The 67,159-nt window shown below is 48.7% G+C and overlaps 7 protein-coding genes and 1 long non-coding RNA gene across 10 annotated transcripts; 5 read left to right on the top strand and 3 right to left on the bottom strand.

Moving 5' to 3' along the window:
• The first annotated feature begins 4,420 nt into the window (after nucleotides 1–4,420).
• LOC137901826 (monocarboxylate transporter 1-like) lies at nucleotides 4,421–7,078 on the top strand. Its single transcript, XM_068745873.1, has 4 exons — nucleotides 4,421–4,637; nucleotides 5,468–5,611; nucleotides 5,703–6,521; nucleotides 6,789–7,078. Exons 1-4 carry the CDS (start codon nucleotides 4,421–4,423, stop codon nucleotides 7,076–7,078), a joined length of 1,470 nt encoding a protein of 489 aa, XP_068601974.1.
• Nucleotides 7,079–11,185: 4,107 nt separating this feature from the next.
• fam120c (family with sequence similarity 120 member C) lies at nucleotides 11,186–18,338 on the top strand. The gene is made up of 17 exons (XM_068746562.1): nucleotides 11,186–12,132; nucleotides 13,286–13,532; nucleotides 13,894–13,976; nucleotides 14,786–14,914; nucleotides 14,990–15,092; nucleotides 15,157–15,230; nucleotides 15,327–15,601; nucleotides 15,680–15,839; nucleotides 15,910–15,993; nucleotides 16,076–16,247; nucleotides 16,452–16,701; nucleotides 16,778–16,892; nucleotides 17,030–17,239; nucleotides 17,317–17,545; nucleotides 17,687–17,822; nucleotides 17,895–17,961; nucleotides 18,028–18,338. The coding sequence occupies exons 1-17, from the start codon at nucleotides 11,617–11,619 to the stop codon at nucleotides 18,283–18,285; spliced, it is 3,108 nt and encodes a 1,035-aa protein (XP_068602663.1). The 5' UTR covers nucleotides 11,186–11,616; the 3' UTR covers nucleotides 18,286–18,338.
• Nucleotides 18,339–25,381: 7,043 nt separating this feature from the next.
• On the top strand, nucleotides 25,382–26,943 carry hsd17b10 (hydroxysteroid (17-beta) dehydrogenase 10). 2 transcript variants are annotated; one of them, XM_068750326.1, is made up of 5 exons: nucleotides 25,382–25,435; nucleotides 25,596–25,760; nucleotides 26,055–26,219; nucleotides 26,296–26,533; nucleotides 26,618–26,943. In XM_068750326.1, exons 1-5 carry the CDS (start codon nucleotides 25,412–25,414, stop codon nucleotides 26,806–26,808), a joined length of 783 nt encoding a protein of 260 aa, XP_068606427.1. In that variant the 5' UTR covers nucleotides 25,382–25,411; the 3' UTR covers nucleotides 26,809–26,943. The 2 variants fall into 2 exon arrangements, with proteins under 2 accessions (XP_068606427.1, XP_068606435.1); XM_068750334.1 differs by having other exon boundaries at nucleotides 25,403–25,425.
• A 3,083-nt stretch (nucleotides 26,944–30,026) lies between these two features.
• On the bottom strand, nucleotides 30,027–32,989 carry LOC137903940 (tubulin alpha-1B chain-like). Its single transcript, XM_068748116.1, has 4 exons — nucleotides 32,859–32,989; nucleotides 31,547–31,769; nucleotides 31,320–31,468; nucleotides 30,027–31,217 (listed from the first exon to the last, which is right to left on the bottom strand). Exons 1-4 carry the CDS (start codon nucleotides 32,859–32,861, stop codon nucleotides 30,240–30,242), a joined length of 1,353 nt encoding a protein of 450 aa, XP_068604217.1. The 5' UTR covers nucleotides 32,862–32,989; the 3' UTR covers nucleotides 30,027–30,239.
• Nucleotides 32,990–33,951: 962 nt separating this feature from the next.
• On the bottom strand, nucleotides 33,952–36,289 carry rps21 (ribosomal protein S21). Its single transcript, XM_068748322.1, has 6 exons — nucleotides 36,256–36,289; nucleotides 35,803–35,889; nucleotides 35,663–35,726; nucleotides 35,242–35,313; nucleotides 34,099–34,154; nucleotides 33,952–34,014 (listed from the first exon to the last, which is right to left on the bottom strand). Exons 2-6 carry the CDS (start codon nucleotides 35,850–35,852, stop codon nucleotides 34,005–34,007), a joined length of 252 nt encoding a protein of 83 aa, XP_068604423.1. The 5' UTR covers nucleotides 35,853–35,889; nucleotides 36,256–36,289; the 3' UTR covers nucleotides 33,952–34,004.
• Nucleotides 36,290–38,355: 2,066 nt separating this feature from the next.
• Nucleotides 38,356–44,767, bottom strand: LOC137903481 (cryptochrome-1-like). 2 transcript variants are annotated; one of them, XM_068747633.1, is made up of 14 exons: nucleotides 44,610–44,767; nucleotides 43,546–43,654; nucleotides 42,314–42,456; nucleotides 42,027–42,211; nucleotides 41,361–41,449; nucleotides 41,126–41,266; nucleotides 40,641–40,952; nucleotides 40,302–40,453; nucleotides 39,996–40,198; nucleotides 39,816–39,920; nucleotides 39,602–39,733; nucleotides 39,264–39,369; nucleotides 38,964–39,089; nucleotides 38,356–38,686 (listed from the first exon to the last, which is right to left on the bottom strand). In XM_068747633.1, exons 1-14 carry the CDS (start codon nucleotides 44,765–44,767, stop codon nucleotides 38,413–38,415), a joined length of 2,235 nt encoding a protein of 744 aa, XP_068603734.1. In that variant the 3' UTR covers nucleotides 38,356–38,412. The 2 variants fall into 2 exon arrangements, with proteins under 2 accessions (XP_068603734.1, XP_068603741.1); XM_068747640.1 differs by having other exon boundaries at nucleotides 38,619–38,671; nucleotides 38,968–39,089; nucleotides 39,304–39,369.
• An 11,934-nt stretch (nucleotides 44,768–56,701) lies between these two features.
• LOC137899651 (uncharacterized) lies at nucleotides 56,702–58,178 on the top strand. The gene is made up of 3 exons (XR_011105649.1): nucleotides 56,702–56,779; nucleotides 57,777–57,861; nucleotides 58,112–58,178. It is a non-coding gene; the product is annotated as an uncharacterized lncRNA (long non-coding RNA).
• Nucleotides 58,179–59,485: 1,307 nt separating this feature from the next.
• LOC137904566 (uncharacterized) lies at nucleotides 59,486–66,410 on the top strand. Its single transcript, XM_068748766.1, has 16 exons — nucleotides 59,486–59,602; nucleotides 59,732–59,803; nucleotides 59,898–59,991; nucleotides 60,138–60,267; nucleotides 60,893–61,133; nucleotides 61,264–61,405; nucleotides 61,538–61,619; nucleotides 61,882–61,944; nucleotides 62,177–62,373; nucleotides 62,472–62,591; nucleotides 62,938–63,131; nucleotides 63,480–63,631; nucleotides 63,736–63,981; nucleotides 64,588–64,741; nucleotides 65,231–65,323; nucleotides 65,663–66,410. Exons 1-15 carry the CDS (start codon nucleotides 59,549–59,551, stop codon nucleotides 65,321–65,323), a joined length of 2,034 nt encoding a protein of 677 aa, XP_068604867.1. The 5' UTR covers nucleotides 59,486–59,548; the 3' UTR covers nucleotides 65,663–66,410.
• The last annotated feature ends 749 nt before the right edge of the window (nucleotides 66,411–67,159 follow it).

Genomic DNA, 67,159 nt, shown 5'->3' with positions numbered 1-67,159 from the left:
ACCGGCGCGGGACCGCAGCCTCTGTGCGTGATCTCCCCAGCGGGATGGGGCTGCCACGCTGCTTCTGATCACGTGCCAGCCACGCGCCAGTTTCAGTTTCAGCTCCAGTCTGATCTCGGCTCAGCCTGGATAATGATTATTGGTTATTGATCAGGAGGGATTTTACCGGTTCTCTCGCTCGCTTTGTTGCTTTTCTCACTATTTCTCACGATTAACAGCAGTTCGTGCGTTCCTCTAAACATTTAGTGCGAACTGCAAAACCTCGTGGATTCCTCAGAAGCAACTCTTCGTGTGAATGAAACTCAAAATGGCGCTGCCGTTTCTGAGCAAGAGGGTCAAACGGCCTCGTCGTGTTTTAATTACGACACTTTGTTCTCTCTGTGTTCTCCAATGCAAAAAAGAAAAAAGGTCAGAACTCGGTGCCACGACCTGAAAATGCTCCAGACGGCACTACTTGAAAACTACAGTAAAGTTTCACATCTTTACTGTGTATGATCTTTGCAATATATATATACCATCCAATCCAGCGAGGAAATAATCTCCGGGGGTGGCGAACCCGCCCTCTGCGCGGTTCTGCTGTGATGTCGTCACAACCTGCGGCGTTCGATCTGCGGTTTGCTCAGAGGGAGGCGAGATCGCTGCAGAGACGTGCACAAATGGCCAAATGTTGTGGAGGTTGAACTAAAAGTTCTGAGAATTTAACTTCTGATCTGAGAGAAGCACCAAAGAAGAAGAACTGAAACGTGAGCCTGAAGATTCTGGATCAGGAAAGCAAGGGAAGGAATGGGAGCGAAGCCAGAAGGAGAGCCAGGAGCGGGAGGAGCCGGAGGAGTCGTCGCTCCTAACCTCCGTTTTTTTCCCAGATGTTTTGGAAGCGGGGAACGTCACATCTGTTTTAGCGAGGATCTTCGGAGACGCTCTGCTCTGACGCCAGTTTAGAGGCGAGTGTCCATCAATAGGACTCGAATTGTGTTAGACAAATGTCCAACCCAGCAGAATCAGATTCTCCAAACGTTCCAGAATGTTATTGAGTCGTGATGACACAGTGATGCTCCTCCTCCTCCTCTTCCTCGCCTGTTTTCTTCTTTGTTTACGTGCCGTAAAGAGTTCAGCTTTCAGGAACGAAACGTAAAGACTCGTGAAGTCTGTGAAATAAGTTCCTTCATCTCCGCTTTGAAGAGTGACCTCGCCATCCTGTCTGTCGATGGTTCCGTCGGAACCGAACTCGGATCCGTCGGGTCCGTCGCACACCGTAAAAAGATTTTTGACATTCAGAGATTTTTTTTCTGGAGGCTCGGAGGGATCGTTCAGATGAAGCCGAAGAATGAATGGCCTCATTGATGGGTCCTGCAGGCACACGCACACACACACACACACACGCACACACACACGCACACACACACACACTCGCACACCAGAAGGAAACATAAACCCGTTCCCACTGGTGCGGCCTGCTTCCCATTAACGGCAAACTGCATTCCTCCCTCTTTTTTCCATTTGTCGTTGTTCTTGATTCTGAAATACGAAACTCTGTTTCCAACCCAGCCGGGCCCCACGGACCCGCTCAGACGAGAACCGCCGAGTTCTGGACCCGTCCGGTTCACAAAGACAGGTGGGCGGGACCCGTGGGTTCGGACCGGAATGGACTCGTGGATCCGGATAAATCTTTCGGGGGTTCGTATCTGCCGGTTTGTGGGATTTTGTGTGGATCCGGACGACGATCCCACGAATCGCCGCAGCGCACAAAAGCAAAATCCAACCTGAATTGAAAATAAGAGAAACACGTAAAAATTCATCCCGTGCTGCTTCTCAATGTGAGCCAGTGAGTGACCGGTGACCAGTGACCGGTGACCGGCTGCTGCCGCTAACGACGGGAGTCGCGTGCGTTTTTACGCAGCTAATCGACGGGCGTCCTCATGCGCGGCCGCCACAGGTGCTTGAGCGAACGAAGCGGCGTGGCCGATGTGGAGGGAAGACGCGCTGCTGATGTCGACGCTTTCTAATGATGACAAGCCGAACGGGCAGCGTCGTCGTCTCAGCACGCCAGAGTGAAAAGGAGACACGATTCTTTAACACCAGCACTACCAAGGCAGCCATTTTGGCTGCTTTCAAGATTTGCAACTTTGTAACTTGGTTTAAAAAAAAAAAAAAAATGTACCAATGGGATCCTGACTTTTCCTAAATGTGTGTATATATTATTATAACATTGTTTTATTACTACCTCGAATGACCATAGCAGTCAGATTGACTTCATGCTTTTTAGAGGGCGTGTCATGTGGGCGTGTCATGTAGGTTTTTATGGGTTTTTTTATACTATTGTGCACTTTGAGGTTTGCTTTCAAATATAAAGTGCCTTCAACATAAAATGTTTTGTTATGATGTTGCTGACATTGGATTCCGTCTTTGTGGGACCAGCTTGGGAAAACCCCTTAGTGTTCTAGTGGAACCGGGTCCCGGTAGAAAAACCTGCGTGGCCCGCATGGATCCCTGAACTCCCATCGGTCAGCTTGGAGATGAACCCAACCACTGGTTCCGGCGTGGAAGCTGTTCTGTTCCCGGCGTCCTGTTCTAGGTGTGTTAATATTTTCCCATGATCCCGTGCTCCTGCGGGAGGCGTCGGCCTGGAAACGCAGCAAACAATGACATCGTTAAAATTCACCGGTTTGAATAAGCCGTTAAATAAGAGTAAAGTTTCACTCGTATTGTTTTATACGTGAGCCGATAAAAGACGCCTTTAAAGACGCCCACGAGGTTTACAACACGCAAGTGTCCATAAATATGGAGCAGAGCCCCCCCCCCCCCCCCCCGTGTAGGGCGTGGCGGAGGGGGAGGGGCTTAAAGGTGTTACTGAGGCCGTGTTCCAGGCAGACGCCCGGTGAACTACGTTCGGCCGATCCGATTGGCCGATCCGGGCTTGTTTACGCTGCTGGATCCTGGTCTGTTAGCGGTTTACTGCCGGGCTGGACTCTCCCGTCGGCCGTTAGAGAATCGCACCATGAAGGTTGCGACATCGTTCTAGTATCCAAGATTAACCTCTCGTCACCTCGACAACAATAAAGTTGATTGATCAGTAGCTTTTATGGCTCGTTCGCCGACACTGGTCGGACCTGTAGTCCGACAGGAAGGAGCCGACTGGCGTAGTTCTAGAGGTCACTACGATCCGCTACAGACCAGGTCCCGCTCTGTTCGGCTCCGGGCCACCAGAGGAAGTGAACCCGCCTGGATGCTGACTGTGCAGTTTGTGACGTCACCTCGGTGGTTTCGTCTTCGGTGTTTTGATGCATTCGGGAGTCATGGGACGCACGGGCGCTCATAGCTGAAGGTCCACAATCACCAATAAACCGTATCCGACTAAAGATGGATCCTAGTCGTACTCGTCCGTACTCTGCGGCGTATCTTTATCGCTGAGGAATCCCAGTTCCACACACAGGAAGTGAAATAGTGAGCAGACAGAAGTGAAAGCTGTGAACGCACCCGCGTGTCCACAAGCTAAAAGCGTTTCAGCCAACAGGTCTGAGTCTGGAGTCCCGCAGGGTTCTGTTTTGGGCCCAGTCTTTTTGTTGTTTGTTATTGATGCTTCTTCCCACCGGTTCTCCGATGATATCCAGCTTTATTGTTCCTTTAATCCGGAAGCTTGGTTCCTTTCTCCATCGTTTGGTGGACGATGGCTAAGCGCTAACTGTCTTCAGCTCAATGCAGACCAAACGGAAACCCCGGTTGTTGCAGGGTTCCAGGGATTGGACAGTTCTTGGGCATCTTTGGCCTTCGGGTCTTTGCGCTTAGACTCTTGCAGCAGTTTGTTCTCGTGTCGAGGAGGACTTGTCTCGCATATCCCCGATTCTGAAGGAGCTTCATCGGCTGCCATGTTTTGCAGGATCAGTTTTAACATTTTGGATCGGTTTTAATCGTGTTTTATTGATACAGGTGCTGTAAAAATAACATTTACTTAGTTACTCGTTACCCTGAGAACCAGTTTTCACTTCTCTCTTTGAACGGTAGAACTCCTGATCAGACGTCCGCGGGTCATGGGGGGGGGGTTGGTTCTGCGTGTTCTCCGGCGTTCTCCTGGTGCCATCGCTGCCGTCTCGCGTACAGAGCTGACCTCTGGACCGGCGCCGGCCCACATGGACTCGCTCCGGTTTAAACCGAACACGGACCGTACCGTCTCCACCGCTCCGCTGCTGTCCTCCCTCATCCCTCCCTTTCTGCATTTATCTTCTAGCTGACGGCAAATTAGATAAAAGTGTAACGAGGTGATGAAGAGTGTTTGTCCCCCCCCCCCCCCCCTCCCTCCCCCCCCGCAGGTCCGAGTCCTGACCCTGGAGCTCCTGGTCTGGACTCTTCTTCTTCTTCTATGAACCCAGCTGTCCTCGGCTCGCCACCTCCTCCTTCGTCCTCGTCCTCGTCCTCGTGAGCAGACATGCCTCCGGCGCCGGGCGGGCCTGCGGGGTACACCCCTCCCGAGGGGGGGTGGGGCTGGGCGGTGGTGGTGGGGGCCTTCATCTCCATCGGCTTCTCCTACGCCTTCCCCAAATCCATCACGGTGTTCTTCAAAGAGATCGAGGTCATCTTCGATGCCACGCCCAGCCAGGTGTCCTGGATCTCGTCCATCATGCTGGCCGTGATGTACGCCGGAGGTGAGACGCTTTGGGGGCGGGGGCGGGGGGGGGGGGGCCGCGTTGCATAACAGGAGACAGATGCCGGCTTCTTTTTTCCTCTTTTATTCCTTCCTTGTTTTGTTCGGGTTAAATCACTGGAGATCGTGCCTCATGAGGTCAGAGGTCATCGTTACTAAACTACACGTCCGGGCCGGTCCGGGGAAACAAAGAGCGTTCCGTGTTTTTGTACAAACCGTAAAACAAACGACAACAAGATGAGCTCGATGACGTCGCCGTCAGACCCGGCACACACAGCGGGCTCTGATCTGGATCCGGGTCCGGGTCCGGGTCCTGCTCTGGTTCTGGTGATCCAGAACGTTCGGTGAGACGTGATGCCATCGGATCTCTGATAGGCTGAGCTTCATCACGGAGGAAGAGGAAGAGGGCTCATCAAACATGATGCTGTTAAATCAAATCAGCTGTTCTGGGAGCACTCAAATGTTAAATGTTCTGGTCCAGATGGTTATCGGCGCCTCCTGTCCTCTCCTCTCGGCACTAACTCAACAGCACCTCCTATTGGCGTCTTGATGTAATTACATCATTTGCGCTCGACTGAATTCTTTTTCTCTGACTTTCATGTCTTTGCTGCCGTTATTATTGATTAACCGATTAGCTGTCATAAATTAACTCCTTCGATGCCGTTGACGTCTGAAGATTTTAATGTTTCATTTGACGGGTTTTTTTCCGTTCGCATAGTCCGAGTACTTCATACTGGGCGGGTCTTGTTATTGACTGATTAGCTGATTATTAGTTTATTCGACGAGCTTGTTTCATTTATCGGTCGTCTCGTCCGTCCTGCGTGTCTCCAGGTCCGATCAGCAGCATCCTTGTGAACAAGTTCGGCAGCCGGCCAATCGTGATGATCGGCGGCTGCCTGGCGGGGGCGGGGCTGGTGGGGGCCTCTTTCTGCAACACCGTGGGGCAACTCTATTTCTCCATAGGAGTTGTGGGAGGTCAGTTTGTCACCCGGCGTTCTCTTGGTTGTCTCCGCGTTGCACAGGTGTCATTTTCCGTCCTCTGCCCCCCCCCCCCCCCCCCCTCCAGGTCTGGGTTTGGCGTTCAACCTGAACCCCGCCCTCACTATGATCGGTAAGTACTTCTACAAGCGCCGGCCGATCGCCAACGGCATCGCCATGGCGGGAAGCCCCGTGTTTCTGTCCACGCTCGCCCCGCTCAACTCCTGGCTGTACGATCAGTTCGGGTGGAGGGGCAGCTTCCTCATCCTGGGGGGTCTCCTGCTGAACTGCTGCGTGGCCGGCAGCCTCATGCGCCCCATCGGACCCAAACCGCAGCCGCCCGAAGCGGCCTCTGAGGCGGGCGAGGGCAAGGCCGCGGGCGCGGCGGCGGCGGCGCGGCCGAAGAAGACGCCGCTGCAGACCGTCAACGCCTTCATCGACCTGACGCTGTTCAAGCACCGCGGCTTCCTGCTCTACCTGGGCGGGAACGTCGTCATGTTCTTTGGCATCTTCGCGCCGCTCGTCTTCCTCTCCAACTACGCCAAGAGCAAAGGCATCAGCAAGGACAAGGCGGCGTTCCTGCTGTCCATCCTGGCGTTTGTCGACATGTTTGCCCGCCCCTCGATGGGCATGCTGGCCAACACCAAGTGGGTCCGGCCCAGGATCCAGTACTTCTTCGCCGCCGCCGTCCTCTACAACGGCGTGTGTCACGTTCTGGCGCCGCTGTCGTACAGCTACGCCGGGTTCGTGGTCTACGCCATCTTCTTCGGGTTCGCGTTTGGCTGGCTGAGCTCGGTGCTGTTTGAGACGCTGATGGACCTGGTGGGGGCCACGCGGTTCTCCTCGGCGGTGGGCTTGGTCACCATAGTGGAGTGTGGGCCGGTGCTGCTGGGCCCACCTGTGACAGGTAAGACCTCCAGCACCCACTGCAGGGGGCGGGGGGGGGGCATCTTTACCAGAGGTTAAAACATCAGAAACGAGAAGTTTAAAATGAAAATAGCGTTTCAGAACTTGTTAAATTCTGCTCCGGATCCAGATGAAGAGGCGGGGCCAGGACATATGACTCATAAATGATTTATATTTTCTCTCGCGGTGTTTAGAGAGTCGTAAAAAGTTCTGGGGCGTGATGAGTGTCAGCGTCTAACCGCCGCCTCCGCCTGTCTGTCGCCTCCAGGCCAGTTCTATAACTACTACCTCCACTACGACTACACCTACATCTCCTCCGGCGCCATCCTCATCCTCGCCGGGGTCATCCTGTTCGTGGGGATGAGCATCAACTACCGCCTGTTGGAGCGAGAGAGGAAAGCGGAGGAGAGGAAGGAGCGGGAGGAGCCCAAGGAGGAGCGCACCGCCATGCTGGCTCCTCCCTCTCCCTCCAAGTCAGCCGGAGAGCCCGAGGACAACGACTCGCCGTCCGCCGCCACGCTGGACGAGGTCGCCAGGATGGACGAGGACACGATGTAGAACGCGCCATTGGATCGAACCGGAGAGCTTCTGCTGCGGCGCTAGGCTAACGGTGGAGCCTCGCAGGCGGCGGTGGATTTTGATGTGCCGAGATTAAATTCAAGCCCCACCCCCCAGGCACTGATCCTGGGGGGTGGGGCTTGAATTTAATCTAGTCAGACGCACAACGGGCAAAAAATTCACAAACCTTAGGAGCACTGGACTCTTAGGCTCTCGAAGGGCCGAAACGGTTCAGAACCTCAAACGTGAAAACACTCGGCAAGTAGCGAGATGCTACCGCTAATGCTAACGCTACACGCTCAGACGTCGCTCCTTCAGGGCTGCACATGATTCTGTTCACGCTAGCTTAGCACGAGGAGTCGGCGACTCCAGAATAATGACGTAAACTTATTTTTAAAAGAAAGATGTTCCAAAGTCATATAAGAATATTTAGATAGAAGGTTGTGTGCTTGTAAATAAATCTGTGCTCTTTGTGTGTAGTTTAGACCAATCAGAGCAGCCCGTTAAGCAGGTAAAGATGAGACGTTTCAACAAATGTCCAGATCTGACCCAGACCACCAGGGGGCGGTAAAGGGCGATAAGTCCAGCTGATTCTGCACACAGTCCTAAATCTTTATTGTATATGAAGGACTTAAATGCGGGGGTGCCTTTGAGACACGCCCCTAAACACGTCGGACCTTCCTACAAACAAACTGATGCGTTTCTGCTTAAATCGGGGATCAAACAGACCGACAGGCTCGTTAAAGCCTGAACGGTCTTCATTATGCTAATGCTAACACTGCCGCTAAGGCGCCGTGACAAGGCGTTTCAATTCTGAATAAAAGAGCGGCGCCATTTTTATGCTTACATTTTTATATTTTAAAACTTGCTTTTGTAATTGTGAATAAGACGTAGTTTAGTTACATCGAGAAGCCTTTTTAAAGTCCAGAGATCTATTTTAGCTGTTTGTAAAATGACCGCTTCAAGCGCTTTAACGGGGTTTGATTGATTAGTGTCCAGCCTGCAGCCGGGATTTATCAGTTCATTCCACTTCCGGCCGCCGTCGCATCAACACGTCTGTAACTAATGTACCGTCAAATCAGACGCACGATTCTTTGTTTTGAATCGATTGTTCATTTCTGTATCGATCGATGGGTTTAAGGTGACCCAGTGATGTTTGTGGAGACATTTTTAATCCGGGTTATTTCATCTGGAAGGAAAACAAAATCAGGTTTTAACTACAAGTGATTATAAACTCTGTGATGTCAGTGTTGTGTTCTTCTGAATCTCATTTGTTACATTTTTGAAAATCATTTTGAAGGAAAGTGTAAAATAAATAATTTAAAAACTGTAGTAGTAGCAGCTATTCTGCTAGCTGCTACGACTGCTGCTTTTAACATCTCCAGCTTGAGGGTCCCACAGACGACACCTTTTCTCTGCACACACACTTTTGTATCCTTCCACCTTGTCTTCATCCGCCTTCAGAAAGTAGTTAATATTTTCATGGGATATTTTCACAATTAAAAAAAATATATAAAATGTTTATCTTTTATAAAATAAACGCCATTAATGTTTTTACCTTTTTCTTACTTCCTGACGGTGTTTAGAAGTTTTCCCTCTGCAGTATTTGGGAATGGAAATGAGTGTATTGTAATTTCCACAGTAAATATACTGAACTTGTGTATTTTTGTAGTTTTTGGTTTCAGAAGGAGGCTTGATTTGTTCTGTCTGTTCAGGCTCAGGTGTGAACAGGTGAGAAGCTGCACACAGCCGCTCTGAACAATGAGGACATTTTGTTTTCAACAGCAGTTGAATTTCCTCGGTATTTGAAAGACAGCAGTTAAACGTAATTTTCATTGCAGATGTTTTTGGACGTTTCTGCATCTTTTATTTTTTAATTCAGATCATTGACTTTTTTCTTTTAGTCATATTTTTTTGTATGTGAAGTATTTTTATAATGGTCAAATAAACGTTATTGATTGGTTCTTTTGTATGTGAAGTATTTTTATAATGGTTAAATAAACGTTATTGATTGGTTCTTTCCTAAATTACAAATTCTACGTGACCCAAATGTGCACTTAAAAATCGACAAAAATGAATGAATTACGTAATTATAGATCAATGTTTTACAAATGGAAACAGTTGTGGGAAAACTGATTCCTTTGACTTGAAGAAATATGGAACAAAATATAGTTTTTATTTTAACATGGTTTAAACAAAAAAATGAAATGAAACCACAAGCTAACTACTAGCTTAGCTAGCATAGTATAATGTCCAGCACATTGAAGCTAATAGTGACAAAAATAAAGTAATGATTCTGTTTTTATTTTGTCAGTCTTTATTCTGTGTAAACACAATTTCTTCTACAAGACAAACGGTGAAAGCTCTTAAGTTCAACGTAAATATTTATCTCTTTAATTTCTTTGTGCTTCAGTAATTTTATAATTTTTATCGGCTGTTTTTGAACAGGATCTATTTCTGGGTGGGTCTTAGATTGCTCCATTATTTTGACCTCTGTGTTCTCAAACCTGATCCTTCTCCCCCCCCGGTTTAGTTTATTATTTATTCCTGGGGTTATTAAAAATTAAAATTAGAAATGAAATATGTTTTAACCTGCTCAGCCGGTTTTCTGCACCTGGATTCAACCTTAAATTTCATTTCAGGTTAATTTGTACAGCGCCAAAGAGAAAGACCTGATTTTTTTTTAACTGAGGGATAAATAACATTCATGGTAGTTTTTATTTCGTCTGATGTTTATTTTGTCAATCAATTAATATTTTGAGTAAAATCACAAAATTACATTTCTCAATTCCAGTTGATGTCGTCATGACAACTCGAAAAAACGGCCCCGAGGCGACGTTTCAAATCCTACTACGATGAAGGCATGACCCAATTTGTCGGCGTCTGATTCGCTGTAGCAGTGTCTTTATGAAATGGGGCGGTAAGATTCAGCCATTAAGTTTGATGATTGGTTATAGTTTAAGCTTTTTTTCGGAAGTAAGCCAATCAGAGGCAGGATAGGGCGGGACAGGACGTGTCCATACTACGATTCATAAATCCGCGGCTCCATTGACACGTTATCCTCTTTGAGCACCGAATGAACCACAGGGGGGCGACAAACACGCAGAAAAAGATCCCACGAAGGGCCCGACGCAGTCATACCTGTTACAGAACTCAGCCATTTTCTACGGGAAACAACTAATTCACGTTTGAGGTTTTAAATCGACGCCATGCCTTATACTTCCCACAAAACCGATTGTTTTAATTCCAAGTACGAAGTGCTTCTAAGAGGCCGACTAATCAATATTAGCCAGCTAGCGTTATTTTGACTCTGTGTGTGGATAAAACAGCATTCATGCTAAACAATGCTAAAATAACGGTATTTCTACTTTAATCACTTGTTGGCCACTTGGGGAAAATCTACTCTTCAGCTTTTCATCGTCGTCATTGGCCGTCATCATCCTGACGTTGGTAGTTGTAGTTTTTCTTGTACTTTAATACCCCGGCGTCATTAGCTATTTCACTACATTTCCCAGGTTACCCGCGGCCGCGCCTCCTTCACTCTCTCCGCCTCCCCTCCCTCTCCACTGGGCCGCGAGGAAGTCGCAAGATGGCTGACGTAGCTTGGAAGTAATGTTCCCCTCTGCAACATGAAGCCGTGACCGTGGAAGAAAGCGAGGGAGGCACCATCGGGCTTTTCTTTTTTATTTTCTTTTAGTTACTTTTCTTTTATTTCGTCAAACGCCCATCTCATTCCGCGTCGTGTCCACCCCGGGACTCGTCTTCGGGAGTTGACGCGTCAAATCACGCCGGGGACCGCTGCCAGGAGCTAACAGCTAGCCACACAGTTAGCCAATGTTGCTAAAGCTAGCCGGTCTGCCATCCAGGCGCACAGAGTGATAGTTTCTTTTAATTGTAATTCCGACGCTCGCCGTCAGAAATGCTGCACACCTGATGATTTTAGTGCGGAATAGATGTGAAATGTTTTAGCTGTCAGACCGACGTGGAGGTTTTTCCGGCTGCTCGGTGTAACATCATGTCCGCTCACTGGCCATCCAGCCCGCGCTGCTAGCTAATGCGCAGTATTGCGTCTGCTTCATGTAATTGTTTTACAGGCGTTTCCGAACAGTATCCGCCGCGTCGCGTCTCTCTCCACTGCCGGAGCTTTCCGCGTCGAAGCCAAATTATGGGAGTAGATAAAATGCTAAACTTCTGCTCGTAGGCGGCTCCACCGGCCTCGCTGGCATCGAACCAGAACCCCGCAGGGATGGACGCCGAGCGGAGCATCCGCGGTCAAAACTGAGAAATAGCTAAAAAAAAAAAAAAAGTGACGCTAACCGACGCGCTTCTACCGGCGTGCGTGGCGACTCGCGTTACCGGATAAGTTTTATTTTTTTGCGGGGTTAACCGACCCAGTCCGTCACTACATCGGAGACCAGCTAGCTTGCCTGAAGCGCACAGCTAGCTACAGTCTCGCCGCACATCACGTCGCAAACACGGCGTACAGAACGTATTCAGAGCCCCCTCCCGGGCAGACGCACCGGCTCAACAACACCGTCATGGGCGTGCAGGGGTTCCAGGAGTATTTAGAGAAGCGCTGTCCCGGGGCCGCGGTCCCCGTGGACCTCCTGAAGCTAGCCCGCACCGCGGCCCGTCTGCCCCCCCACCACCACCACCACCACCACCACCCGCATCACCCCGGGCCCATGCCTCCCCCGCCCCCGCCTGTCAGGATCCTCATCGACGCCGACTCCGGCCTGCAGCGCCTCTACGGCGGCTACCAGACGGACTGGGTGTGCGGCGGCGAGTGGAACGCCATGCTGGGCTACCTGGCCGCCCTGTCGCAGGCGTGCCTGTACCAGGGGGGGCTGGAGCTGGTCGTGGTTTTCAACGGCACGCTGGGGAAGGAGCGCTGGCCCGAGTGGGCGCGGCGAGCTCAGGGCCAGCGGCAGACCGCGCAGCTGATCGTCAACCACGTCGGCAGCAAGGCCACCCCGCCCCCGCGGGCATGGTTCCTGCCCCCGGCCTGCCTGAGCCACTGCGTCCGCCTCGCCATGTTCCGCTTTCGAGTTCGGGTAAGAAGTTCGACACGTTTGTTCAGCTCTGAGCCGTTCTTGCTAAGTCAGTCCTGATCACTGTGTGTGTGTGTGTGTGTGTGTGTGTGTGTGTGTGTGTGCGCGGGGGGTGGGGGGGGGGGGTGTCTGTCTGTCTGGCCCTTCTCTAGTCTGCAGGGGGGGGTCGGTTTGCATCCTCCTTCATTGGGCCATGAACGCTCACTGATTACTCAGCATGAACTCGGTGAACCTGCTGAAGGCCTCCTCTCTCTCCTGGCCTCCTCTTGTCTCCTGGTCTCCTCCTGTCTCCGGGCCCCCTCCTGTCTCCGGGCCTCCTCTTGTCTCCGGGCCCCCTCCTATCTCCTGGCCCCCTCCTATCTCCTGGCCCCCTCCTGTCTCTGGGCCTCCTCCTGTCTCCTGGCCTCCTCTTGTCTCCTGGCCTCCTCTTGTCTCCTGGCCCCCTCCTGTCTCTGGGCCTCCTCCTGTCTCCGGGCCTCCTCCTGTCTCCGGGCCCCCTCCTATCTCCTGGCCTCCTCTATCTCCGGGCCTCTTCCTAACGACGGTATTTCCTGTCCCTGCCGTTCGGCTGATGGATGGACGCCGTTCTGCTCATCGGCTCTCTTCAGAAATAAAGAACGCTTCTGAAACTAAATGTGAATTTACGTTGTGTTTCAGGCCGGGACGCTTTCTGAAGCCCGAGCAGTTTAACTACTTTAAATGCGCGTTTTCATGTCAAATTGAATCCTAAACCAACAGAAGGGAGAAGAGTCGGGTCTCGGTTCAACGCTTATGGCTGATGAGATATTTATTTAGGCCTTTACTGTGTCTTTATGGTGGTAAAAGTTTAATTTAATGAAGTCACTGAAGCGGTTTTAACTTTTAACATAAAAGTTATCACGTTTTACCCCAAATGAAAAAGTCACGATATAAACACGTCTGGTATTTATTCCTGCCGCCGTAACTGATCACGTGAATGTTTAACGGGGTCGTACGTTCGTACTTTCCTTGATTGGAGACAGGAAATGACCACGTCGTTGTTTAGCGGTAGTTGCTCCGCCCTTCCGCTCAGATTGGTTGCCTGTGCTTCTGATGCGTGCTTCAATGTCGCCCCGTTTCGCTGTGCGTGTCTCTGTGGGATGAACCCGGACTCTGCTTTGTGGTTCTGCGTCTCCAGGTGGTCCAGACGCTGGACGACCACCACCAGGAAGTGCTCTCTCTCTACAGGGACTTTGCATTTGCCGGCCTGATTGCTCAGGATTCAGAGTTCGCCCTCTGCAACGTTCCCGCCTACTTCTCTTCGCACGCGCTCAAGCTGAGCTGGAACGGCAAGAACCTGACCACGCACCAGTACCTGCTGTCCGAGGCCGCCAGGCAGCTCGGCCTCAAGACGCAGCACCTGCCGTGCTTCGCCGCTCTGCTGGGTGAGCGACACGCGAACACGCCGCCGCCCACGGTGCGTTTCGGGTAGCGGCGAGGAGACGACTCGGAGCGCCGCCGAGGTCGCTGGAAAATGAGTTCCACCTGAAATGTATCAAATATCTAGAGTTCATCCCCACCGGTGCTTCGGTTTATCTCTGGTTGCCACGGTAACATGGATAACAACTGACTCGGGAACCGTCACAACGGTGACATTGAGTGGCTAGTGCGAGCTAGCATCATGCTAGGTAGCGCACTGAGAGTCAAACCGAGTCTGCAAAGAACCTGGGACATAAACTGAGTCCGGGCCCCCCCCCCGCCCCCCCATTGACCCTGCAAACGTCTGAAAGCGTTTCTCTCCTGCAGGGAACCACATCCTGCCTGACGAGGACCTGGCCGCCTTCCACTGGAGTCTGCTGGGACCAGAACACCCGCTGGCTTCTCTCAAGGTACCGCGGGGGTCCAGGGCGCCGCCTGCACGAACCCTGCGTAGCTGCAAGTAGTCCCCACACCTGCAGGGGGGGGGGGGGGGGGGGGCTCGCCTACTCAGAGTTAAATGTTAACACCTCGATCACCCAAAAAGCGTCTCCTCAGACCTCCAAACCGTCCTGAAGGAGCAGGGCAGAACCGACTCCTCCGTGGAGTCCCAGACTGAGGGGTTTCTGTTGATCTGGCTCTCTTTAGGTAGTGCCCGTTGCCATAGTGACACTGGTCGCTGCGACGACAGACGGCTGACATTGTTCTGGGTGCTTTTTTGATTTAGAAGCGATCGTAAAACAAAACCGTCTCTTTTTCTCCAGCTTGACTTTGTTCGATTGCGTTTAGTTGGTTCCAGCAGCGCCGGCGTGTTCTGAAGGTTCTGTTCTCACGCAGGAACGCGGGTCAGAGGGAGAACTGAACGTCCTGTTCTCCTCTGATCCCGCTGAACGCGCCGACACGTCACGTGAGCTGCTGCAGGAAGTTAAAAGCTCTACGATGTTAGCCTCCTCGCTAATGTTTCAGTCTATAAATAGCATCATCAAACCCGTCTGCCCCGCCCTCCCCTCCCCCCCGCAGATAAAGATATTGATTCAGTGGCTTCTGATTGGCCATCGGCTTGAATAAACCTCGGCTCACGTTTGAGGATCAGCTGAAACGAAGCTCGTCCCTCGTGGGCAGAGGAAGCGTCTCGGATTTTTAGTTTACAGAGCGTCTTTCAGGGATCGGGGCTTGTTGGCGGGTCCCCGACCCGTCCCTGACCCGTCCCCGACCTCCTCAGGTGCGCGCCCATCAGCTGGTGCTGCCGCCCTGCGAGGTGGTGATCAAGGCCGTCTCTGAGTACGTGTCCTCCATCAAAGACCTGGGAAACCTGGACGCCATCGCCAGGGACGTCTTCAAACAGTCGCAGGTGAGACGCGCGGCGCTGGGTCGTTTCTAGGAGACGTTCTGAGAGCGGTGGCTCTGACGACGTCCTGTCTTTCAGTCTCGCATGGAGGACAAAGTGGAGCGCTTCAAGAAAGCGGTGGAGTATTTCTCAGCTGCCTCCAAGCCACGCCCCCTCAACATGGGACCCTCCTCGTTCATCTGTGAGTCCACCCGCCGCCATTGTGTAAGGAGACCAGTTGAAACGTCCTTTTCTACTCCCTGCAGTACCCGGGTTTGGACCCAACCCGTTTGGGGGACCGCCTGGACCCATGGGACTGATGCATCCTGGAAAGAATCAGGTAGATTAGAGGCTCCGCCCCCTCCACGCTGCCTGTGTTGCGTCTCTCCTGCTCCCTTTTCCGTTTTCTTTCCCTCACCTTTCTGCCCTTTTGCAGTTCCCCCCTCCCCAGGTCCCAGGGTTGAAGCCACCCTATCAAAATATTCCGTTTGGACCTGGCTCCGCCCCTCTGTTCCAGAATGCCCCGCTGCCGCCCCATGACTGCAACGATTCACTGGCGGGCAAGATGGGCTTCACGGATTGGTCGGCTCCATACGATTCCGCTCAGGGGGGGAATCGATTGCCCAATCACCACGCCGGGACTCAATCTGGTCCCTCCCCTTCTCCCTCCTCGTCCTCGGATGGCGACGAGCACAACGACAGCAACTCAAAGTAAGTGCTCCGACCAATCCGAGGAAACGGCGAGCTGGATCCTGGAGGGGGCGGGGCTGATGAGTGCTCCGTTTTCAGCCATGTTTCCAAGCCCTCCCGGTGGGATGATCCAGCCGGAAGGGGGGGCTCTGCCTCTGGAAACGGTTCCCAAGGCAACGGGAGCAGGTCAAACATTCCGTCACTGCTGTCTATGGCCACGCGGAGTCACATGGACATAACCACGCCCCCTCTGCCTCAGGTGTGTGAACGGGAGGAGTAGAACAGCGGATGGCGGCGGTTCTGGAGTCTGAACGTTTGTTTGTTTGTAGGTCAGCGCCGAGGTCCTTCGTGTCGCCGAGCACAGACACAGAAGGGGACTGATGTACCCCCAGATTTTCCACATCTTGACGAAGGTACCCCCCCCTCCGGCCTCTGAAAGGTCGTGTCTTTCACCTTTCTGGTTGAAATGAAGCCATCGCTGTGCCCCCCCCCCAGGGAGAGATGAAGATGCCGGTGTGTATCGAGGATGAGTGTAACTCCGAGCTGCCTCCCGCCTCGCTGCTCTTCCGTGTGGCCAGGCAGTACGCTTACGGCGTCCTGTTCAGTCTGGCCGAAACGCACCGCCGCCTGGAGAGGCTCGCTCTCCGCAAAAGGGCTCCCCTGGAAGGTGAGGACCCGGACCCGGACCCGGACCGGGTCCTGTCAGTGGAGCTTTTATTACGTCGTTGTCGCTGGTCATTATGGATCTGATGGTCCCTGAACAAGTTAGCGTACATGCTGCCAGATGTAGCGACACCGTACGGCCACCAGGGGGTGGCGCTGGCCGCCTGCTCAAGTCTCCGCACCCCCCCCCCCACCCCCCTGTCTGCAGTTCCTCCCGTCATAGTGAAGGAGTGGAGCAGCGGTAAAGCCAAGTCGGCCCTGACCCCGGAGCTGGTCCCGGCCCTGTGCTTCCGGGAGTGGACCTGCCCCAACCTCCGGCGCCTGTGGTTGGGCCGGGCCAGCGAGGACCGCTCCAGGAGAACCAGGGCCTTCCTGGCCTGCCTGCGCTCCGACTGCCCGGCGCTCCTCAACCCAGCGCAGGTCCCGCAGCACCTCCTGCTGATGTGCTGCGTGCTCAGGTACGCTGCCGGCGCCGCCTGGTCCAGCTAGCGAGAGACTGTTGATGGTTTAGTGTTGGCCCCTCCTCCCTCTCAGGTATATGATGCAGTGGCCTGGGGGGCGGATCCTCCAGAGGCACGAGCTCGACGCCTTCCTGGCTCAGGCGGTTTCCAGCCAACTCTACGAACCGGACCAGCTTCAGGAGCTGAAGGTCAGACCTCCCTTCGTGGTCCACTCTCCTCCCCCTGCTCCTCTTCCTCCTGCTCTTCCTCCTGCTCCTCCTCCTCCTGCTCCTCCTCCTGCTCCTCCTCCTCGCGCCGCCTCCGACTCAACCTTGTCGTCCGTCAGGTGGAGAAGGTGGACGCTCGCGGCGTGCAGCTGGCTTCTCTCTTCATGGCCGGCGTCGACACGGCGCTGTTCGTCAACGATGTGTGCGGTCAGCCGTTGCCGTGGGAACACTGCTGCCCCTGGGGCTTCTTCGACGGGAAGCTGTTCCAGAGCAAGCTGTCCCGGGCCGCCCGCGACAGGGCGGCCCTGCTGGACATGTGTGAGGGGCAGGTATGACCCCGATGACCCCCGACAGGAAGTGATGTCATTCACACCTGCCGTCCCGCTCAGCTGCTCTCCTTCTGCAGGAGGAGCTGGTGTCGAAGGTGGAGAAGATGCGCCAGGCGATCCTCGAGGGCATCAACCTGTCCCGCCCTCCTCTCCCCCCCCCTCCTCTCCCACCGCCTGCCTTCCTCCCCCCTGCCATGGTGCCCCCGTTTTACCCGATGCCTCCTCTATACCCGCCTCGCCCCATGGGGGGCTTCCCCCCCCATCACCCCCATCACCCAGCACAGCACCGACCCAGAGCCTTTCCAGGTACCGTCGGCAGCTTCGGCGCGATGATGTCACACCGGTAGATGCAGATGATTGGTTTACAGACCCCCCCCCCCCCTCCCACACCCCCCCAGTGTTTATCTGAACCCTGCAGCTCCGGCTCAACTCTTCTTCTGTCTCCAGGCATCCAGTCCATCCCCCCCCAGGGAGGAAAACTAGAAATTGCTGGCATGGTCGTCGGCCAGTGGGCCGGGAACAAGCCGATCCGAGGGAGGGGGGGGTTCAACATGCAGGTGGTGTCGGTGGGAGCGGGGCGAGGGTGAGTCGGTCGTTCGCCCCGGGGGTCCGGGTCGGCGCAGGTCGTTGCTCATCGTCTGTTTCCTCGTCCCAGGAGGGGCAAAGAGATCCCGGCGAAGGTGCGGGGGGGGCTGAAGAAGGCACCTGCCAGCAGAACGCAGGTATGACCCGCCGCCCGTCCATCTCGTGGCATGTCAGCAGCTGCTGCATTCATTCTCGTCCTCCAGACGTCGCCGCCGCCTCCATCCAGCCCCCCCCCAAAGCCCCCCGAGGAGGGGGGCGCCGTGCCGGAGGTCGCGACCCCGCAGCTGAACGGCGGCTCGGCGGACCCTGCCATCGGCCAGCCCATAGAGCTGGCCCCCCTGGCCCAGCCAATCCAGTGTGCCTTAGCCAGCAGAGACAACCAATCAGAGGGGCCGGAAGTGGAGGCCCCCTGTTGCCTTGACGACTGCGCGTCGGATGGAGCGCTACAGAAGGAGGAGTGACGGCACCCCTCCCAAGACGCTGTCTGTGTTTGACTGCCTTTCCCTGTTTTTGTAGCCCCACCTGCTAGCTGAGCGCTGTCACACTGAGCAGGAAGTGACGCGAGGCCCCGCCTCCTCCTCTCTGCTGCTCCGTGTGATAGGCCGAAGCGGCTAGCTGTTACTTCCTTTTTAGTTTTCTCATGTGGTTTTACATTGTTTTATGAAGAGAGGTTTCCTCCACGAGTCTGTAAGCGCCCCGCCCCTGAAGAATCCTAAGCGCCTCCCTACCGCACTCACAGTAAGATAAGCTTCAAGCCCCGCCCCCTACTGAGACCCCGCCCCCCCACTTAGAGAGGCCCCTGGTATGTAGGGTTATCCATATAGTTTGAGTTTTCTCTTCTTTTTAGTGGTCCCATTTTTTTAAGCCTGCATACAGATGTTGCGCTCACGGTGACAGATTGGATGTGGTTTCCGTGGTTACAGAATCTCGGCCTGGTTATGGTCTGTAGTTGAGCGTCGATGTGTTAAGTTGCCACCTGGTCTGAGTTTGTCTGATCTGGATTATGAGTCGTTCAGAGTTGGAGCTACAAGCTAGCAGGCTAGCCTTGGCGCTAGCAGCAGGCCCGTTTATTGATTGGTTATCTCACAGGAGCACACGCTAGTAGCGCCGTCTTACGTTGACCTACGTAGCATAGCCGAGTGCTTAGCTGTGCAACCCCCCCCGAAATGATGCACCTTAAGCCCCAAATTATGCAAAACGTTCCCCGTCCTTACAAAGTAAAAGCATTAATATACCCCCCCCGCGACCCTTAGTCCCAAAGCTTTGATTGTACTATCCCAACAGAAGCACTTAACGTTGTATTTAAAGATGATGAATTGAAAAGGCCCCGACGCAGGTGAATTGACTGTCTGTGAGGGGCGTGGCCTGCACACAGGTAACCCCTGACGACGTGTAGAACTGCGTCTAAAGGAGAGATTTCTATTTATGTGGTTTCAGACAAAGAAGCACTTTGTTTTAAAACGGGACCCGCACTGGACTGTCCTCCGGGGACAGTCCAGTGTCCAGTGTCCACTCGGAGACACCTTCTGGAGGCGAGGCCAGAAAAAGAAAAGAGACGAGCTGGAAGTGAACGCCGAGGGTTCCGGCCCGCGTTCAGGCAGGAAGTCTGCAGGAAAGCTGAGAGGACTCCCGACCTTCCCGGGAGTCTTTTCCGGTTCCCATAAAGTATTTCCAAAGTGTATTTTAACGTGGCTCGCCGAATGAGGCGGCCGGTGATATAAAAAGGGTGTGGCAAGAAAGCCCCACAGACCCCCCCCCCCCCACCCCGCTGGTGGTGATTGGACACTGCGGTGTCACTTTAGACCAGTGGGAAACGCGGCCCCGCCCGCCGCGGTGGAGGCTTCATAGGGCGGGTCACATGACAGGGAGAGGGAGAGACTTAGTCTTTGTAGAGATTGAGATGTCCCCCGTCCCCCCCCCCCAGTAGGCTTCCTCCGACTACGGAAACAAACGCACCGTTTATCGGTAGCACAAACGTCGAAATATCTTCACACTGACCACAGGCCAGTCAACAAGAAGCACCTTATTTTCTTACTATGTTGGTGACCTGTGACCTCTGTTGTGCCACAGAATGGACATGGGGGGGGGGGGACGCAACCCAGAGTTATACGTACGCGTCGCGTCTGACGTCCCTTCAGTTCCGAACTCGACTCTGACGGTTCCCCCTGCCGGGGCCGGAGGCCGGTTAACGGGACTAAAAACAGACGCCACGACTCGGCGAGAGAACAACGCCCCCCCCCCCCCCCCCCCCCGAAACGCGTAGAATTACGAGGAGCCGCAAAAGCCGCTGCCTCTACCTTCACACTCGTACAAAACGTTTCCAAAATGGTTGGAGCGTGATCTGGTAGACGATGCCCTAACTCGAGTCGCTCGCCAGACAACCGTTACACACACGCACACACAGACACGCACACACAGACATGCACACACACACACACACACACACACACACACACACACACACACTAACAGACATAAACGTTGAACCCCGAGTTCCTGAGTAGCTCCTGAGGTGAACAACACAATACATGATGTCGTGTCCCGCTCTCGTCCTCGTCTGTTTTAGTTCGATAGATATTTGATCAGTGATTTTTAATGCTTATTATCCTAACCCCGCCTCTTCCCCCTAGTCACGCCCATAGCTGTTCATTCATTTCCTTGCCCCGCCCTCAGATCTTCCACATAGCTCGCACACACACTTTAGATATTGCACACACACACACACCCTCTGTGTTCTACCGCCCTCCCTCGCCGCCGCTCCTTTAGCCCTTTAGGACCGTTTCTATTGGCCGTTTGCTCTTTTCTCTGTGGGCTTGCCCCGCCCCTTAATCAACCCAACTAACAGTAAAGGTTATATTAACGTTGATAATCAGTTTCTGTACGTATCTAGCCAGAGTCTAGAAAAAGAAAATCAGAAAAAAAAAAAATCAAAGAGGTTTTATTCAATTGTGCAAACGTGTTTTTCTTACTATTTTTAATGTTATTCCATCTCATCTAATCCTCCTACCATTGCTTCAGTTAGGACTGAATACGCTTAGCCGACCTAGACATCTGAACTGTAATGATTGCGATTTTCCTTACCTGTATTTTATATGGCATCTGTACTGTTTATTATGTACGTAAGTAAGTATCCCCCCCCCCCCCCCCCCCCCAACTAAAATCGTCGTCTGCACTATATACGATTCTCACGATGTCCCGGAAAACAACCTTCGTGGTCGATTTCTACATCTAAGCTGAAATCTGCACCCTTGCACAAAACAGCGAAGCATCTCCTGTAAACAACCAAAGTACACCTGCCCCCCCCCCATGAGTATCATTATACAGTACTAAATTACAGCACATTTACCCGACGCCTCTGTGGTGACGGCGTTTGTTGCGGAGGCGCAGACAGGAAGTGTTTGTGTGGTCGTTGAGCATTAGCGGCTAAATTAGCCAAACTTGCGTTTTCATTGTTCAGATTGACAGAGCAACTTCTTTTGCAGTACGGAGTCTCCTCGTGTGTTAGCACGGAGGCTAAACATCGCTGAATTTTCCTCTGGAAAACAATCCTGAGATTATTTGAACTCCAAATCAATTTTCACAAACATGGAATGAATTACGAATCATTGATTCCTGTGATGAGGAGAAGAAGAAAGATGAATGAATTACGACAACTTTCCATCCTTAAGTTCGGCTAACACGAAGGTGATTTGACTCAAACGGTTGGGATTTCATTCACATTCTGAACGATTCTCAGTTTGGCGTCAGGAACAGAACAAGGAATATTAAAGGGGCCCCCTTCGTACGTTTCTCTGGGAATCGGATTAAACGTAGACTTCATCTCAGCCGAAGTTGTCTTGAGGAAAATTCCCTTCCGTTTCTGAGCCTCCGAAGAGAACCAAAAGTCCCGGAACAGAACAGCAGGGTGCGTTTCCGCCGTTCCACCGTCTATCAAACGGAACGACCGCACGAGCCGTCGCTCGTGTGCTAGCTGTTGTGTTCGAGCGCAGGATTCTAACGGCACCTTGTTGAGTTTGAGTCTCGGGCTCCATTCTGTCTCTACACTGCCCCCCCCCCCCAGATCCAGTATAATCGCCCAGAACCCCAATGACCGAGTCCGTCACGCCATGAACCACGTGTACCCGTACATGTACTTTTGTGTACCCAGAACCACCTGTGCAGCGAAAAAGGGTCAAAATTTATCCGTACTATTATTCTAGAAATATTATCCTTATTGCTGTTATAATTATGGTTGGTATAATTTGTCATCATTGTTAGCATTATGGAAGCACCAGACTGTGGAAAGATGAGAAAGAGAGGGTTTTTATTTTTTAGTTTAGGTTTTTAGTTTTTTGTTTTTTTTTTACACAAAAAAAGTCTGGTTGGTGGTCTGATCTCACAAAGGGAGGGGAGGAATGGTTCCGAAAGAGACAAAGATGGCAGTCATGTTTGTACTGGTTGGGAAATGACTTACAGTGCTGAAATAAAATTTATTCTTTTAGTAAAAAAAAAGTGTCTTTATTTATTTATACAAAATTAAATTGTTGCATGGTGACCTTGAGAGGTGCATTATAAATAAGATGTATTATTATTATAAACTCCCCTTAATAAAACTGCAGTAAATACTTGTTTTTTAATTTGTAAATAAATGTGAGTGAGGCGTAACAATAAACAGAGCAGCTGTTTCAATCAGGAGAAACTGACTCCAACTGCGAGGAAGATGAAGCTGGGACCTTCCAGAGAAGATGAAGATCCAAACAAACTATAGATTTCAATCAAGGCCTGGTTTCCAGAAGTCCTTGCATGATGTGTTCCTGACCTGGAGACCTTTGCCTGAGAAGAATTGGTTAAGATTCCTCAGGAATGCTTGGTGTTTCAAAGTGATCCAGAATCCAGGATCTCTTCTGGATCATCACCAAAATGTAATCATGTGTTCCTGGTAACATTCCCAACATCTCCTGAAAATGCCATCGAGGTCCGTGCAGAGCCTCTCGAGTTGTCTTGTTGACAGACACAGGCTGCAGGGAGTTTTTAAACGCACCGGTGAAATGGCGACACCTTCTGGTCAGACGTGTCACTCTGAGATCTGAGGTCTTTTTCTTGCTTCGTTTCCTTTTGTCTGATAAAGCATACATTTTGTATTCAAATAAAGTTCTGGTCGTTGCTCTTTTTGTTTTATTTTTTAAACGGATGTGACGTGTTGCCCTCGTTTTGAGTGAGGCGGTCACGTGATGCTTGGCGTGGTGAAGTGAAGCACATCGGAACATCGGAGCGTCTTGATTCGATAGTTTTGCATCGACAGATCGGAACTGCGAACGAGTCCGCCGCGGCGACGCGCACGGGAGGTCGCGCGGAACGGCGGACGTGACGGCGGACGTGACGGCGGACGGACTGAAAGGTCGAGAACCGCCAATTCTAGCTAGCTGTCAGCTAGCTTGTTAACACTGCTAGCTAACTGGCTAGCTTACTCCTCGAACCGGCTGCCGCCGCCGCGGGAAGCCGAAATAACTCTCCGGTAGCGACAGCAGGTGCTGCTCATGCTAAACCGCGAATAGCTGTCATCGTAAAGTGGCGTAATTTAGCATTTTAAAGCTAATGTTGATTAGCTTGAAAGGCGCACAGGTTAGCCTTCTAGCCTGATTTACGGCTCAAGCTCTCAGCAGGAACTGTTAGCATCCCGCGATGATTGCTGTTTGCTCATTTTAATGTTTATTTTCTCTCCTCAGGGACGGAAAGACCCCTGAAAGGTAGGCGACATGGCTTTCGGAGTATTGATCACATCTTCCATATCTTCCTTCACAGATCTAAAAATGAGTGCGCATCAGTAGTGTGTGTGTGTGTGTGTGTGCGTGCGTGTGCGTGAGAGAGAGGGGGCTGTGGGATGAGGTAGTAGTTTGTATAGTTTTAGGATCACACCAGATCTGGGAGATAACTATACAGCCTACTGTCTTTCTCACGGCAACCAAACCACCTACAAAGTAGAGACCGCCAGCCTATCTGCATCATCTTCGGTTGCCACGGCGACCTGCTAATTTACATCCTGTGCCATTGCATCCCTTTTTCGTTGCATGCGTTGGCCCGGTTTGAGCCAGGCTGCGGCTCATCGCCCCGGAGACGGACGCCGGTTTGGTGACTTGTCAGGCTGGGACATCGTCGCTCCGCGCCTGACGTGCGCTAACGCGGCTCCGCGCCTGGCGTGCGCTAACGCGGCTCCGCGCCTGGCGTGCGCTAACGCGGCTCCGCGCCTGGCGTGCGCTAACGCGGCTCCGCGCCTGGCGTGCGCTAACGCGGCTCCGCGCCTGACGTGCGCTAACGTCTCAAACACCGAGCGACGCTCTCTCTCCGTGCGTCGCCGTGCTGTGGCGAGGTGGCGAGTTGTGTTGTTGTGGGCTGCGGGATATTGCAACGCCCCGATTTTGGAGATGCAACTGTACGACTTGCTGCCTTCCACAGTGTGGCAGCAGAACGCACCGACCTGCAGGCTCTGCAGCCGCGTGGGGGGGGGTGGGGGGGTCGTTATGGATGCGTGACGGAGAAGGTTCATCTTTGGCAGACGGCAATAATAAAGTCAGACACAAACCATGACTCGGCGTTCCTGTATTGTTTGCCGGACTTTCTCCGACAGCGTTTGTGTGTGTTGACGGACGCACACACCAGCCTGACTGCGTGTCCATCCACGCCTTGTCCCACGCCTGCTGGGACGTCTCCCGTCAGACCTGGGGTCCGGCCGGACGGACAGATGTCCGGTGACGGGACCAATGGAGGAGGAGGTGATTCCGTGAGACGGGCTGGAGGACACGTTCTCGTTTGACCCTTGAACTGTGGGGAACTTCTTCCCACTGTTTCTGCGCTGCCTATCGGACGGTGTGTCTCTGTCTCATCTCAACGCGTGTCCTGGAGTCCTAGCGTCCTCGCCGTTCTGTGCGTCCTTTTTTCCGGGCTCACCTGAACTGGACCCTTCTGAGGCCGGGCTGTCTCCTGTCTTCTATTGGACTCACTGGAGCTGTTTGACAAAAGACTCGCTCAACTTTAACACATTTATTATCTGCGTGTGTGTGTGTGTTTAGTCTTCACCCCTGGTTAATTTCGTTCTGGAAACACTAGAGGGCGCTTGAGAATCCTTAATGAATGAAGCTAACACAAGCCGCTAGCATTTTGCTAATTAATGCTTATTTGTCGTCTTAAGGATTTATTGCCTTTTCTTTTTTATTGAACCAGTGACAATACAAACTCGGTGAGGAAAGTAATACAGATAAAACAAGTACAGAAAAGTGTAGAAGTCGTCCCGAGTCACCCGGAAGCTGCAAAAGATCCAAAGGCCGGAAACGCTTCGTTGTTGTTGGTGCCGTAAAGTGTCGTAGAGCGCCGTAAAGCAGTCAAGTGTTTCCAGGACGGCGTTTGAAAACAATTAAATCAACAAATAACTCCGAATAGAATCTTCGTGTTGTTTCTAGCCGTCTCTTGTAAAAGTGTTTTGTTTGTTTTTTACATTTCAGGGCCTCGGCTGCTTTAATATACATTTAAATTTGACCCGGAAGTTCTTTCGCTGACGTCTCGGGTCAAAAACACGAGCTTTGGTGTGACGTCACCACCGGCGTCTGAACCAACATGGCTAACATTCGGTGCGTCAAGGTGAGGGAAGAGAACGACAAAGCTGTCCGAAATGATTTAAATGACCTTTAAGGAATGTATCGATTATGCTGATATGATTGGTTTTCTTCTTCGTTGGTTTACTTTGTGGGGTTTCATTGATTTTTGAACGCGGCCGTCCCTCTCCACGCATGTTGTCCAGAGTATGGTCGGCCTGGTGACCGGCGGGGCGTCCGGGCTGGGGCGGGCCACCGTGGAGCGCTTGGTTCGGAGCGGAGCGTCGGCCGTCATCCTGGACCTGCCCTCCTCCGACGGGGCGGCGCTAGCGGCCGAGCTCGGGGACCGCTGCGCCTTCGCTCCCGCAGACGTGAGTCCAATAATCCGTCCTGCAGGTTCTGATCTGCAGCGGGGAGAAAAATAATGATCTCAGATTTGTGTTTGAATTTGGGAAAAATTAGGTCAATAAAAAAAGAGAAACTATTCTGGGATGGGACCGTTTCTCGTTTCCACGGCGCAGCTGGAACCCATTGATGTTAATCCTCAAAGCTCTCGAGTGTCTGTGACAGAAAACAGAACCCAACATTCCTCACATCCTCCACGCCGCTTGTCGCCCGGGTAACGTGTCCGTGTGGCTAAACGGGGGGGCCGTCCCGTCCCGCAGGTGACGTCGGAGGCCGACGTGCTGTCCGCCGTGTCGCTGGCCCAGGAGAAGTTTGGGAAGCTGGACCTCGCCGTTAACTGCGCCGGCATCGCCGTCGCCATGAAAACCTACAACTTCAAGAAGAACGCCCCGCACGCCCTGGAGGACTTCCAGCGCGTCATCAACGTGAGGCGCGGGACGGCGGCGGCGCGGCTACCCGCCCGTCGGGCCGCCGTACGAGACTCTCGTTTGTTTCCCGCAGGTGAACATCGGAGGCACCTTCAACGTGATTCGCCTCGCCGTGGCGGCGATGGGGAAGAACGAGCCCGACGCGGACGGACACAGAGGCTGCATCGTCAACACGGCCAGCGTGGCGGCGTTCGACGGACAGGTCGGCCAGGCGGCCTATTCGGCGTCCAAAGGCGGCATCGTCGGGATGACCCTCCCCATCGCACGCGATCTGGCGCCGATGGGCATCAGGGTCGTTACCATAGCGCCCGGTTAGTGGTCGGGCCGTCTGATTGGACAGCCGCCGTTCCTGCGGGCCTAAATCCGGCTGCTGGTTCTCTCTGTCCCCCCCCCAGGGCTCTTCTCCACCCCCCTCCTGGCCGGACTCCCGGAGAAGGTTCGCTCCTTCCTCGCCCGGCAGGTGCCCTTCCCTTCGCGCCTGGGAGACCCTTCAGAGTTCGCCCACCTGGTGACATCACTAGCAGAGAACCCCATGATCAACGGTGAAGTCATCCGATTGGACGGAGCCATTCGCATGCAGCCCTGAGGGTGTGTGTGTGTGTGCGTGCGTACGCGCGCATGTGTTGGAAGATTTATGGACCGCTTGGATGAAATCGGATTTAGAAATCGTCGCTCCCCATTTGTTGGAAGACGATATTTGATAATAAAAATCAGACGTGAAATCCCGCCCGGTTTGATCTGTTGTCTGTTTACACAATCCTGCTTCCGTGGTAACGCGTTTGTGTATTTAAAATCGTAGCTTCATAAAGAGAACCAGACATCAGAACTTTATTATAAACTCCGAAGCGTAGCAGCCTCGTTTACTTACAATTGAGCCGCAAAAAAATAAATTAAAATCAACGTCGCATTAACAGTAAACAGTTACCATGGAAACATCAACACTGATGCTTTCTTTCACTCGTTCATAGGTTTACATTCAGGATCAACAGCACATCTGGGTTCATCTCTCGAAGCTTCATGTGCTCACGTCACCACCTAGTGGACAAGTGTAGAATGACAGGAAGCTGTATGTGAACCACATCGCGTGTGATGCGTTGAACTTTTATGTCTGTTAAATGTATGAACAAATACTTTCTGTACATAAATGATCACGTGTCTTTAATACATTTATACATGTCAGTTCTTTAGGAAAGCTTAACTCAATAAATCCAGGTTTTATTGCCTCTGAGATTATATTACGTCATATATTGATTTCGTTACTTATTTCAAACCACATTTATTACTCTGAACAACAGTAACAGCACTTCCTCCCTCTGAACCCGGATCGTTCATGACTCGGACTCCGCCAGTGACGTCACTGTTGCGCCAGCAGCAGCACCTGACACTGCCCGCCATTGCGTTACAGACGACGGAGCAGAGTGCCGCTCTGCTTACGTATTACGCACTCGCTCAGGCGGAAGAAAAAGTAGATCCCACCAAAAGCATCATCTCTGCATTTAAATAAACACAAACGCTTTAAGTACAACGTCTCAAGACAAACACAATGGTAACGTTGAACGCTGCCCGTTATCTGTCACGCACGTTATTTTGTGATCTGTAACCGTGCTGCCCTCCTGTGGACATAGTCGGTAACTACAGAAACATGGATGTAAAGTTGGACGCTTCGCTTCCGGTTATAATTTTCGACGGAAGACGACGTGATTGTGTCCCAGCCAAAAGTGGATTAAAAATTCTGCAAACAACGCTGTGTTAAAAATGAGCATTTAGCACTGCTGTAGCTCCTCTAACTGAGACTTTTTCAGCAAAGACTGCGATAATGTACCCGACAGAGTTAGCAGAAGTAGCATTCGTGCTAACAAGCTACTCCGTCAACTGCGAATCTTTGTATCTGTAAGGCCTCTCTCGGTAAACACAACAAAGTTATTTCACAAAACGAGTCAATAATGATATTGGAGCGTTATTGTGTGATCTGTTAACGTGCTGCCCTCCTGTGGACATAGTCGGTAACTACAAAAACATAAAGTTAGACGCAGTTAGATGCACGACAGCTTCCGGTTATGACTTTCGACGGGACGACGATGTGATTGTGTCCCAGCAAAAAGTGGATTAAAAATTCTGTAAACAACACAGCGTTAAAAATGAGCATTTAGCACTGCTGTAGCTCCGCTAACTGAGACTATTAAATAAACACAAACGCTTTAAGTACATCCTCTTGAGACAAACACACGTTGTAGCGGCGTAGCCCGTCAAACTCTTCTATGGCAAACCCAGCGCAACAAAATTATTTCACAAAAGGAGTCAATAATAATATAATATAAGAGCCACTTTTGGCTTGGACACAATGACGTAGTAGTCCCGAAAGTCATAACCGGAAGCTGTCGCACATCTAACTGAATCTAACTTTACATCAATGTTTTTGTAGTTACCGACTATGTCCACCGGAAGGCAGCACGGTTACAGATCACACAATAACGAGTTTGACAGATAACAGGCAGGGACGTTCAACGTTACCATTGTGTTTGTCTTAAGACGTTGTACTTGAAGCGTTTGTGTTTATTTAAATGCATAAAGCGACGTTTTATTACTGTTGTAGTTACTCACTTTGGTCACAAGAGGGAAGCTAAGGTATACAAGGATTCGCGGCTGACGGAGTAGCTTGTTAGCACTAATGCTTTCTGCTAACTCTGTCAGACACATTATTGCAGTCTTTGCTGCAACAGTTGAAGTTAGCGGAGCTACGGTAGTGCTAAATGCTCATTTTTAGCGCTGCGTTGTTGACAGAATTTTTAATCCAATTTTTGCTGGGACAATCACATCGTCGTCCCGTCGAAAATCATAACCGGAAGCTGTCGTGCGTCTAACTGCGTCTAACTTTACATCAATGTTTTTGTAGTTACCGACGATGTCCACAGGAGGGCAGCACGGTTACAGATCACACAGTAATGCACCAATAACATGTTACTTTAGTAGTTGTTCATTACTGCATTGATGTTATTGATTTATTTATGTTCTTCATTCCACTTTCTTGATGGATTTAACTGTTTCCTGTGGTTTTCCACGAAATTTCATCCAGTGCAGACATTTCTCATTGTTGGTTTCCGGTTTGGGGAAGGGAATAAACCGGACACCAACTTCCGGTCGTTCAGGATACCGGTGCACGTGTAGCGCCGTGATTGGTCTACTAAGTCATGTGTCGACAATTGACCTTCCCGTCTAATACGCCCACATGACTTGGTAGTGGACCAATCACGACGCCACACGTCATCTCTTGGCTCCACGTGCATCTGTTTATGTTCGCTTCCTCAGACAAACCAGTTTAGCGTGCTCCGGTTTGCATGTGGCACAAAAAGGGAAATATTTTATAAAAAACAGTGAAGCGTTGCAGTCGCGGTTTGTGTAACCATGACGACCGGTAGCCCGAGCGACTGGAAGGAGGTGCCCGTGCCGGATTATCAGTCCAAGCTCCTGTCGGGCTGTACAATGTCAAAATGTTCTTAATATATCTTGCCTGAAACGAAACGATCCGAGCAAACAGGAAGTTGGTCGCAGCACGTGACACGTCACGTCGGATGCGTTGGTTGCAGCATTGATGCTCTCCTTCCCCGCCAATAAATCGCCTTAGGAACGTGATCGAAGCTCTTTTTTTCTACGTGCACAGTTTACAATAGTACACGCAGTCGCCATTATCACTGGATGAACGATCAACATAACACTGAGCGCGTAGACGCAGCCTTTTGATATGGCCGCCAGCAATGCATTGTGGGAAACGAAGAAAAGCCAGAAGTCCTCTATAAAAGATGGTGGTGCCGGTAATGAACACATTTTATTGGATATTTAAAGGAAAAATGCAAAATAATTTCTTTGTCATATCTTATTTAACCTTTATTTAACCAGGTAGGTTCATTTATCTTTTGCGATAATGACCTGGACCTAATTCGGATGTTTTAAGTGTTCTAATATAACTTTTTTTATTTCTTTTTATCATTAAGGTGTAACATTTTAACGGAATGATGCCTGTTAATATTCATCGTCTTCTTTGTCCTCATCTTCAACGGACTCGCTTGCAACCTCCTCGTAATCCTTCTCCAGAGCCGCCATGTCCTCCCTGGCCTCGGCGAACTCCCCCTCCTCCATGCCCTCGCCCACATACCAGTGGACGAAGGCACGCTTGGCGTACATCAGGTCGAACTTGTGGTCGAGGCGATCCCAGGCCTCTGCGATGGCGGTGGTGTTGCTGAGCATGCACACGGCCCTCTGGACCTTGGCCAGGTCTCCGCCGGGGACCACCGTGGGGGGCTGGTAGTTGATGCCCACCTTAAAGCCGGTGGGGCACCAGTCCACAAACTGGATGGAGCGCTTGGTCTTGATGGTGGCGATGGCATTGTTGACATCTTTGGGCACCACGTCGCCGCGGTACAGCAGGCAGCAGGCCATGTACTTGCCGTGGCGAGGGTCGCACTTCACCATCTGATTGGCCGGCTCGAAGCAGGCGTTGGTGATCTCTGCCACCGAGTGCTGCTCATGGTTGACCTTCTCGGCAGAGATGACGGGGGCGTAGGTTGCCAGAGGGAAGTGGATGCGAGGATACGGCACCAGGTTGGTCTGGAACTCCGTCAGGTCAACGTTGAGGGCGCCGTCGAAACGAAGGGAGGCGGTGATGGAGGACACGATCTGACTGATCAGCCTGTTCAGGTTGGTGTAGCTGGGGTAGCCGATATCCAGGTTCCTGCGGCAGATGTCGTAGATGGCCTCGTTGTCCACCATGAAGGCGCAGTCGGAGTGCTCCAGGGTGGTGTGGGTGGTCAGGATGGCGTTGTAGGGCTCCACCACGGCGGTGGACATCTGGGGCGCCGGGTAGATGGAGAACTCCAGCTTGGACTTCTTGCCATATTCAAGAGAGAGACGCTCCAACAGCAGGGAGGTGAAACCGGAGCCGGTGCCGCCTCCGAAGCTGTGGAAAATCAGGAAGCCCTGAAGGCTCGTGCACTGGTCAGTCTGAGGAGAGAGGAAGAGAAACCGGTCGCACAACCGGGGTGGATTTACAAAAGTGTACTTTCATGCTCCGTCGTCAATTTGGCATCTTGTAAATGTATTCACCATTTTGCGGATCTTGTCCAGCACCTGGTCGATGTGCTCTTTTCCGATGGTGTAGTGTCCGCGGGCGTAGTTGTTGGCGGCGTCCTCCTTACCTGTGATCAGCTGCTCGGGGTGGAACAGTTGGCGGTACGCCCCAGTGCGCACCTCGTCTGTAGAAAATCAACATATATTAGTGCAAAGATTGGAGTCACTGGGAAAAGAGAACGTACAAGGAAGTCGCGAGTCACCGATGACGGTGGGTTCCAGGTCCACCAAGACGGCCCTGGGGACGTGCTTTCCGGATCCAGTCTCATTGAAGAAGGTGTTGAAGGAATCTTGTGCGACTCCAACAGTCTGGTCACTGGGCATCTGTCCGTCCGGCTGGATCCCGTGTTCCAGACAGAAAAGTTCCCAGCAGGCGTTCCCGATCTGGACGCCGGCCTGACCGACGTGGACTGAGATGCACTCACGCTGTGAAGAACGGAAGAAGTTACGTAACCTGTTCCCTAAAACTCGACATGCAGGACATTCTTATTTTAAAATAATTTAATAAAGAAATTCATTCGTTCAGTAAAATGTTTGATTAATGCCTTGAACATTATCTGATGCACCGGCAGCCTTCAAAGCAGGAAACGGAAGAACAATGCCGTCGTTTTGATACACCCTTACTTTAATTGACAAGTTCATTGCACAAACTTGACGGACCGAAACCCACAGCTGGTTCAACTTGCTTTGGTTCTGGCCGTGCCCTGTCGAGCGAGAGTTAAATACCCCAGTATAGATGCAGTTTTATAAACCGGCCTTCATCTCGACCTCTTCTCAGCTTCGTCTCATTTAGTTGACACAATTTGCAACTTCAGACTCACGGAAATCAATATCTGTCTCTCTACCTCTCTGGCCACTCTACCGGTCAAGGCAGATGGCCGCCGAGCGTTGGGTTCTGCTCACGCTTTCTGCCTCGATTAGTAGTATTAAAGAAGTGTTATTAACTTTATTATACAATGAACTGTACGACAAAATGACGAGCTTAGAGTGGAGGGTCCTGAATTCCCAGAATTATATTCTGCATTGATGCCTTTAAACTTCGTTGACCCTGTAGAGAGCGACATTTAGGCGACCCGGTTACACACAACCTGGTAAACCTTGTCTTTGTCCGCTCGTTCTCTCTGTCTCTATTTGTTTTTGACTCTCCCCCTACCTGTCCTTGTCTCTGTCTCTCTACCGCTGTCTCTCTCTCTTTCTCAACCCAACCGGTCCAGATGTCTGCCCACTATTAGTCTTCGGTTCTCTTCAAGGGTTCTGCCCGTCAAAGGGAAGTTTTTCGTTGCCTGCGCCTCCAAAGTTGTTGTTCTTGTGGGACTAGTTGGGTTCCGTCTTTCCCTGCTACACCGGTAAAGCGCCTCAAGATGACTTCCTGTTACAAACGAATTGAATCTAAATTTCAAGCTGGAACAAAGACAATTCCGCTTCTTAAAATCGACTGCCCAACGCTACATACTTTGGAACTTGAAATTTGCTGACATCCAAACGCAAGACGAATAAATGTATCCTCTTACTCACCATGTTTGCTGAATCTGTGGAGCTCGAAGAAATGAAGGTAGAGAATTAATTAGGTCTCACTGCGCTACCTTTAACTAGCTTACTGTGCTGCTTTCAGGTAGCCAGCGTAAGAACCAAATGCACTGGATGGGGCTGTTCGCTCGGAACACTCGAAAAGATGTTGCTGAACTGGTTACCTCAGACATATTTAGAGGATTCCTATTGGTTAAGATCAAGCTGCGACAGGTCACGCGCTCAGGTGAGTCGGGCATGTGTCTCCCAGCCTGTCAAACCAGCAGAATGCTTTGAGCAGTCAGAAGGGAGAGGCAGGAAATACGCGCACGGAAGTCTTTCAAGTTCCGGGCTCATTATGGGAAACGCTTTTTCCCGCGTTGCGTTCATCTCACACTCGACCCCATCAGGCGTGGAAGTTCAAACCGTTCCAAGCATGCGCGTCAGGTCCCCGAAGATTTAAGGAGAATGTGCAGAAAAAGAAAAAAAAAGTCTCAAAATTAAATATTCTTGTGTAAATAATAAATATTGTAAACCTTAATTTGAGCTTGTCCCTACGTTCACCCCGTAACCCACATCATAATGTTTTTCATTCCGTTGTTCTGAACTGATCCGGAGACTTTACGGATCCCCGGCGACTTTGCCTTCGCTATAAACGACTAGCGTTGTCTAACATTTATGACGTAGGCAAGAAAAACACGAGCTTCCCCTCCTTGAACGACCACTGGCACACTCTAAACCAGAACAGACATGGGAGAGGGCGGGACTTCCCCTCCTTTGTCCAATCGACTCGCGCTTCGCAAATCAGTGTGAAAGCAGACCTTTCAACTGATTATAAAAGCGACAATTTGCTCCCAATCAAACCGAGTCCTCCTAGCGCAGTGTGAAAGCGACCTTAGAGTACCAAAATCATTTCACCGAAACTGCACGTTTTTGGAGGCGGGTGTTTCCGTCAGCCCCCCCCAGCATTAGAACGCTAATCATCTTTATCTTTCTTCACAGCTGTTAAACAGAACTCGAGCACAAATCAGGAATCTGTAGAGTCAGCAAACCGCTGGACTCTGACCTACGTCGATTCGTGCTTAAGAAAGCAAAACAGACAGCATATTTGCATTTTTATTTTATTTTACAAAGCTTCCACAGATCCAACGTCACTCAGAAATTCCTGCGGAAACAAGAACCAAAGAAAACGACTTAGTTGTTCCGAGACTGTTCTCATTCGGGTCGAATCACACAGACGGACTCTTACTTTGCTACGACCGCGTCATCCTTCGCCAGCCTCAGGATGGAGTCGTCAGACTCGCCCTGCCGGGAGACAAAGATTTTACCACTCGGCAACAGCATTGAATTTACAGCACGGCCTTCAGGCAACTGTCTGCGGCTTCGACTCACAACTCGTGCGACGATCGACAGCTCGACCGCACTGGTCTGTTTGTTTTTGTCTGTTGGGGGCGTTTTTACGGCATTCCGGAATGCGAGCGAGCGAATCGAGTGGGCGACACGTCTCACCCACGATGTCTACCGAGGGGAAATCGTCTCCTACTCCTCGTTTATAGAATCGCAGCATAAAATACTTACGGTAATTTAACATGGGCTGATTTACGACAAAACGCTCGGAAACAATTGTGGAAAGGAGGACGCATATTTATTTGTAAATATGTTAAATTGTGAATAAAAATTAAAGTGATGAGGAATGTTCTCCACATTTGATTATTTGTGCCTCGAGTGCCTCCCTGGCTCTGAAATCTGAATATATGGGGCGGAAAAAAGAAACAGAAAAATTCTAACCCACAAGAATCCCATCAAATGAAAGTTGCTTCAATCAACAAATGAATATTCCATCTCGTCGCCCCCAGCGGCCCAGCTAATGAGGAGAACACGGCGAGCAGCCGCCCAACCGAACGCCTCTGCAACGTAATGTCGTGTTTTTCACGGTGGTGCACAGAGAAATCACTATTATATATCCGTCAATAACAATCTCCTTTAAGCGATTTAATAATGCAGAGCCATGTTTCCGTGTATTTCTTTGAAAAGTTCAGATTATTATTTTGGTTTCTTTTCGTCTTTGTCGCCACCCTGATAAGATATGATCAGCAGTTCAGGTGCCCAGCCGCTGGCCACCTGAACAAAGGGGCGCTACTGCCACCTACTGGCCCGGGGTGTGAACCACACTCCCGTCTCATCACAAAGATTAACTGCATGTAGTACAGTATCTCAGTAACCGGTCGCATTGCGGTTTTAACGCTCCGAAAAAAAAGCACAGAAACGAACCGTCTCCAAACGCTTTCTCTAAACGTTCAACGATGCCAACGAAAGTGACAGAATTCCTTTTTTGGTGACAAATCAATACGAATGTTCACTTTGAATCAGCCGCTCATTGAAGGAGGCTCACCATTCTGCGGATGGCGCCACAGATAGCGTAGGTCTTGAACTGACCGTTGAAGCGACCAGTCAGCTTGTCGACCTGCGGAGGACAGAGGTCAGAGGGTAAGGACCAAAAAGATTTAAAATATTTATATGAACTGGTTTCTGTCGGGAGCAGATGAGTTTTGACGAGCTTCTGCTCTATGCTAAATAAATTATACTAAACGATAAATTGTACGTTTGATCGTTTATATTATCTAAATAAAAGGATACGAGGGTGCGATTGTTCACAACCGAGCTGAAAATCAAGGCGTTAGTGCATAACAGATGCGAGACAGGACAAACGTGTTGTGGGATTTAATCATCCGACATTAAATACCGACTCCTCACGTTCAGTTTAGTGTAGAAACGCACCCGCTGCCCGCCATCAACGCTGACCCGACACTCACCTCGGCGATGTTGATCTGGATGGAGGCATGGTCCTTAGCTCCGATGATTCTGTTGCTAGCTGAGCTGCAAAACACGAAACACGTCAGACCCAAACGAAGACCGACACGGCCGCCGAACCCCAGCCCGAGGAGCCACTCACCATTTCCGTGGGACGTACAGGTCCACAAATTCACCGGCGTCGTTCTGCATGTTTCGACGTTCGCACGAAAAGGAGCCGCCTGTAAAGCTGAAAGGACAGAATCACGTCAAATTAATGAACTCGCCATTTTAGTACGATATTTAATACTCGCGTCTCGCTAAACGAGAACCACAGGAACAAAACCAGCGACGTTTCTTCACGTAAACCGGGAGCGACGGGAGAGCTAGCATGCTAACTAGCGTGCTAGTTAGCATGAGAACGGCGCAGCGCAGCCGCGTGCTCGCGCTCGATTTAAGTCCGTTTATTCGTCATTTCCGCCATTAGTGCTGTTTGAAAATGCTCTAAAACTTCAAGGCCTCGTTGAATTTCATGAACGTCAACCCAACCTCGTCTCTGTGACGATTTAGGATCCATTCTAAACATTTTAAAGACAAGAGTTGGGCGGCTGCTCACCGTGTTCGACTAATGGCCGACCGGAAAGGAAGAGCCGACGACCCGGAAGTAGAAATGCCTCGCTTTGTGACGAAGGTGATTCCGAAATATTCCAAAGTTTGACTAACGTCTGGAAAAACGTTGTTTTAGAAACCGATTAAATTCTGTTTGATTACATTTTAAGGGGGAACTTGGTAAGGATTCTAATTCTGGAAAAAAAAAAAACGTTCCCAACAAAGTGAGTTATTTTGAAAAGCATTTTGCCAGACTAGTGGAAAAATCAGTCAAATTTAAAATACCCAGAAATGACTCAGTATTCCACCAGCATGCATGGCTGGGTGTGACAGAACCTCCGAGATGGTTCTCGCACTTTTATTCAGCGTGATAATGTGGCCTCATCAATTCAATTTTATTTCCATCTCGCCAGATCATAACAGAAAGTTATCTCAAGGCACTTCACAGGTGGAGCAGGAAAAGACAGAACCCAACTTGACCCACAAGAGCAAGAACTTTGGAGATGCAGGCAAGGCAAAACTTCCCTTCAACAGGCAGAACCCTTGGATAGAACCTAAGGCCCATCTGTCTGGACCGGTTGGGTTGAGAGAGAGAGAGAGAGAGAGGGAGAGACAGAGACAAGGACAGGTAGGAGGAGAGTCAAAAACAGAGAGGGAGAGGATTGATATCCTATTTTTGATTTTGATTGTCCTTATGTTCCACTTATTTATGCTTTTCCACATGCACAGCTGTATAAATAAAGTTGAGTTGAGTTCTCTGACATCACAAAGACACTCGGATAAAGATTAGCTTCTATTTCCCGGACCGTGTTTTTATGAAGTAACAGACCTTCAGTTGGCTCAATAATATCAGGAACTACCAATTTGCTTCATGAGACCCTGGAGTTGTGAGGAAGACGAAACGAAAACGATTTTTAAAAGATTTTTATTTCCTTTCATGACTCAAGCACAAGAAAAGCCATTCACGACACAAGGAGATACAGAAAGAGCATAACATTACAGAGACGATGGCTGGCATCTGTTCTCACCAAAAAATGATTACAAAAAATCAGCTACAGAAATCTAACAATGTTCAGATCTTGAGAACAAACAGAATTATAATACAGATACACAGTATTTCATCCCCCCCCCCCCTCCCTGTCACTCCTGATACCAATGATCGCAGATGAATAAATATCGATTACTGTAACAGCTTCTCCGGTACCATCTCGGCGTGTAGTGTGTGTGCGTGTGCGCGTGTGTGTGCGTGTGTCCGTGCACGCTGCTGGGTGTATTTTACAGGATGAATCACACATTCTCTGGACTCGACGTTCTTTCACCACAAGTAAAGGTGATATTTGAAATAAAAGACCAGCTTCGTCTTTCCAGCGCTGCCACACAATCCTCCAATTTTTTTTTAAAAACCTTTTCCGACTTGAATTGTGGGCGCAGGGAAGGTGACTGTAGGTGTTGTGGTTGTCGTGGTTACACACACTACCCCGAGCTTTTGTTTTGCTCATTTTTGGCTTTTGTAAAACATGAAAGGACAATGTGACAACCGCTCTGTCTTTGTTCGGTGGCGGTTTCATAACCTCCTGCACAAGTTTCTGTCTGTAACTTTATTCCTTATGGCATAAATGCTGCCCTGCTCACGTCATGTTACTCCCACTTTATTCTTATTTATCGTTTTTCTTGATTAGCACTAAGATAAAAAGCAACAGGACAATTCTGCTTTTAATTAACCAGCTATGAAAAGATATTTGGATTAAAGTACCAAAAAAGACCATGAAAGACACGATTACTCAACGGAGCGAAGTAAAGAGCTGCAGATGAAGCTCCAGAGAAATGCTTTACCCACAATGCCACACTCTAACGACAGCGATGCATCAGAAAGCTAATCTACAGTAACAGCGTAAAAATCTTTTAAAAGACCAACAACAAAGACGGTCGCGTTATCCTTAATGTGTCTTAAACGCAGCCAATCACAGGAGGAAGAGAGAACCATTGACATAATAGGACTAGAACACGCCCCTCGAGGGCGGCTGAGGAGTCCCCAGGTGAGGCGGGCGCCTTTTCTTTTTGTGCAATACTCACACACAAACGCCACAAAACTGTAGTAAAGGTACAAAATCGTTCTGATGCCATGGTGGCAGACGCAGGAAGTGACGGCGCTGTAAACATGACATCACTTCCACGTGGAGCTGCCTCGGTTCATACAGTACTCGCTGCTGGCAGCAGATTTAAGACAAGAATGATCGCACTCGTTTTCAAGCGGTTTAAGTTTGAGGCGTTTCGTTGCACGTCCCTCCGAGGTCATCACCCCCGTCGCTCCGACTGTGACGGGTCGTCGCACCTGAAGCCGAGGCGATGGAGGACGGGCGGGGCTTCCGCTCACACCTACAGGAAAGATGGCGACGGCCTCGGCCCCGCCTGGTCTAGGTGGGCTGTTGGGAAGAAGAGAAAAGGGTCACCAGAAGGGCGGCGATCGGATCCCTCAAATTCACACCTGGATCAGTCGCAGCATCAAAAAGCTTCCGTCCCTGTAGGTTACCATGGTGACGACATGCTTCATGATCCACGTACAGTTCACATTTGAAGTTTCAACGCGAGAACAAAATAAACGAATTATGTCTGTTTTCAAAATGTAAAAAGGCAGTTAGAGAATTAGAAGCGATGCGCTGCAGAAACCAACGGCACGTCATCAAAGACATCGTTAACGCCACTGGAGGCGGAGCCTCACCTCTGCACTCTGCCTCGGCATCTTGCTCACAGAGCAGGACGCCGGGTCTTCCTCCACCGACCCGCTGCGCCCCGACTCGCGCTCCCTCTTTCCTGTGATGCTTCCGGTGTGGAGGAGGAGTCCTGGATGTGAAGGAGGAAAAACGTCATCGCCCAAAACAATGCCGGAGTCGCCCTCTAGTGGCAACATTCACACCCTGCAGAATAAATCCTCAATCTGGAATATCATATTACAGAATAAAGCTAAACCAAATGAGATTGACTTTGAAAGCATCTTAGCGAGATCAAATGTCACACCTGAGATGTGCAGCTGCAGCAGCTGCTTCCTGCTTCCTACCTGGAAGTTGAGGCACAGCGAACGTGTGGTAGCGTAAGCTGCAGCTGTCTGGGGCCGATTGGTGTCCTGCAGCACGGAGGAAGCAGAGGACAGAAAACACGAGTGCATTTCTGAATTCATGTTTTGCACACCGACGGGGAACGGAGCTTCACTTTATTTCACCCGTCATTGCTTTGAGACAAAATGAAATGTCATCCAAATGTGGATAAGAAGTAACGCTAGCGAAAAGCTAAGCTAACACCACCTGAAACGGTAACAAAGAGCCGGGCTTTAGAGTTTACTGGCAGACTCCACCCACCATGCCGTTGTTGTGGGGGTGGGAGTGACGGCAGCCGCTGCTGCTGTCGGGAACCGCCTTCAGTGTCCAAGTTGGGAAGGACGCTGCCACTACCGTTGCCGGGAGCAACGGAGCCCCCCGACACGCCGGGCACTGAAACGAACGGCGAAGCAGAGATGAAGCGGACGGAGGAGAAGATGATGATGATGATGAGATGGACCGCCGAGAACCTTACAAGGCGAGTTGTTGCTGCCGTCGGTCCCTCGCTGCTGCTCTCCCGGAGAGCAGGCGGCCATCATTCCTCCGTTCCCATTGGCGGACGGCACCGACGCCAGGAGGCCTGAACAACACGCTCATCTGAGAAACGTTTCAATCGAAACGGTAAATCCAGGCTCCGTATTGATCCGTGTCCTACCCAGTCCTCTGTATCGGCTCAGCTGCTGGTAGATCTGCTTCATCCTCTCGATGTTCAGCCGGCTGGCCTCGGCGTGGTTCACCATGGGCTTCGGGTAATGGACGCCGATGACGCACTTGGACGCGGCCTGCACGGCTTCCGGAGCGTTCCACGGGTCATAGATGAACTTGGCGGGGAAACCTCGGAGGATGGGTAAATATCGTCTGGAAGCACAGGGAGACGGCGAAATAGGAACGAGGAAGGATTCAGAGTGAATTAAAATAACAGTAACGGCAGCAAGGCGGCGACGCGAGGAACGGCACCCACCTGATGAAGTCCCCGTTGGGGTCGGTACGCCGGCCGAAGCCCACGGGGCAGTAGCAGTGGAAGAACTGCTGAAAGAATGAGCTGCAGGAGAGCCACATCCAGCTGCCGGCATTCACGCTCCAGTCGGCATCCAGCAGCAACTCCTCAAAGACCTGCACGGGAATCAGAACGCCGTCGGTTTGGCTCGATGCGGAGGTCATCGAGGTCGTCGGCCTCAGGCGGACGTGGGATCTCAGCGCACCAAGTCACGAGACGATGCTCGGTAAGCATCGGATCATTGGTTCTGGGCTACGCGGTGACATCACCAATCAACATGCAGCTTTGTCTGAAGACCCTCACCTTCATCCCTTCCTCCCAGCTGATCCACAGGTCCCCCCTGGTGAGGAAGCAGGCGACAGCGTGCCGGGCCAGGTGATGAATCCAGCCCTCCTGTCTCAGCTGAGTCATGATGGCGTCTATCCAGGGGAAGCCGGTCTTGGCTTCGGCCCACTTGGCGAGCGCTTCCTGGTTTTTGTCCCAGGGGATGCGGACGCAGATGGGATTGCCTTCCATCTTGTCGAAGCGCGGGTTGCTCGTCGCTGCCGCGTAGAAGAACTCCCGCCACAGCAGCTGGCCATACAGAGAGAGCGGCGGCGAGCTGTTCTTCTTCACCTGCGTGAAATTAAAGACGCCGCGAACGGGAGCAGGATAAGAAACGGAGACTCCGCCGGCCGCCGGTGTTCGGGATGTAAACGCGGATGGATCCGTAGAAGCGCCTTTTGAAACATTTTCAAGTCCAGCTAGATAGCTAGAACAACTTCGCACAGGACAAGTCGCCAGCTGACCTTGCGGTAGAGGTCGGTGAGCTTGAAGTAGAACAGGCGGCAGGAGAGGCAGCCGAAGCGCAGGTACGGGCTGAGGCCCGTCGGACTGGCCAGCAGCGAGTTGGCGTTCATTCTGGGCCGCTCAAAGTTGGCCACCCACGCCTGGAAGACGGGGAGGAACGAAAATAAGGCGCGATTCTTAAGGATTTCATTTAAGATCAGATTCCACTCCCGAAGGAGGCAGCGCACCGCACACCTTTCTCTCCAGGTGGCGCTCTATCCTGGTGAGTGCCTCGGTCTCTCCTCCCGGCCACACGGCTGTCGGCAAGCCCTCGATGTCGAAGCCTGAAACATCAAACGGCCGCCGTTACGTCAGCGGACTTAAAACTTTATTGTTGTCTTTCCAAGCCGACAGCGGAGGAGGGAACGGCGGCGAGTCGCCTCTGGACGTCTGAACCGACGGGCCTCCTGTGGTCCCGTTCAGGCGGCCCGGAGACGGGGCAGCCTGTGCAGGTGTGCGCGGCAGATGGCGTGAATGAAGGCGCCCTTTGTGAATGGAAACCCGCGTAATAGGGTTAGCGTGCTAAATTAGGCAGCTTAAGTGGAATGAACCTTTGCAGAGGGGAAACCAGGGAGTTGGTTTAACTTCTAAGATCCCTCATTGACCAATCGAACAGCTGCACAGGTGAAGCCAGGACAATAAGGGCTGCCTTTAAAAAGACGAGATTAAGGTCATTTTCACTGTGGAAGGGATTCAAAATGAAGACGATACGTTTGAGGCATTATACGGTCTGACCTGAACTTCAAAGCCTTCAAAGAACTTTCGAGCCTGTCGTCTTGTAGAACTTATCTTAACTCTAAGAACATGTTGGCGAGTAGTAGTAACCCAACGTTTAGTCTCTGAGTGCGCTTGCTTTCTCACCCAGCTCCTCCAGGGATGGGACCCCGTACTTGTCGCCATGGTCGTCAGAGACGGGGGTCACACAGCGCCCCATCAGGCTGTCCGATAGCACCTCCACGGGCATCTCGGGAGGATCCAGTCGGCTGATCAGGGTCTGGAAACGCTTGTAGGTGAGAGGAGGCTGCCCGCCGTTCAGCTCGATGATTCTGGGAAGCGGAGGAGGAACAATGTAATCCAAGTTGGATCAGAATTCAGATCAAACAAGAACAAATTGCAGCTCGAGACTAATCCAACAGCATCCGACGCACCTGTCCAGGTCGTAGAGGGTGTGTGATATCTTGACCGTGACCTCCACCCCCGCCTCCATGGCCAACTTCTTGATGGCAGCATCTCTCTCCTTCCCGAAAGGCTCCGAATCGTACTCAAAAGTCAGCCGAGAGATCTTCCACTCCTGAAGCACCGACGGAGAGAGAGCCTCATGAAAGCCTTTCCAAATCCAAACACGACGTCGGAAGTGTCAAGGTTGGGCATGAAGAACATTTGAGTCCAGTACGGCCCACAATGCATTGCTACCGGGCCGCACACAAAGAATAACCAATTCAACTTTCGGTTACTGGAGTCTGAATGGTGTCGGTGCGTTAAACACAAGAACCCATATTAAAGACAAGAACCCCGGATTAAACACAAGAACCCCGGATTAAACACAAGAACCCCGGATTAAAGACAAGAACCCGGATTAAAGACAAGAACCCCGATTAAAGACAAGAACCCCGATTAAACACAAGAACCCTGATTAAAGACAAGAATCCCGGATTAAAGACAAGAACCCCGGATTAAACACAAGAACCCCGGATTAAAGACAAGAACCCGGATTAAACACAAGAACCCCGGATTAAACACAAGAACCCCGGATTAAACACAAGAACCCCGGATTAAAGACAAGAACCCCGGATTAAACACAAGAACCCCGATTAAACACAAGAACCCCGGATTAAACACAAGAACCCCGGATTAAAGACAAGAACCCGGATTAAAGACAAGAACCCTGATTAAACACAAGAACCCTGATTAAAGACAAGAACCCCGGATTAAACACAAGAACCCCGGATTAAAGACAAGAACCCGGATTAAAGACAAGAACCCCGTATTAAAGACAAGAACCCCGGATTAAACACAAGAACCCCGGATTAAAGACAAGAACCCCGGATTAAACACAAGAACCCCGATTAAACACAAGAACCCCGGATTAAACACAAGAACCCCGGATTAAACACAAGAACCCCGGATTAAAGACAAGAACCCCGATTAAACACAAGAACCCTGATTAAACACAAGAACCCCGATTAAAGACAAGAACCCTGATTAAACACAAGAACCCCGATTAAAGACAAGAACCCCGATTAAACACAAGAACCCTGATTAAACACAAGAACCCCTGATTAAACACAAGAACCCCACAATGAAAACATGTCCTTTACTCCCGTTTAGCGGCAGAGCTGGAAGCTAAATACAAAGCGAGTCTGAGGAAAGGAGAACTCACCTTGAAGAGCCGCGGGAACTCGTTGGCCGGCTGGCCTCTGATGACGAAGAGGCGAGAGTCGAGCTTGCGGAGGCTGGCGTCCAGATCCTCCAGACACTGGAGGAGAAACCTGGAGGGGGAGGTTTACTCTTCAGTTCGCCGCGTGGAGGTTCTCGCTTTCATTTGTGGAGCTCAGAAAAGCTTTGCCAGACCAAAGGTCGTGACCTCGCCCTGCAGGGTTTCACTCCGTGCTAAAAACACCCAGCGATAAAAGCCCAGACGTACGACCACCTAGTGAGAACAGTCGGCCATGGTTCGGCTTCGGCTTCCTGTGTGTGCACACGCGCGAGCATCAGTGTGAGCTTCCGCTGCTTCTCTTCCGTTAGTGTGTGTTGGCCGGCTGACGAGTCATGAGTCAGTCTTTATATAACTGCTCTGCCCCACATTGGACAGGAGACACACACACACACACACACACACACACACACGAGGCAGATGCTTGACCTCTTCCAGGGCGCCCCCGTCGGGTAATGGGCCACGCAAGACAGCCTCCTCACAAGTAGGTCATGATCACATAACCACTCACAAGCGGCACACTAACCTACATCTGCTGCTCAGACATTTCTCACATTTTACCCGAGAAAGGGGAAAAGAAAATGACCATTTTGTACCTTTAGTAAAGTCAGCGAGTAAGAAAAGTTTATGAATGGGGCACCTTTCACGGAAGAAATCAAAGTAGTTCACAATCCATGAAAGACGACGCAACAACGTTCCTCCCCAGACAGGAAAACGACTCACCGATGTCTGATGATAACTCGGATCTGGGATTATTTCAATATCTATTTGATTATTTGGGGATATGAACTGAGAACGTTCCTTCAGGTAAAGCCTGTGAAACTCAAGATCAGCTGATTTCTATAAACGGGTCAACATGGCGACGCCTTCTCCTAAAACCCGGGATAGATTCATCCGTCCGAGGTCAAAACACGAGGCCAGTTCTGACGGGTGATCATTTATCCACAATAACTCCACACTGGAACCGACAAAAAACACGACAAAAAAACTCGACAAAGAGCTGGTCTTACCGCCACCTGTTGACCCCGACGTTGGAGGAGCCTGCAAACCACGGGTCCAGGAAGTAAACACAGCGCACTGTCCCCGCCCCTCGGACCGCCTCCCGCAGCGCCGGGTTGTCGTGTAGACGGAGGCCTTTCCGGAACCAGTGGATGGAATTTGTGGCCATTTTATTCTGGAAGTCACAAAGAAGGAGAAGAACCGGTGAGAAGAGAAGAGCAACCTGAACAGGAAGAGCATCCCAGAGAAACGGTTCCCTCTGCTGATTGGCTGCACGAAGATGACAAAAAAACAACAAGCGACGGAGATGAAAAGGATCACACAGCCTCACAGAGGTAACCATGACAACACAACCTTTCCCTTTGATTATGAGTTGAGCTGAACATCCGAGTGCCTGCTCTATTAAGTACACGGGAGCTATTACTGCCATTTGGTGCACAGCAGGTGTTAATATAACAGAAACAGATATATGTATATATATGTAAATATAGAAAGAAAAAATCTGGGAGACGGGGAAAATGTCACTTTTCATCCCAGCAAAGGGAATTATTACGTCCATGTTTAAGATGACCCTTTAGCTCATTCATCAGATGCACTCGTAAAAATTCATTCAGGCTTCTTCTGGACACCCACCTTGGTGGACGCAATAAAAAACCCACAAGGACAGGAAAACTGTGGCCAGTTTTAACCTCAAATAACTACCTCAGTCATCAATAATCCCAAATAACCAACTCAATCATCAATAATCCCAAATAACTACCTCAATCATCAATAATCCCAAATAACTACCTGAATCATCAATAATCTAAAATAACCAACTCAATCATCAATAATCCCAAATAACTACCTCAATCATCAATAATCTAAAATAACCAACTCAATCATCAATAATCCCAAATAACTACCTCAATCATCAATAATCTAAAATAACTACCTCAATCATCAACAATCCCAAATAACTACCTGAATCATCAATAATCTAAAATAACCAACTCAATCATCAATAATCCCAAATAACTACCTCAATCATCAATAATCCCAAATAACTACCTCAATCATCAATAAAGTGCAAACGCAGCTATTTTACAAGCAATTAAAGGAATATCCCCCCAAGAGTAGGAACATTGAATGTCTCTCCCACTGTTAACATTAGCATTCAATCAAAACTTTATTAACACCTCAACAAGACAGGTGTTGCCGTAAATCAGGGCACCTGATGACGTCACGCCGTCTTTTTCTGAATGGAGCACCTTTGAAAACTGCAAAGCGGCGGCGGCGGCTGCTGATTCAAAGCGAGGCCGCGCTGGTGGCTGAAGCTAAACGCCAGAGCCCGCTTACCTTGAGCTGCCTCCCCGGAGACGATGTTTAAACCCGACCCGACGAAGGAAGCATCTTCTCGGGGTTCCGAGTATTAATGCGCCGCTGCTCGTCCGCCGTCGCTCTACTTTGTTTCGTAACAGTTTCACTCACTGCGCATGTCCGGCCGGTTCGTCCCACTTCTGTGTTGTGTTCAGGAACCCCGGGTAAAGCCGGTACTTTTTGAAATCGTTTTCACATAGTAGCAACTGTTGATTAATAAAACCTACAAATTAGACATGACTTAACCCCACATTGCAGCTTTTCTTAATGTCATGTCTGGAATATAAATTTCTTTTAAATTAACTTCTTAATATATTCGTTTAATTTCATTTCACAGTGAGTTTTGTGAATTTATTTGGAAAAGGTTTGTAAAGAAGTTGTAATATTATACTTGTTTTAAAAAGTACAGATGCTATATTAATTCCATTCATGAACTAAGAGTCTACCAACACAATACAGTGTTATAGCTATAAACGAAAGATTCCTACTATACCTGAATGCAGCACTAAAGCTGTCTAACGTGAACGGTGACGTGTGACCAGCACAGCGTTCCAATTGGTCGTTTAGACACCGCGTGGGCAATGCACAGTCACCTTTAAAGCGATCCCTGACTGTTTTTGACCAATAAAAGTATTGACTTTCAAATGTTGAATAAAAGAATCTCCAAGGTAACGGGGTTACGTTCATAAATAAGCCTGCAATTTGCAGTATATCTCCATTAAAGATCAAGAAGTGGGCGACCAAGCGTCAAAGACACGCCCTCTGGGTCCAGAGCCTTTGACGCTAAAGATGAAACATCAAAGCAGCTTTTGTTATCTCAACCATGAGCTGTAATTGCGTCACTGCAGGTGAAAGAATGTTTCCAATCACATAAAATACGACACTCGAACATTTTTTTTTTTTAATGACTTTGCAGAAGTAGCGTCAAGGCGCCACGAGGCCTTGAGAAAAGACGTCATTATCAGTTCAGCTTTTTCAAGGAGTGACCGTGGGAGCTGTGGAGTTTCTGCCCTTTACTCGCGCCCCTCCTGGAATGACGTCAGCACATCGACGGCTGCGTCATGAATTACGCCAATCGGTTATTAGTGCTGAATTGCAAAACTACACTTTGGCTTCGGAAAGGCTGCGTCGGCAGAATTTTATCTTGTTTAGAAGTGATGAAGCAGCAGATCTGTTCTCATATCAAGTCCCAATAAAATGGCCTTTAATTTTTTTTTTGTTCTCTTCTAAAAAGACAGTTTTTGATTATGATTCATTTTGTTTTATTTAGTTCCTACAATTAACAATTAATAATAAATAAACGAGATAGATAGATAGATAATAATATCAATAATAGCAAAGGAAAATACAAGGTATAAAATAAAATCCAGTCGTCTCTCCACTTCTGCTGCAGTCTTTCTCCGGTCACTGCATTTTTATTTATTTATCTGTCTCTTCTGCTCGACGACGTCTCATTGCTCATGGTCATTATCGGTGCATTCAAAGACGGCTCAGCAGTTTCTCCAGGACTAACGGGATTTGTCGGCAGGGCTTTGGGTCCAGAAGGAGCAGTAAGAGCCTCAACAGCAGAACCTCCAGCGGTCCAATCACCTTCAGCTCGTCTGAAAACCATGAATATTAACCACAAGATGGCGCTAAAGTAAAGTCACAGGAGGTTAAAAAGAAGGATGAGACGTGACGTTCAATGCTGAACAGCGTCAGTGTCAGATTTTTGGTTCAGGCAATCACTTCTCAGTATTGTAATGAATAACAGAAAACAAAGGACAACAAACAAGCGTGTACGTTACGGGTCCCAGATTGGTACCACGGCAACAAAATACAACTCTGTAAAATCCAGATCGATTCAGCAACACGGATGAGACGCAGCACTCCGTCTCTTCATCCAGATCGTATGTCTTTATTTCAAAATACAATATAAAAATCATGGCTTTCCATGTCAGTCCTTTACTGCAACATAAACGCAAGAAATATTTTACTGACAGAGAAATCAAAAAACAATCCTTAAAACAAATCAAACGCCTTGTCATTTTACATACAAAATATATTTAAACCATAAACTGCTTACTGTATTATTTTACATGTGTGTGAGAGCCCAACTAATAATATGTGCGGCCATACAAAACCATGAGCAAGACCTGACGGTGGGAAAATTATCCGGAGTGCCACTGCTCCGATGACAAAGGTGCTGCTTACGTTTTTAATCATTTTTCTTCATGACGTGCATGAAATAATATAAAATTACATCACTGTCAATTAAATTAAAAAGGAAATATCAAACCCTGCAAAACAAAGGAAATTATCTTGCAGCTGCCTAAATTAAATAAACACAAAAATGGTTGCGCTATATTTGGGCATATCACATGTAAATAAATGCTTTTGTCAAACACGTCTCTCTTCAATGTTGTTAAAAATATCTTGCGCACATATAGCCTGGTGTGAAAAAAAAGAAATGGATTGTGTGTGGAGTTTTACTAGTTTTTTTTGTGTGTAGTAAAACTACACACACAATCCATTCTCTTAATTTTGACTGTTCTGCAGAACCAGAGAGGATAAGGGTTTGGACTTCCCAAACTTTTATCTGTCAGGGCAAGTGCTGTCTGTCTGCAGCAGAACTAAATATCTGGGCCACATCATCAATGACCAGCTGGGAGATGATGATGACATCATCAATGACCAGCTGGGAGATGATGATGACATGTATAGACAGCGGCGGATGCTGTGTGCGCAGGCTAACATACGAAAGAACAAATTTAGTTTTTGCTCTGAAGCGGTCAAAGTCACCCTCTTCAGGGCCTTTTGTACGCCACTCTATACTGCCCCCTTGTGGATCAAGTACAAACAGGCCAGCATGCAGAAGTTGAGGGTGGCATACAATGACTGCATGCGGATACTTCTCAGGAAGCCAAGATGGTCCAGCGCCAGTGAGATGTTCTGTGGTGTCGGGGTTAACGCCCTTAATGCTCAGCTGAGGCACCTGTCATACAGGTTTATATGTCGGCTGCACGACTCAGGGAATGACATCATCAGAACACTGACTCAGCCAAGCCTAAGTGCTGTGAAGTTTAACTCAGGTATTTGGTGTCATTGGTACCTGATGTTATTATAGGATTACTATGTTTACTGTGTAAACATTGTAAATGTTATGTGTGTTTTTTAATTGGACCATTGTGTCTGCAATAAAGATTTGATTGATTGATTGATTGATTGACTGTTCCAATTCATAATTGCAGCATCTTTGCGGACTCTCATAAGGACACATCTCTACTCTAAAATTAGCGGCTTTCACATTGATTAAAATGTTTAGCCCTTCATGTCACCAACAAACAAAAAATATCATTCAACTTTTAGCGCGTGACTTTAATACATCCACAAATCACACATGGAGCTGATGTTTGTCTTCAGATGGCCCCGAAAATTAAAAGACAAATAAAAACCTCCGTGACGCTGGTCTGCCTTGTCATTCAAAACTTAAAAAACAACAACACTGCCGTTCGTTTGTGCTGTTTTTGAGATATTGGCAATTGTTTTATAGGTCACTCTGAGGTCAACACTCTGCGTTCAAATCTCTCCAAACTAGTCGCATACGTTTGTGCTGGTTCGGTTTTAAAGATTCCTGACAGACAATTTCATCACTTAAGTGTATTGAGATTCTCAACAATCCTCTCACTCATGGCTTTACATTGTGATACTAAATGTTGGCTCTTTATTAAACATTAAGCCGTTGTTCAACTGTTATTAGTGATACATACAGACGGAGACGGTTTAAAAAATGACCTACAACACCTACACACAAGGGCCTGAAAAATAGTCTTTAAAAGAGATAGGAGAGGCCAGACTTTGATGCTTTGGACATGTCTCGAGGAGAGACAGGGACGATATCGGTAGAAGGATGTTGAGCGGTGGCGCGCACAGATAGACACCAGGTGGTGCTGGAGCACCTGCCCGTTGCCCTCAGCATCAAGCCGGTGCCCTCTGCGGCTCAACTTTGTACATTTATTTTTTGTGAAACATAAAAAGGTGCCGCATGTATCAATCTATAAAAAAAGAAGACTTTCAACGGAAACAAGCCCGCAAGGGCTTTTTTGAAATGCTCCTCTTAGACAGGATGTTTGACGTTATTTGTACTGTAATACATGCTACTGTGTGACTGTACTTGTACTCTAACATTCTATCTAATAAATATATTCATCATCATCATCAAGAACTATTTCTACATGTACACGTAGCTCAATCCAGTAAGTTCTCGCCTCTTGATACAAAAATAGCAGGTTGCAACCACAATGCCTTTAATATGTTGTATTAAAGACATATGTTGTAAAGCACAGGGCAGTATGGGTAATGTAGTCTCGGCAAGATGTGACGTAGTGTGCACTCAGTGCTGTGAAGGCCGATGATAAGCAGCGGTTGATCTTACGTTCCTGCCGCTTGGAGAAGTGCCGGTACGCTCGGGGGATAGTTTTAGAAGTCCCGGAACTCCGTACCGGTGCGTACCAAAGTCAACCAAAATCAAGCAAAGACAAAATAAGAAGTCTGTGTGGAGAAAAACGGCTCTCTGACCTTCTCCTGCCATGGAGAAAAGGCATCCAGACATGGCACTAGAAGGATGCTCTTTTAAAGCAGGAGAGTGATAATGCTCACACAACTCACTCACTTTTCTCAAGGTCATTTCTTTCATTATGATGTCATTTACAACGTTATGGTACAATGTTTAATTGACCCTTTGTGTGCTATTTATTAACATGCTAAAATAAATGCTGTTACAGAAAATGTGTTCCCGATTTTTTTAATTGTTTCCAATCTCCCACTGTTATATGAAGGCAGCCTGTGATTCTACATGCCGCACAAGGTTCCCTTCTTTTTCCACTGAGCACCTGCCCCCCCCCCCCCAAAATGTCAGTGCACACCACCGATGTTGAGGATGGAACTGACCCATTGTTTGACGCAGTACACTAAAGGACCTTTCACATGTGCAGCTGCTTACGGGCACTGTTAGGGCAACTTGGATAGTTGCCTTCAGAGAGGTGCAGCAGCACATGACTAATTGTCACACCTTGAGGCGGGCCAGTGTCATTCTCCCACTAACTCTCCCTGTCTTCCCTTCTCCTCTGCTCCTGCAATCACTTCATTCCCATCACCTGTGTTCCCGTCATCACCTGCACCACATCAGCAATCAGCCCGGACACTACTTATACTCCGCTCACACACCACGCCCCTGCCAGCTTGTCAGTGATGCGTCCTGCTTTCCAGCACTTCAGACTGACCTCCCGTGTACCGGCCCTGCCTGATTCCTGTTCTCTGCCTCTCCGCCTGCCCTTTGGGATCTGTCTGCCCGGCTGTTTGGATTTCCTGGTTTGTGACCCCTGCCTGTTGTTTGGACCTTCCCTCTGCCTGCCCCTTCAGGTCTGTGGTGCGTTTGGGTTCTTTCCTGCCTCGGCCCATGACAGAAATCCAGATCAAAAGACCCGCTGGCTTACTGGCTGAACCATCGAGATGTGTACGCTCATCTGTTCATCTTTATGTTTAAATAGAACATGATATTAAATGTTGGTGTGTGTGGGCATGAGCATCAAAGAATGTTCAAAGCTAAGGAACATTAAATCCACTGCAGCCTTGCACTTTGACAGGAGCTGACCCTGTAACTGAAGCTCTGGGTAATTAACTCATCGTCAAAATAATTGTCTTCACAAAAGCTTCGTTATCCTGTCACTACGAGACACGACACAAAACTATGTTTGACGTCTTTAGAAGCTGTTTATGACGCACCTGTCTGGTATTCCTCTAAACCAGACATGGGCAAACCGCGGGCCGTATATGGCCCGTTATGCTTTTCAATACGGCCCGCCGAACTTGTCCAATGACCAAAAAATTCAAAATCATAACTTTCATTTTGTCCCTGCAATACCCGTGTTTGACCAGCGGGTGGCGCACTGACCATCGGTGGCTTGTAGCGTATCGCTCTGCTTTTAGTTTCGTTTCCCCCATTGCTGGTGTCCCGTCCCCTGTCACAAGACCCTGAAACCGCACCGCAGGAGCTGCAGTTGGAACTGATCGATCTTCAGTCCGACTCCGCCTTGAAGGATAAGTTCAAGTCTCCTAACATGAATGACTTTTATGCCTCACTTAACGAAGCCACGTTTCCAAACCTCCGGAGGACGGCACAGAAGGTGCTGGTGTTTGGCTCGACCTCCGTGTGTGAGCAGACGTTCAGCGTCATGATCAATAAAGCCCGTCATAGATCCAAGTTAACGGACCAACATCTCAGATCTATCCTGAGAATAGAACAGCAAAAATAACTCCAGACTTTGATGCACTGGCAAAAAAGGGAGACCAACAACACTGTTCCCACTGAAATTGGTGAGTTTGTATGTTCTGTTGTGAAAGAAAATGCATCTGGAAAGTTTGAACGTGCGTCTTTTAATGAAGTGCGCATTTATGCACAGCAGTGGAACAACAATGAGTGCAGCAGGAATGATTGAGATTTAGTATTTCGTGTTTTGATATGTTTTGAATGTTGAAAGTGATCATCTTTTTTCAATAAATGTTGGTTTATTTAACTTTACGCCTTCAAGTGAAATTTATTAAAAAACAGATGCAATCACCAGGTTTGACAGATCACAGTCATTGCTATTTTAATCTATTTACATTTCTCCTCACACCGTTGTGCCAAAATATGTGTAAATGCCGCATCTTGCATATTCATTGAGACAAACGTACGACCTGGATAAAGGCTATTTTGCACATTTGAAAGACGCAGTTCTTCGTACACACTGTTGGTAAATCTGGTTGTACATTTATCTGTGTGTTTACTGTGCTATGAGGTTTGCACACTACATGCAGCGCTTTAGTATATCTGGGCCAAACACTCATCCAAAAGCTCCTGGCCCGGCCCCTCTGTCAAAATTTCAAACCAAATGTGGCCCGCACGTCAAAAAGTTTGCCCACCCCTGCTCTAAACTTTGTTAGCGTGAGAGCAGCTCTGGTATGAATAGTTTCTGTTTTGGCGTTAACCCAGACTGAAGGTACAAAGAACACACCCTAACCTGTTTATGAAAAGACTCCGGTCGTCATGACGTCAGATTCACCTTAAAAACAGGTCAAAAGCTCATTTGTTGTTGTCCTCCGTATTAGAAACAACACACCGAACTGAATGAAGCGGACAACAGAACCAAACAATTGAAAGGAGAGTGTTTAAGGTCAAAAGAGGCCATCAGGAACAAAATGGTTCTGCTATTGGCCAACGCCGTCCTCCAGCAGAAACCCAGCTTGAAGTCAGAGCAGTCACATGTTCATTAATCTGTCAAAGGTATCTGTTGGCTGTCATTCGACATTGTTGAGGCAGTGACTGTAGATTCCTGAACTCGCAAAGGAACAAGGTGTGTCTAACATCCAGGTGCAGCTGCAGTATGACCGGTTTGTAGGTTGGCATGAACCCAGACTGAAGCTACAAAGAGAACACATCCTAACCTGTTTATGAAAACACTCCAGTCGTCATGACGATAGATTCACCCAGAAAGCAGAGTGGGATCTAACTTGTTGCCCTCCGTAACAATTAGTGCATCAATGTCTCAAATGATTAAGTACAGGTAGCCTGCATGTCGCTCAGTTCCCAGGTGAGTAGATCTTGTCGCTCATCACTGATTGTTAACTTCTCAGTCTGATCTTTATTCTCTCCAAAACATGTCGGCATGGTTTCATTGTGTCAGAATCAGAATCAGAAGTTGTTTATTGCCATTGTCAGTGAGGGTTCACAGACTAGGAACGTTGCTCGGTGAAGTCGTGCTACATCTAACATTAATACAAAATACAAAGACCATACAGGTACAGACATCAACAGCAGCCGGAGTGGTTACACAGATGTGTACTGGCAGCAGTAAACTATCGTCACCACGCAGTGCAGATGGAAAAGTGCAAGTTGTATTCAGGAGTCCGGGACAGAATTATTAAGTGTTCATTAGTCTTACGGCTGGGGGAAAGAAGCTGTTCTTGTGGTGGGAGGTTCTGGTCCGGATGGACCGTAGCCTCCTGCCTGAGTCATCACATGCACAATAGTCTGTTCAAATGTCAAGATTAGTCAACGACATAATTCCATGCTCTCTTGGAATTCTGGATAAATTGATTCCTTGACAGTCGGGTCAAAGATTTTAGTTTGTTATTGTTCTAGAAGTTCAGACCGTACCCAATGTCTCTGTCGGTGTATTCTGGGGTCCACACCGTAGTCCTGGACTTGATAGTTGTGATAAAACACGTAAACATTTTGAATTACAGCGCTTACACAATGCCAAAGGGACAATACATTTTGGGGCACTGACTAAGAGAAAGAAAAGGAAGAAGAAAGCTTTATTCTTGTCATCGTTACAATGAAAGCACACAACGAAATTATGTTTACACCCTAGTAAAATGGGTCCCTTGAAACAACCACACACATGCAGGGGGCCAAGCATGCGGAGCGGGAATAGGGTGAAGGCACCGCCACGATCGGCGCACACAGAGCGGTTGTGCCTTGCCCAAGGGCACCTCTGCAGTGCTCTGGAGGTAGACTGGCCCCTCTTCAGCCACCAGCACACACTCCACATTTCATCCGGGCTGGGACTCGAACCGGTGGACTTCCCCGCTTCCCAGCCCAAGGCCCGACCCACTGAGCCGCTGTCTATTTATGAGAATGTAATTTAGTTTTAACAAAGGAGTTGGGAGAGATGAGCCATGGTGTGGTGTTGAACTATCCAGTTCATTGAGAGCATCCTGTCCTGAGCGGCCTGGGGCACTAACTATTTAAGAGAATATAATTTAGTTTTAACAAATGAGTGAACTGTTTTGGGAGAGATATAATCTTATTCAGGTGAACCCTGTTTTGGTGCTGAACTATAGCAAAAGTACAAACGGTGTTGAGAGCGTCCGTCTGTTTCAAGGAATGAGCCAAAGGATTTTTGTATTTTTTGTGGAACTGACCTTTTATATTGGGAATGAATTTAGATCTGAAGCATGAGTGGACAGTTTTGGGAGAGATTTGAGCTTTTGCAAAGTGAGATATGGTGTGTGACGGACTGTAAAACTGTTTTGCCAAATGATAAGTCAGTCGACGAACTGCAGTTGGTCCAGGAGTCGTGCAGTATTGATGAACATGCGACTACTCTGGCCTTAAGATGGATTTCTACTGGAGGACGGCGTTGGGCAATAGCAGAACCATTTTGTTCCTGATGGCCTCTTTTGACCTTAAACACTCTCCTTTCAATTGTTTGGTTCTGTTGTCGACTTCATTCAGTTCGGTGTGTTGTTTGTAATAAGGAGGACAACAAATGAGCTTTTGACCTGTTTTTCAGGTGAATCTGACGTCATGACGACCGGAGTCTTTTCATAAACAGGTTAGGGTGTGTTCTCATTGTAGCTTCAGTCTGGGTTAACGCCAAAACAGAAACTATTCATACCAGAGCTGCTCTCACGCTAACAAAGTTCAGAGGAATACCTGACGGGTGCGTCATAAACAGCTTCTAAAGACGTCAAACATAGTTTTGTGTCGTGTCTCGCAGTGACAGGACAATGAAGCTTTTGTGAAGGCAACTATTTTGAAGATGAGTTAATTACTCAGAGCTTCAGTTACAGGGTCAGCTCCTGTCAAACTCCACATTTCATCTGGGCTGGGACTCGAACCGGTGGACTTCCCCGCTTCCCAGCCCAAGGCCCAACCGACTGAGCCACTGTCTATTTATGAGAATACAATTTAGTTTTAACAAATGAGTTGGGAGAGATGAGCCATGGTGTGGTGTTGAACTATCCAGATTGAGAGCATCCTGTCAGTTTCAAGAATGGTCAAAAGAGGCCATCAGGAACAAAATGGTTCTGTTATTTCCCAACGCCATCCTCCAGCAGAAACCCAGCTTGAAGTCAGAGCAGTCACACGGTCATTAATCTGCCAAAGGTATCTGTTGGCTGTCATTCGACATTGTTGAGGCAGTGACTGTAGATTCCTGAACTCGCAAAGGAACAAGGTGTGTCTAACATCCAGGTGCAGCTGCAGTATGACCGGTTTGTAGGTTGGAATGAACCCAGACTGAAGCTACAAAGAGAACACACCCTAACCTGTTTATGAAAACACTCCAGTCGTCATGACGTCAGATTCACCCTAAAAACACTCATTTGTTGTCCTCCGTATTACAAACAACACACCAAACTGAATGAAGTCGACAACAGAACCAAACAATTGAAAGGAGAGTGTTTAAGGTCAAAAGAGGCCATCAGGAACAAAATGGTTCAGTTATTGCCCAACGCCGTCCTGCAGCAGAAACCCAGCTTGAGGCGTCACATGTTCATGAACTCTGCCAAATGCATGAAATAATTTTATTTTCTGATTTGATTCTAATGATATTGTTCTTAATTTCTTAAGGTTTTTATTTGTTTTATTGTATTTATTTGAAGTTATCTTGATATTGTTTATCTTGAGATCATTATGTCTTTTTGAAATGGATGCTATGCAATGCTATTGACCTTTCTGAAAAAAACACTTTCCCCTAGGGTATAAACAAAGTAGTCACAATCTTGAACCTTGAAAGACGACCCCCTGACATGTTTAGAACAGGAGACCCAACTGACGCAGCATTAGATTCACCTGCTGTTTATTAACTACCTGGTCGGAGTCACTTCCTCTTAAATTGCGCAACATTTTTGACTCCACCCTCCACAGATTCTGACATCCTGTCAAGAACAGCATAAAAACAGAGAGCGAGAGCGAGAGGACAACATTCCCCACGCAGGGAGAGAGCAAGAGGCAAATCAATCCATTTCCTGAATACTTTCCAGACCTTCATCTTCGTCATCCTCCTTTCAGTGGGTAAGACAACTTGCAGCCTCCTCATCTGTCTTTTCATCTCTATCTATAAAATTTGAAATAATATAGAAACAAATGTGACTAACAGATTATAGAAATGGTATCAGACACATTTAATGAGTCTATTAACATCTAAATCAGAATCAGAATACTTTAATAATCCCTTAGGGAAATTATATCAGCAGCAATGCTCCACTAATTAAAGAAACAGAATAATTAGCATGATGTACATAATGCAGAAATAGATAAAGAAAACAATAATATATACAATTACTCAACAGTAATATAATTTTACAGTGATGCATTAAATAATAAATAAATTAAATGACACAGGAACAAATTACCTTCTACGTCCTCCAGTTGTTGTGGGTGGTGGACTCAGTCTAAGTGTCCGTGTGCTCCTTCGTTGCACCAGGAGCTGATGGAGGGGGTGGGAGTTGTAGTTCAGGATGCCTCTCAGTTTCTGAAGCATCCTTCTCTCCATCACTGTCTCTATGGAGTCCAGCTTCACCCCCACAACATCACCTGCCTTACGGATGACCTTATTGAGTCTCTTTGAGTCTGTGACCCTCAGTCTGCTGCCCCAGCACACCACAGCAAAAGGGATGGCACTAGAGACCACAGACTCATAGAACATCCCAGCATCTGTTCATGTCATGAATTAAAAGTGATGTCTAACATTTATTCTTTCATTCATCTTCTTGAAGACGAGATGATTGTAATCAGAATTGTAACTGTACTCCCCACTGCGACTCCGTGCTGCCAGTGTCTGACATTATATTTATTATTAATTATTAATCATTCGTTCATTCCCCACTGTGAGTCAACCTCGGGGTTACTGATATGAATGTGGTCATTTTTAAAATCTTTTTTCACCAATCCTTCACTGAAAACAGTACAAAGACGACATATTGAGAGCTGATCTTTATTTTAACTGATCAGGAAATACTGTCACATTTTCAATGGAGCTTCCTGTCAATCAAATATGTTGTTCTGTAAGTCTTTCAGCTCTGACTCCAGCTGATTGGTCACTGCCAACATGCTCCGCCTCCTGCTCATCCTGTCCCTTCTTGGGCTGGTAACAGGTATGCACACACATCAATCATTTTGAACCTCTGCCCTCGAGCAGTGTTGAAGAGCGCATGTCAAACCCACGTCAGCAACAAATGACTGAACATTGCTGATAGTCGGCCATTTTCCTGATGTCTGCCTGAAACAAACTCTGTTTAATTAAAACCCTTCATGAATTCAAAATGTGAATGTGCAGTATTTTCTGTTTGTAAAACGGCTAAGAGATTCCAGTTCTGACCTTTTTCATGTCTCCGTTTACTGCAGGTCAGGTCACCCCTGTGGACATATCATCATGTCCTATCAACTATTTTGGAATAGTATACAACACTGCTTTTGTAAGTGGGAAACTTCAGGACTTTGTTTATAATGTATATTTTTTGTCATTTTGGACTCCAGTCTCTCCTTGAATAACAAACAGTCTGTACACAAACTACGGGAATGTTAAATGTACAACAAGGACACATCCTCCATGTCTAAATGGAGCGTTTTCACTGACGTCACACAGCTAAGGTTTACTGATGCTTCAATAATGCAGAATCAGGTCTCCAGATGTTCTTATTATAATGAAGTCCAGGTCACAGTTCAGTCACATGTCTGAGGTGCAGCTGGTCAGTTGAGAGGCTGGTCTGGGAGGGGCTAGGGTGAGGGAGGGGTGGAGGCTGGTCTGGGAGGGGCTAGGGTGAGGGAGGGGTGGAGGCTGGTCTGGGAGGGGCTAGGGTGAGGGAGGGGTGGAGGCTGGTCTGGGAGGGGCTAGGGTGAGGGAGGGGTGGAGGCTGGTCTGGGAGGGGCTAGGGTGAGGGGGGGGTGGAGGCTGGTCTGGGAGGGGTTAGGGTGAGGGAGGGGTGGAGGCTGGTCTGGGAGGGGCTAGGGTGAGGGAGGGGTGGAGGCTGGTCTGGGAGGGGCTAGGGTGAGGGAGGGGTGGAGGCTGGTCTGGGAGGGGCTAGGGTGAGGGAGGGGTGGAGGCTGGTCTGGGAGGGGTTAGGGTGAGGGAGGAGTGGAGGCTGGTCTGGGAGGGGCTAGGGTGAGGGAGGAGTGGAGGCTGGTCTGGGAGGGGCTAGGGTGAGGGAGGAGTGGAGGCTGGTCTGGGAGGGGCTAGGGTGAGGGAGGAGTGGAGGCTGGTCTGGGAGGGGTTAGGGTGAGGGAGGGGTGGAGGCTGGTCTGGGTGGGTTAGGGTGAGGGAGGGGTGGAGGCTGGTCTGGGAGGGGCTAGGTTTTAACTGGATTTATGCTGCTGTGGCTCAAACAGAGGGAAACCTGAACAATGTGTCACCATGGTGAAATAACAGGTCCGTGTTCTACCATGAGGATGAAGTGCTGCTGATTCTCTGACTGAAACTTCTGCTACTCTGTGTTCGGCTTGTTGGGTCTGAGTTGATGCCAGCATGGACTCTACCCCAGCCTTTATATACAACATTCAATAACATCTAACATGCCATTGTTTGAGACTCAGAGAGTTTAAATATGATGACCAGCAGCCTTTTTAAAAAGTCATTGTTTATAACTTGCTGCACCTCTTTGTCTTTAACAGGTGGAAACCTCCCCCGTTGTGAACATCTGTTTTGATGGCCCCCTCGACGACATCAACACTTCTTTTGAAGAGTGTTTGTCTGTTGTTTCTTTCTCTCCTTTTTTCACGCACGCAGTAGACTTGCAACCAACCGAACAGACTATATCTGAATACAGGACTGGACTGCCAAACATCATGGATGATGTTGAATGCTTGAACATATTCTCTGTGGTCTTAGGTGGACGACCTGTGAGTATATTCAGTCTCTTAACAAGAAAACTATAAAATCAACAGTTTAACAACAAAATAAAATCACATCTGGCCACAAACAGAGTTTTTTTTTACTCTTGATGTTTTCTGGATGTTAACTCTTTCCAGACTGGCGTTATTCTTGCTAAAATGGGCTCAAGATCAGCTGTGTCATTCAATTTTCCAGTCATGACTACACATGTGAGTAATATACAAAATATGCGTCTGTGTATGTGTGTATATGTTTTTATTTATTTATCTGAATTCTGAATCACTCGTATTTGTTGTTTTCTAGAGGATAGTACTTGAATCTCCTCGAGAATCCTTTTCTGGAACGTTCCCTGGTGGATTCAGAGGCTTTGTAGAAATGAGCAGATGTTTTTTTGCTGGTCAGTAAATCTACTGAGTCCACAGATCATCTCCAGATCCATCAATCTCAGTTGTTGCTTTTGTTCATGTTAAACTTTTATCCTGTGTGAGCTAAAAAGTGAACTGTGACTTTTTAATCTGGAGTAATCTTCCCTCCTTTTTAAAGGTCAAGCCTTTTTTTCTGGTCAAACCATTTCTGGACCGGACCTAACAACTTGCATGACGGAAATCTGTAATGATGATGTTGAACTGGAAATGTTATCATGTGATAATCAGCAGATCTGCGATAGCGGCAGGTAAATATGTGTCCTTCTCGTTAAGAAGACAAGCTGTCTGTGTTGATGTCCAAACTGATGAACACTCTTTAAACTTAAAGTTTATTCAGGAATCTTCACGAAGAGCAAAAATCTGCTTTGTAGGTTCTTCAATAGAAAACTTTTAAAGAAAAACGGCAACATAAAATATTGTTTCAGAATGAGCTCATAACAGTGAGATTTGTAGACAATGAGAACATCAGAATTCAAATGAAACTCCAAACCTGAGACAGACTTTAGAAATCAGCGTCGTCTCATCGGTCGGCTGCAGAAAAGGATTTGGTTTGAGGGAGGAGTTTGTTCCAGATCGGTCCTCATGGGTCAGATCGGTTCTCCTCTGCTGCAGTGGAGACTCAGTGTTCAGAACATGGTGTCATTTATAAAGGTAATCCTGAGGGCTACACCTGCTGATAAATCCCACAAAGCTCCCGTCACCAGCATTTACCTGGGGTGATGCTGCAGGAGGCTTCATGACACCAGTGAGACACGCAGCAATGAGAGCCAGAGTCCTGGGAACACTACAACTAATATTAGTCCTTCCTGCTGTTTGTTTGAGAGCCCCCTGGTGGCCACATGATGATGTTTCTGTGTCTGTCCCCTTCATCAGTTGCGTTTCTGTTTCTCCTGGCCTTTGCAATGTGATCGGACCTGCTGTCATTGACTTCTCCGGCAATCCTGATTCTGTTGAGGACCAGTGTACGTACACTCTGCTGTCAGCTACCAACGTAACAATGAATGGGAAATTCAAGGTGCGCCGACGTGATGATACGTCATTTTTGGACGAATTGATCCTGATGCTCACTGATCAGAATGAGACTATTCATCTCTTGGGGGATGGGAGAGTTCTGGTAAGTTTCTGCCACAGTCATGTGATCCATCCTCGCCTGTCCTCTCAGCGACGCTGGAAGCAGAAACGTCAGCAGATGTGGTTTTGATGTCTGAATCGGTGTTTCCTTCTGTCTCTCTGCTGTAATGCAGGGCGGCGGCTCAGACCTAGACTCCACACCTCCGGGTGTGATGATCTCACAGAGTCCTGAGGGTGTCAGTGTTAACATCACGGCTGATGGATCCACCATTGAACTTTTTTATAATGGTCAATATGCTGAGATCTTCCACACAGGTACAGACAGTAAAATCCACGAGTCATCACTCAGTCATGATAAAATAAGCCTTTGATCCTCTCTGGTATTGAGAATGTTCACTTTGAACGTTGACACGGATCCGACTCACACTTTGTTGTTAACGTCTAAAGGAGGTTCTGCAGCGATGGCGTCTGGTCTCTGTCAAGATTCCACTTCTCTCAGCGCCTCAAGGATTGAGTCGGCTTCCGATGCGTAAGACTTCACCCTTTAACCCATTGATACTATTGATTGTAACGTTTAGTCCTTGAACTTAAACCCAATGACATCATCTGCAGCGTCAACATGAATATTAACTCGTCATCCCACAACAATCGACATTTCCTCCTCTTCAGTGTTCTTTGATCCTCTTGTGAAGTTCCCCGTCTTTTGACTTGTAATAATGTCGCTGTGTTTACGGGCAGAAGTCCGAGCAGGCTGATAGTCCTGACCTTGTGTTGTGTGCCCCCCCCCCCAGCTGCACGGACATGACAAGTCAAGCTCCTGACGGTACCATCGACTGCCCTGCTGTGGAAAGCGAGTAAGTAGATGAAGAATCAGGTCTGTGCTCATTTGCATGTTTAATATAACGTGAGAACAAATGGAAGATCAACGCTCCTGAACTCAATACTTTCATTTGGGGAGCTGACTCTGTGTGAACATAAATCTGTGCTGAGAAGTTTCCTCAGCCGTTCCAGACGGAGGCTGATTCCCAGTTGTAGAAGACAAGAGCTGCGTTCATTCCTCTTTCCCTCTATTCCTCTGTGGAACAGCTGTTCCATGTTAGGCAACTCCACCTTATTCCCCTGTGACTCGATCGACCCGGCACCTTATGAAACCCTGTGCGAAGAAACTTTGTGCAAATATCCTCAACTGGATGGTTTCATCTGTCCGTTCCATGAGGCCTATGCCAGAGCCTGCATCCGGAATGGTCACGCACTGGGAGACTGGAGGTCAGCGATCAGCTGCGGTGAGACCCCCCCCCCTAAACACCTCTGTTTTAGAGCAGTGTAATTTTTAGGAGTCCTTTACCTTGATGCTCTAACATTCTGTCTCCCCGTCTTTCAGATGTCCATGATGTCTTCTGTCCAGGTGAGGCCTGTGTTCATATGGAGTTCTGTGGGGACACAGCCTCTGGTGAGAGACGCTGCAGATGCCGGGCCTCAGTCCCCAGACCAGATGGTTTCGGTACGACAGCTTCTAGTCCTGGTCCTCAGAGGCTGGACGCTTTTCTCAGCCGAGCTGCTGCTGATCTTAGTCGGACGGTTGAATTTGTGTCACCGGCAGCACATTCTAGAACGTCTCTCTGTCAAGGTTTCTGTTCCCCTTGTGTCTCCCTGAGGGTGAAGTTATTACTCCATAAGAACAGGTCCTTTCGTTTCCACTTCCACAGCCGCTTTTAGTGAAAGTGAGCAGTAATGTGAGGAGAGCAGGGCCGGCCAGATGTGTGCTGTGAACATCTGTAGAGTCTCCTCTGCAACACGCTCGGTCGTACATGCAGCGTTTTAACTCCTCTGTTCTGCTTGATGTTCAGCCTTTGATCCAGTGTGTGACAACAGCACAAACTCAGCCTCCGTTACTGTGATCGGTTGCCTCCTGACGGAACAGGGCTTTGACTTCAGAGCTCTGCATCTCAACGATCCCACCTGCACTGGTCAGGTGGACGAGGCCACCAACTGCGTGACGTTCACCCATGATGAAGGCGACCGCTGTGGATCCGTATCCACGGTGGGGGTTCTCCTCCGTGTCCTTTCTGTCATTGGACAGTTCTTTTCTCAGCGTCTCTTTCTATTGGTTCATTTGGAATCTTGCTCCGGTTTGGGTTTCAGCTTCCTCCTCCTTGGTTTCTCAGCTAATCTCCAGTCGTCCGCCGGTTCGCTGGGCCGACAGGCTCTGCTTCCAGCATCGCTGCCTTGTTGCTTTGGTGTGTTTGAGGTTTCTTGTTTCGGGGTCTAAAGCGGCGCCGTCACTTTGGTCGTCCCTCCACCTGCGATACGCCCGACAACATTCTGACATCTTATTGTGTGCGCTGAGAGGAAACAACAACTTAACGTCTGAATCCCTGTCACCTCGTAGATCGATGATTACCTCAACTTGGTTGTCACAAACAACATCAGTAACTCCGACAGCTCTGCAATCATCACTACAGAAGATGAACTCAGCATTGAGTTCTCCTGCTTCTTTGCTGATCCAGAGATCCAGACATCCGGTTTCACAGTCTTGGACAAGTGAGGGTTAAAGTTTGTCTAAATTTGTGTTGTGAAAATTATTCATGGGAAGGTGAGAAGTATAAGGACATGTGTGTGTGTGTGTGTGTGTGTGTTCTCTACAGCTCTGTTGTTGTGACCCTCACATCTGGAGAATGGATCTACACTTTGTGCATGGAGTCCTTCTCTGATTCAGACTTCCTGAATCCTCTGGGACGAAATGCCAACGTCAGTCTGAATGATGAGATCTTTGTGAAGATCTACACTTCTGGGCTGGACGAGGCTTCGGTTGCTGTGTTCACCGAGTCCTGCTGGGCAACCAGTGACCCGTCTCCCGATGTGACTCCAAGAGTCGACCTGATCACAGACGGGTGAGAGGAATCATCAGCGGCCAGAGGTCAAAAGGTCACATAGAAGTAGACTTGTGTAAAATAGGACTTGGCTCAAAGTCGAGCATCAATTCAATTAAATCTGAACAAATAAAAGCTCTAAAATGAACTCATTGTCTAAAAGGAAAACGTTGTTCTTTAACTCATTGGCTGCCGTTGATTTTCAGTGGTGGTGGGCTGGGGGGGGGAGGGGGCAGTCTGGTATAGCTGCTCTTTAAATATCTTAATTCTTAATTTTACGCTTGTGTCGTCACGTACTGATCACCTGTAGGGGGCAGCAGTGCTGTATTTGGGTGAGATCAGCATATATTATATTATGAGAAGAAGACGGGAGGAGACGAGAGACAAAGTGGAAATATGAAGGGAGATTCATATTTAATCAAGACTCGATATATTACAAAATAAAAACCTCCCTTTAATGAGGGAAAAAGCAAACGTAACAAAAATAGATGGTAACATGTATAAAGTACAAAAAGAAGAGTGCTTCAGTAAAGCAGCCACGTGTTTGCATGTTGCATGTATGTTTATCATCATGCATGATTCTGCTCTGTTTGCTCTAACGTCATCTGTTTGTGTTTTTGTGGGCAGCTGTGGCTCAACTGGGGATGTTTTGGTGGATGTGAGAGGAAATGGAGAAGAAACCTCCAACTCCTTCTCCTATAGATTTTTCCAGTTCACGGGTCACCCTGGTAGCGTCTACCTGCACTGCCAAGTCAGACTGTGTATCCAAGAATGCGTCCCGGTACGCCTCAAAACACACACTCGGTTATTTACGGCTGAGGACACATCGTTCCCTTTCTCTCAGTTCTCATTTAATTTAGATGAAATGATAAATTGTCTCATGAGAATGCCGCTAGAATAGTTTACAGATTGTCCGTCTGATGCTGGACTTCCAGCTCTTCTAGTTGTGACACGTTTGATTCTTTCTGAATCACATCTGGAACACTTCAGAATCAAATTTAAATCATCGAGACACGCTTCATGACTTTTCACCTGTGGGTGGCGCAAAAACAACAGGAGACATTAAGTCCAACACTGAAATGCTGCCAGACAGAAGTAGTCGATCAGAATGCCTCTATGTCACCGTCTGAAAATGGAACATTGACCCAAGAGAACTTTCTGTTCAGGGTTCCATTATGGATCGTGTTGACGATCAAAGAGAAGGACGTTGACGCAGGAGCAGCTTCTGGTCTTCCGAGGCCTTGACTTCGTCTCCGTCTGTCTCTTCCAGGTTTGTCATGGTTGGGGTCGTAGACGCAGATCTAACAGGATGAAGTTCTTACCTGAGAGCCCACCCGTCCTCTCCATGGTCTGGACTCCATAGGTGAGTTTTCTGCTGACGGGTGATCTCTGACGTCACCCAGAACACAATCCAGTCCAGCATCCCGCGTCTGTTGTAGGTCAGCGGTAGGAAGGTAGATACCGCCCCCTGGCGGCGGAACTCAGTGATGATCATGATTTCAGATTCTTTCAGATCAGTTGAGGGAGACTTGAAGAATGTTTGAAAGAAGGAACTATGACACGAGAAAGCTGTAATGATCAAATGTTGAAATGTGGGCGTGGCAGTGAGCAGAAAAGTGTTTCTATTTTCATCTGGAGGACAAACAGGATCCAGCTGTGGACTAAAGACGGCAGTAACACTTTGGTCTGGTTGTCTCGGCAGGTCGTGAACACGCTGAACCGGATTGATTGACAGGCCGTCCACCCTCACAACGATTCCTGACCTTTGAGTTGTCCAATCCAAGACTTGGTGTTAAACCTTTTATTGATTCTGGGGTGTGTCTCTCCTGCTAATGACAATAATCAGATATTATTCGGGGTTTCTAATGATTATCTTGATTCATTCTGTGTGCACATTGGAGGTATTCAGACTGGTGTTTGGGGGACTTCTATCTTGAAATCACTACTTAGACATCATAGTGAACTTCACTGTGTAATATTCCAGTCCTGTGTATTGATTAGTCTGATAGGGATTGCAGTTTAGTCAGACTTCTGAGAGGCTCTCTCTGGATAGGCTCACTGTATTGATGAGGTAAACCAGAGGTCTGCATGTGGAGAGTTAACTGATGTAAAACGGTCCTTTCAGCTTAATTAATGGGTCGACCTCTTTAAAAACGTAAAAACACTGACCCTGCTCTCAGCCTCAGAGCGACTGGCAGCTTTTCTAATTCAAGCTGCAAATTAGGACAAAAACCTCAGATTAGGACAAAAACCTCAATTAAAATGGTTAAAAACATTATCATATTCTGAGTCATAGACAGAGAGAGTCTTTGAAATGAATGTCAGTTGGTTCAAAAATCAAATGCCTTTATCATATCTCAGTATTTGTGAGTTATGCTCTCTTTCTTTCTTTATGTTACTTGTAGCGTGGGAAGCAAAAGAAAGACAAAAAAAACTAATAAAATGGATGTGGGAAAAAAAACTTCATCTCTTGTGCCTTTTTTGTCAAATGTCCTATTTTTAGGACATTAAGTGTCTGCTGCTGTACTTTCTTCTTGTCCCGTGAGGGGTCTCCACAGCAAATCAACCTTCTCCACCTCACCCTGTCCTTTGCATCGTCCTCCCCAACACCAGCCACTCTCATGTCCTCCCTCACTGTGTCCATGTCTCTTCTCCTGGGTCGACCTCTAGTCCTGTTCCCTGGCAGTTCCATCTTCAGCATCCTTCTACCGATATAGTCCCCGTCTCTCCTTTGGACATGTCCAAACCATCGAAGTGTGGTCTCTCTGACCTTGTCTCCGAAACGTCTAACCTTCACTGTCCCTCTTATTGTCTCATTTCTAATCCTGTCCAACCTGGACCTGAACCTGAACTACTCTGACATACTTCTCTGCCACTCCAGACTTCCTCATGCAGTACCACATTTCCTCTCTAGGCACCCTGTCGTAGGCTTTCTCTAGATCTACAAAGACACAATGCAGCGCCTTCTGACCTTCCCTGTACTTCTCCATTGCTAGCCTCAATGCTAACATTGTGTCTGTGGTACTCTTCCTCAGCATAAAGCCATACTGCTGCTCACAAATACTTACTTATGTCCTTTGTCAAGCCTTAACTACTTTTTCCTATTACTTCATCATATGCCTCATCAGCTTTATCCCCTTATAGTCTGTGAAACTCTGTGTGTCTCCCGTCTTCTTAAAAATGGGCACCAGCACATTTC

The sequence above is a fragment of the Brachionichthys hirsutus genome, chromosome 2 (assembly GCF_040956055.1).
Source record: "Brachionichthys hirsutus isolate HB-005 chromosome 2, CSIRO-AGI_Bhir_v1, whole genome shotgun sequence".
Lineage (NCBI taxonomy): Eukaryota > Metazoa > Chordata > Actinopteri > Lophiiformes > Brachionichthyidae > Brachionichthys > Brachionichthys hirsutus.
Note: the sequence above shows the minus strand (reverse complement) of the source record. Positions and strands in the feature narration are given on the sequence as shown.

What these genes read in the sequence shown, in the direction of transcription:
- LOC137903481 (XM_068747633.1), bottom strand. Translation starts at nt 44,767, where the DNA reads ATGGCCACAAATTCCATCCACTGGTTCCGGAAAGGCCTCCGTCTACAC. An exon ending in GAGCCGATACAGAGGACTGG is followed by an intron (nt 39,921 to 39,995) that starts GTAGGACACGGA and finishes CGTGTTGTTCAG; the next exon opens with GCCTCCTGGCGTCGGTGCCG. An exon ending in ACCCCCACAACAACGGCATG is followed by an intron (nt 39,370 to 39,601) that starts GTGGGTGGAGTC and finishes TCCGTGCTGCAG; the next exon opens with GACACCAATCGGCCCCAGAC.
- LOC137901826 (XM_068745873.1), top strand. Translation starts at nt 4,421, where the DNA reads ATGCCTCCGGCGCCGGGCGGGCCTGCGGGGTACACCCCTCCCGAGGGG. An exon ending in CTCCATAGGAGTTGTGGGAG is followed by an intron (nt 5,612 to 5,702) that starts GTCAGTTTGTCA and finishes CCCCCCCTCCAG; the next exon opens with GTCTGGGTTTGGCGTTCAAC. An exon ending in GCTGGGCCCACCTGTGACAG is followed by an intron (nt 6,522 to 6,788) that starts GTAAGACCTCCA and finishes TGTCGCCTCCAG; the next exon opens with GCCAGTTCTATAACTACTAC.
- LOC137904566 (XM_068748766.1), top strand. Translation starts at nt 59,549, where the DNA reads ATGGATGATGTTGAATGCTTGAACATATTCTCTGTGGTCTTAGGTGGA. An exon ending in TGGTCTTAGGTGGACGACCT is followed by an intron (nt 59,603 to 59,731) that starts GTGAGTATATTC and finishes AACTCTTTCCAG; the next exon opens with ACTGGCGTTATTCTTGCTAA. An exon ending in CAGATCTGCGATAGCGGCAG is followed by an intron (nt 60,268 to 60,892) that starts GTAAATATGTGT and finishes CCCCTTCATCAG; the next exon opens with TTGCGTTTCTGTTTCTCCTG.
- rps21 (XM_068748322.1), bottom strand. Translation starts at nt 35,852, where the DNA reads ATGCAGAACGACGCCGGTGAATTTGTGGACCTGTACGTCCCACGGAAA. An exon ending in CTGTACGTCCCACGGAAATG is followed by an intron (nt 35,727 to 35,802) that starts GTGAGTGGCTCC and finishes CGTGTTTTGCAG; the next exon opens with CTCAGCTAGCAACAGAATCA. An exon ending in GTGGCGCCATCCGCAGAATG is followed by an intron (nt 34,155 to 35,241) that starts GTGAGCCTCCTT and finishes GTCTCCCGGCAG; the next exon opens with GGCGAGTCTGACGACTCCAT.
- hsd17b10 (XM_068750326.1), top strand. Translation starts at nt 25,412, where the DNA reads ATGGCTAACATTCGGTGCGTCAAG. An exon ending in GCGCCTTCGCTCCCGCAGAC is followed by an intron (nt 25,761 to 26,054) that starts GTGAGTCCAATA and finishes CCCGTCCCGCAG; the next exon opens with GTGACGTCGGAGGCCGACGT. An exon ending in ACTTCCAGCGCGTCATCAAC is followed by an intron (nt 26,220 to 26,295) that starts GTGAGGCGCGGG and finishes TGTTTCCCGCAG; the next exon opens with GTGAACATCGGAGGCACCTT.
- fam120c (XM_068746562.1), top strand. Translation starts at nt 11,617, where the DNA reads ATGGGCGTGCAGGGGTTCCAGGAGTATTTAGAGAAGCGCTGTCCCGGG. An exon ending in GGGACCCTCCTCGTTCATCT is followed by an intron (nt 15,093 to 15,156) that starts GTGAGTCCACCC and finishes TACTCCCTGCAG; the next exon opens with TACCCGGGTTTGGACCCAAC. An exon ending in TTTTCCACATCTTGACGAAG is followed by an intron (nt 15,994 to 16,075) that starts GTACCCCCCCCT and finishes CCCCCCCCCCAG; the next exon opens with GGAGAGATGAAGATGCCGGT.
- LOC137903940 (XM_068748116.1), bottom strand. An exon ending in CCTGGAACCCACCGTCATCG is followed by an intron (nt 31,469 to 31,546) that starts GTGACTCGCGAC and finishes GATTTTCTACAG; the next exon opens with ACGAGGTGCGCACTGGGGCG. An exon ending in TGGACAAGATCCGCAAAATG is followed by an intron (nt 31,218 to 31,319) that starts GTGAATACATTT and finishes CTCTCTCCTCAG; the next exon opens with ACTGACCAGTGCACGAGCCT.